At 42.6% G+C, this 72089-nt stretch overlaps 4 protein-coding genes and 3 long non-coding RNA genes across 10 annotated transcripts; 2 read left to right on the top strand and 5 right to left on the bottom strand.

Annotated features, from left to right (window-relative positions):
• Positions 1–20795: 20795 nt before the first annotated feature.
• Positions 20796–22993, bottom strand: LOC121776559 (protein MOR1-like). Of its 3 annotated transcripts, XM_042173740.1 has the most exons (5): positions 22894–22993; positions 22129–22164; positions 21813–21891; positions 21500–21678; positions 20796–20968 (listed from the first exon to the last, which is right to left on the bottom strand). In XM_042173740.1, the coding sequence occupies exons 1-4, from the start codon at positions 22988–22990 to the stop codon at positions 21621–21623; spliced, it is 270 nt and encodes an 89-aa protein (XP_042029674.1). In that variant the 5' UTR covers positions 22991–22993; the 3' UTR covers positions 20796–20968; positions 21500–21620. The 3 variants fall into 3 exon arrangements, 1 of the variants encoding a protein (XP_042029674.1); XR_006045324.1 differs by lacking the exon at positions 21813–21891; XR_006045325.1 differs by lacking the exons at positions 21813–21891; positions 22129–22164.
• Positions 22994–24781: 1788 nt separating this feature from the next.
• Positions 24782–25901, bottom strand: LOC121776165. The gene is made up of 4 exons (XR_006045251.1): positions 25726–25901; positions 25527–25601; positions 25234–25329; positions 24782–24880 (listed from the first exon to the last, which is right to left on the bottom strand). It is a non-coding gene; the product is annotated as an uncharacterized LOC121776165 (long non-coding RNA).
• Positions 25902–26523: 622 nt separating this feature from the next.
• On the bottom strand, positions 26524–31796 carry LOC121776164. 2 transcript variants are annotated; one of them, XR_006045250.1, is made up of 5 exons: positions 31767–31796; positions 28399–28504; positions 27996–28059; positions 27652–27833; positions 26524–26592 (listed from the first exon to the last, which is right to left on the bottom strand). It is a non-coding gene; the product is annotated as an uncharacterized LOC121776164 (long non-coding RNA). The 2 variants fall into 2 exon arrangements; XR_006045249.1 differs by lacking the exon at positions 31767–31796 and adding an exon at positions 28612–28684.
• Positions 29662–30012, bottom strand: LOC121776166. Its single transcript, XR_006045252.1, has 2 exons — positions 29888–30012; positions 29662–29751 (listed from the first exon to the last, which is right to left on the bottom strand). It is a non-coding gene; the product is annotated as an uncharacterized LOC121776166 (long non-coding RNA).
• A 4543-nt stretch (positions 31797–36339) lies between the features above and the next one.
• Positions 36340–37281, bottom strand: LOC121776784 (zinc finger CCCH domain-containing protein 18-like). Its single transcript, XM_042173950.1, has 2 exons — positions 37057–37281; positions 36340–36996 (listed from the first exon to the last, which is right to left on the bottom strand). The coding sequence occupies exons 1-2, from the start codon at positions 37279–37281 to the stop codon at positions 36340–36342; spliced, it is 882 nt and encodes a 293-aa protein (XP_042029884.1).
• A 4658-nt stretch (positions 37282–41939) lies between these two features.
• Positions 41940–43472, top strand: LOC121776785. Its single transcript, XM_042173951.1, has 2 exons — positions 41940–42053; positions 42408–43472. The coding sequence occupies exons 1-2, from the start codon at positions 41940–41942 to the stop codon at positions 43470–43472; spliced, it is 1179 nt and encodes a 392-aa protein (XP_042029885.1).
• Positions 43473–50228: 6756 nt separating this feature from the next.
• Positions 50229–53261, top strand: LOC121776786. Its single transcript, XM_042173952.1, has 3 exons — positions 50229–51404; positions 51720–52450; positions 52949–53261. Exons 1-3 carry the CDS (start codon positions 50229–50231, stop codon positions 53259–53261), a joined length of 2220 nt encoding a protein of 739 aa, XP_042029886.1.
• Positions 53262–72089: the final 18828 nt, after the last annotated feature.

Raw genomic sequence — 72089 nt, forward strand, 5'->3', positions numbered from 1 at the left:
CCTATGGATCCAACCAGTTGGCTAAGATATATGTGCGGGAGGTTATACGTCTGCATGGAGTACCAGCGACAATTACATCCGATCGCGATGCCAAATTTACTTCTAGGTTTTGGACGAGCCTGCAGCGCGAGTTGGGGACTAAATTGAATTTTAGTACTGCCTTCCACCCACAAACCGATGGGCAGTCAGAGAGAACGATTCAAGCCTTAGAGGATATGCTGCGGGCCGTGGTGCTAGATCGAGGCTGGGGTTGGGAAGAAGTATTGCCATTGGTTGAGTTCCCTTACAATAATAGTTACCAAGCGACTATCAAGATGGCTCCATATGAGGCATTGTATGGAAAGAAGTGTAGATCGCCACTTTATTGGGATGAAGTGGGTGAGAGAAGAATTCTCGGACCAGACTCTGTAGAAGAGATGATAGAGATTGTCCGACAAATCCGTGGGAGGATCAAGGAGGCACAGGACCGACAGAAATCATATGCTGATGTTCGGAGGACCGATCTACAATTCGAATCTGGAGGTTGCCCCTTCTAAAGGAATAACTCGTTTTGGAGCGAAAGGGAAGCTGAGACCCCGATTTATCGGACCATATGAGATTTTGGATAGAGTCGGTGCGGTAGCCTATAGATTGGCTCTACCACCAAGCTTGGGAAATGTGCACAATGTCTTCCATGTGTCACAATTGAGGAAGTATGTGTTTGACCCCACACACATAGTTCACCAAGAAGAGATGATGATCCTAAATCCCGATCTAAGCTATGAGGAGAAGCCCGAGGCCATTTTGGATCGAAGGGTGCAAGAATTGAGGAATAAGTCAATCGTTTCGGTGAAAGTACGATGGAGGAATCATGGAGTCGAGGAAGCAACGTGGGAATTAGAGGATAAGATGAAAGATAAGTACCCAGGTTTGTTTGAGTGATCTAGGAAAATTTCGGGACGAAATTTTATTAAGGTGGGAGGATTGTAATATCCGATTTTTTTTTGTTTCTTTTAATTAAGGTTTGAATTTGTGAATATCTTGTTTAAGATATGGTTGGTAAGTCTTAATTGTTTTATATTATTTTTGTATGTGATTATTTAGATTTTTTTTTTATGATTAATTGAAAAACAAAATAAAATCCTATTTAACAAATTAAATCTCTCTCTCTCGGTTTCTCTCCCTCTCCCCACTACTTTCTCAACCTCTCCCCACTCCCACATAACCGATACACTTTCTCCCTTCCAATCTCTCCCCCACATCGGCTTCTCTCTTTTCTCTCTCGCAATCGTTCTCATCATCACGGTAAGGTCTCCCTCTTTCTCCCCCTCGGTTCTCACCTTTTTCCTTTCACTCCCTCTCATCGATTTCTTGGTTCATCAAGGTGTTACTCTCTCTCATTGTGAATCGGAGTCGGAAGAGGAAGTAAAGCGTTTGAACTACGTTTGAACTATCCGGGAAAGGTAACCCAAGACCCTAACTCATGATAATTTCGAAAACACATGCATTTAGGACGTTTTGAATGTTTTAGATGCTGAATAGGCTTTGTGATTATGTGTTTGTGTGGGGTATGTCTTCGGTGGGGACTAACAGTGGGTTCCGACCCCTTTTTGACTGAGAAAACGATCTCCTTTTGGTACGAAATTTTAACTGTTTAAACTTGGGTGTGTCTTCTGTGTGGTGTGTAAATTTCAGCTTCATTGGACGTCGGATGATTTTATAATGATTTTTGTAAGTAAACTGCGCAGTTCTGCGAGATGTACGTTTCTGGGTGATGTGTTTTTGTGCAATGGGTGTGAATCTGGGTGTGTTGATATTATGATGTATGTGGGTGTGTTTGGCCAAGGGATGGCTCGGAGGAATCAGTGTTTGGTTCGAGTGTTTTGTGTGTGTTGGCCGAGAGTTTTAGGGTTTGGCCTAGGGTGGTGTTGTGGAGAGTTTTGGAGGGTTGATCTCTTGTTTTCGGGTGTGTTTTGGGATGTAGAATGTGTGTTGTGAATGTCGTATAAGGTTTGAGAATCGTTGGTTGGGGGAAAACTGGTGTGCACTTGATCGGGCCAGCGGCCGAGACGCCGAGCCAGATGCCGAGCCAGATGCCGAGACAGGTGCCGAGCCAGTGCCGAGAGAGGTGCCGAGACGGGCGCCGAGCCAGATGCCGTGACAGGTGCCGAGCCAGTGCCGAGAGAGGTGCCGAGACGGGTGCCGAGCCAGGGCCGAGCCAGATGCCGAGACATGTGCCGAGCCAGGCGGCCGAGACGGTCGGCCGAGGTGCCGAGCCAGGCTGCCGAGACGGTCGGCCGAGGTGCCGAGCCAGGCGGCCGAGACGGTCGGCCGAGGTGCCGAGCTAGGCGGCCGAGACGGTCGGCCGAGGTGCCGAGCCAGGCGGCCGAGACGGTCGGCCGAGGTGCCGAGCCAGGCGGCCGAGACGGTCGGCCGAGGTGCCGATCCAGGCGGCCGAGACGGTCGGCCGAGGTGCCGAGCCAGGCCGAGACACCGAGCCTTTTCCGAACCTTTTCCGAGCCAAGTGAGCCGTTTGCACAAGGAGGGTATACCGGGAGTACGGGTGTTTCGGGTGTGTGTCGTGAGCGCGTCGTGGGTGCGTGGTATGCGTGTCGGGTGCGTGCGTGGTGTGTTTCGGACGTGTGTTTTTATGTGATTGACTTATAAGATATTGTTAAGTGTGTGTACGTGTAATGTGCTAGATGTTGAAGTCATCCACGTAGGAATCATGCATTGTCGTTTAAACCTCGTCTTTCCTGACTCTAATTATGATATCTATTTATCTTTCAAAAGGGTGATCTTTTACGAGGAAATTGTGGTTGAAGAAGGGAACTATTTAAAAGCTAAGCAATTGAGGTGGGCTTTTTCTACCCTACTATTTTGTGGGTTATCTTTAATACGGACGTTGTTCCGGAAATGTTTATGGAGATGAACTGTTTGTCTTGCCAACTGTTTTGTTTTGAAACCTATCTGAAGTTGTTTACCACATATGTTTAATCGAATTCGGGTCTGTTGGGCTGCGAACCCTCAGGCTAGTGTACACGAGATCGGGAGCCATCTGAGAGCAAGTTGGCCGGTCTAGTTGACCTGGGGTGTGGCCACGCCCCTTGTCACCCATTGGATCAGATAGTGTATGATGGTGGGAATAAGGGTGGCAATAGCTGAAAATGACTGCGCAGTCGAATTTATGAAATATGTTTTAGTGTACTTGGGTTATTTTCTTACACTTAAAACCCCAAGGTTACACTGATATGGCATGACAAACTATGACTTTGGCGTGTGTCCACTGAGTGCAATAAGTACTCAGCCCTGCATGTTGTTTTCTTAATGTGCAGGTTGAGCGACGATGGGGATGACGGATGTTGAGCAATTAAAGTCAAAATTGTGTTTTTACTTTGCCTTTTGGATGGTGTCGTGTCGTCATACCCGGCATTATCTATCTCTTGGTCTGTTCCGCTGCTTTGTAATCCGATACAATGTTTTCATTTAAACTCTGTTTACTTTAACTTTAGAAATGTCGCTACAGTACATTGTTTTGAAGTGAACTTCCTCTAATTAAACGTTTTCGGGTCAAGTATTCTTGTTCTCCCCTTTCATCCCCGCTTCTTTATTCCTCCCCTAGTCGCGGTCCACCGTACTTCCTATCCTTAGGAAATGCGGGCGTGACAATTGTACTTCTAGTGGGTGAGTAAGGGTCACCTAAATTTTCTTCAACCGGGGAGTTTGACTGTGGTATAGGTGTTTTGAACGTCCAGTTTCTCTAGGAAGGACTAGGAATATCTGAACAGGAAGCTCTACTATCCTCATATCTAAAGCTTCTATTGATTCTGTAGTTTGAGAAAGAATTTGCCCTATCAAATTTGACTGTTACAGTACCATCAGGTTCTTCAATTATTTGAGATGGTTAGCTCGTTTCAATGTCCCTGGGGATTTGAGGTTCTTTTATAATAAACTGACTTGGAATTGTCATTTGATTCCATTTAAGACGTTTAGGAGTGTATGTTGTGGATTGTTCAGCATCTACTTGTAAGAGAATAGTTTCTCCTTTCACAAAAGGGTTCTTACTAAATTTAGGGTTCAAATTTGAAGACATAAGCCTAAGGTAGACTCTAAACATGACAACAAAATTTTTGCAATTATGAAACTCATTTCCCTGTATCTGTCAAGCACAAGGGATTCTAAAATCATAGGGTCTGTCAGATCAACAGAAAAGTTCTGGGAGCAGTTGAAGTATATTGGGCCATTACAAATATTAGTTTGGACCATGGCTAAGATAGAAGTTTGATATTTATTAAGTCTTTTGTCTCTCAAAGCTAGGTAAATGGGTGTGTCGACTCCTATATGGACTAAAGGTTTGACAGCAATTTGGGCTAGACCAAAATGGGCATACCTATGGCCTTTTTCTATATATTTTTTTATAGAATCTTTATTGAGGAGAGGAAAGCTTTCTGACTTGCGCAAGATACTTCTAGTTTCTTCATGAGTCCTTATAGAAAAGGCAGTCCTAAAATCTATAAGACCTATTTTATAAAAATTTTCAACCTTTTCTTTAGGGATACTCCAATCTGAGTAATTAATGGGTGCATGAATCTCATTACTTGAAACAATATTTTTATCATATTTCTTTTCAGTTTTGGGTCTTAACAGATTTACCAATTTACTGGCCATGGACAAACAGAGGGATAAGGGTTTAAAAAGGATCTGTTTTAGTAGAAAGAAGCTGGTCGCAGGGGAACACTATACGTGGAACACCTAAATTCAAGGCTTACCAACCGATTTACAAGTTTACCAATCCTAAATTCCAACGCTTCTTTTACTAGATTCAGATCTAAAATAGTCCTCATCTATTCTGCTTTGAGTAACATGACAAGTAAACATAGAAAACCGGTTAATATACATTATCGCCATCGAAATGGCTCTGATACCAAATTGAATCAATCCCAGATTAATTATTCCGTTATTTGAATAAGAAATATGAATGAAGAGGTATGATGACAGGTAAATAACGTATGGAAAATCCACCGAGATCATCTTGCAGCTGGGCAAGTATATCAAAATAGTTTCCACAACATTGAAATCCAATGGAAAATCCACCGAGATCATCTTGCAGCTAGGCAAGTATATAAAAATGGTCTCCACTTGGATGGTGTACTGATTAAGCATGATAAACTAGGCAATATGAAAGATAGTAAACAAAACAAAGTATGAGTTTTGAAAACTAACTTGTGGCTTAAAAACTTCAAGGGTTATAGAGGGAGGAGGAAGTAGGGGTGAGCAAAATAACCGGAAACCGAATATCCGAACCGAACCAAATCGAAATTTTGAAATTCGGTTTGGTTATTTCGGTTTTTCGGTTTGGTTCGGTTTTGAAAATACAAAAATTTTGGTTTTTCGGTTCGGTTCGGTTCGGGCGAAGAAAAAACCGAAAAACTGAATAACCGAAATATATATATATTCTATTAATTTAATATATTATATTATATATAATATATAGTATATTCTTTTAATAAATTCTACTATGTTATATATATTATATGTATTATTAATTTTATATTATATATAAATATTCTATTAGTATATATAAAATAAAATAAATTACACACACATATATATATTAATATTATATTTATTTTTTTGGGTTTTTCGGTTTTTTCGGTTTTGTTCGGGTTTTTTCGGTTTTTTAAGTTCAGTTTTCGGTTTTTCAGTTTCGGTTTTTTGGTATTTCGGGTTCGGTTCGGTTTGGATTTTGAACTAAATTCGGTTTTTTCGGTTTTGGTTCGGTTTTGACAAAAAACCGAACCGAAACCCGAATGCACACCCCTAGGAGGAAGAGAGCAATGGTCTTAAAACTCTAAGACCGGTGTGCCCTTTTTCCTTAATTTACAAGCTATTTACAGAGCTACAAAGTTAACTATTACATATTATTATATTGCAAAAGATTACAATAAATGCTACGTGCTGATCATCTTGGAAAATTGTGATAAAACTTTTGTCTTTTGTGGCAAATATTCTGACAATCGTTTGATTAGGCAGCTAGTATGATTTGGATGATGTGAATCCTTCTTTTGCATTGTTTGATGATTTTGATTCTCCTTTTAATAAGCTCTTCGATAGTTCTCATCTTTCTTTCATGGTCTTCCTTGAATCTGATAAATCCAGAAATTCTTTCTCTACTTCTTCGGATTTCATAGAAGACCTTGATTCTTCTTTCTTGATTTTTGATTTTGTAGCACCCCGAAATTTTGCGACTTCTATTTCTATTAATGTGAATGTTGAATAAGAATTTCTTTTGTGGAAATTGAGTCTCTATGTGTTTGAGTTAATTATGTGAAATTAGTTGTTGTGGGTTATGTGAGTTAATGTGATTGAGCTTCCAATGTGTGAATTAAATTAAGTGGGATCATGCATAATCATTCTAGCCATTTTATTTGAAATTTTCGGCCCTCCTACTTATTGGAAATAATACTTTCCTTCTTTGATTTAATTAATTGCTTTGGGATATTTATCCAAATTAAATCCAAACCAAATTATGCCATCCCTTGAGATTTTCAAAATCTCCTATTAATTAGGAGATGGAATTATTTTTGTAGATTTAATTGATATCTTGTTTATCTCTTTTCTTAAATTAAAATCCAATTAAATCTTACCATATCTTGCCAAATCTCCCCATATCCTATTTTAATTAGGATTTGATTCTTTCTTTCCCTAAAACCTTCATAATACGCGCCTCTTTTCCTCCCTCTCCTCCCACACGTTTTTCCCTCTCTTCCTCTCCTTCTCCACCAATCCTCCACCAATTCCTTGTTCTTGCATCATTGTGGAGTTGGAAATTCAAGATTCATCGAAGAATCACATCATTCGTCACTCCTATGTTTTTCAAGATAAAGGTATACTTTGATTCATCTTTCTCATTCTTACCATTGAATCCATGTTTCTTGATCCTCATGCATATAGTGAGCGTAGAAATCATAGATCTAAAAATTAACCGGTTGAGATTGATGTTTTGCATGAGAAAGTATGTGGATATGCGTTTATGTATGTGTATGTGTGAAGTTGTGGATGATTCGTTGGTAAATGATATGTGAATATATGAGAACTTGGTTGTGAGATCTTTTAGAAGCATGATTATGTGTTGGAAGCATGAATATATGTGTTTGGATGAATAATAGATAAACCCTAATTCGAATTTGTGAAGCATGAAAATTGTGGTATTCGGACAGTAGATTCCGACGTGTGATAAAATTTCAGCCCCAACGGAGGTCGGATAGAGTTTTAATGATTTTTACAAAATGACTGCGCAGTTCTGCCAGATTTCTGTCATGTTAAAATAATACTTGTTGTCAAGTTTGAATGAAATACATGATACATGCGTGAGTAAGAACGTATCCTATGATGTGGCTATGTGTTACACGTTGATGTATGCATGAGTGTTCGTTTCGATTTTGTTGATGAAAGTTTGGGGATGAGCAATCTAAGAAAATGATGAAAGGAACGATAGGGCATGCATGAGTAATGTGTTGATAGAAAACTGATTGTGTTGTATTATGTGGTTATGATGTTGATAAGGGTTGTTGTGCGTACGTGGGTACGAAGAGCAAGGATTTCAGTAAAGTTGTGAACCGTGTTTGTAAGCAATCGAGGTGGGCTTTCTTTACTAAACTCTTTTACGTTTCAAAAGTATGATTGTGGAGCTACAAGGGTGGTTTAAAGTGTTATGTCATGCCGTGATTGTTTTGATGTTGAGATTGTTTCCTGATGCCTAGTTCGTTTGAGCTTGCTCCGTTAGGCTATAGGTCCATGTTGAGATTGTGCTTGATGCCTACTTTGTGAGTTCGCTCCATTAGGCTATAGGGCTATGATAAATGAATTCGGGTCTGAGTAGGGCCGCAAACCCTATCAGGCTGTGTACACAGAGGGGATCGTGAGCCGTCCTTGCTAGTCGACCGGTCTAGTGGGCGAATAGTGTGGCCACACTTTCGTCGCACTATGGTAAGAGGATGTGAATAATTGATTGTTGAGAAAGTGGGGAGATTATTTTGCCTGGCCAGGCTATGAAAATGTTTTTGTGATACTCGATGATATTCTTTTCTACAATGTTAAAACTCTAGTTCACTAAGGTATGGATGACATAACTTTTATCAAATATTTTGGCGTGTGTCCACTGAGTATATCAAGTACTCAGCCCTGCATATGTTTTCCCTATGTGCAGGTTGAGTGGTGATGTTGCGGCGGATGTTGAGTTGAGCCTTAAAAAATTCTGGATGTGTCGTGTCTTCATACATAGGCGTCTTCCTATGACTCTCTAGATACATTTGTTCCGCTGCCTTGTTTTGAAACGTTCTTGATAAAGTCTTTCGTTTTGCTCCACACTACTTTATGACATTAATTACCTTGAGATATCAACATGTTGCTTAATTGTTTAACCGATTAAAACTTTTCTTTTGAAGCTTTGTTTAAGATGTTGTCTTTCATTGTTTTCCCCTTCTTCTTCCCCGCTTCTTAGTCCCTTCCCTAGTCACGATTTCCCTATCTTTACTATCCTTAGTAAGGCGGTCATGACAAATTTCTTCTTCTAATCTTCTGACATCATGACCAAAATTCTTTCTTAATAGCATCTCTGTGCAGCAAATTTTGTTTCTTCTTTTTTTTTCTCTTTGATTGCTATTTTCCTGAAAATTTAGAGATATTAAAAGTTATAAGGGTCTTGATCCCTAATAGAGTCTGAGGAGACGGATTCTTCAGATTTTGATCTTGAAGAGACAGACTTTTGCGCCAGATATTCAAAGAATACTTTCTTGATATTATCTGGAAGATGATCCATATAACTATCAATTTTCTGTCCTGAACTGTTGGCCTTCTTGGCTGTTTCTGTTTTTTCTTTTCCTTTATCATTTTTTTGATAAATCACTTTTTCACCAGTGCTTAAAAAATGTCTAACAGCCAGTTCAGTTCCAATATGATTTTGGAACCTCGCCCACCATTTGACTTTATAGACCCTTGTCAGAGAATAAGGGGTAGGGTCTGGATAAATTTTCTCAAAATTGAAATCCCATTCAAAAATCCAAGGAATTTTAAATTCAGCGTGGAAGATGATGAGCTTTTGATATTTTTTTAGAGTCGAAAACTCTGCAAAGACATTAAAACCTTCTTGAATTTGAAGAGGAAGAATTTGGATAGAAGACCCCATTTTTCTCCACCAATCAACAAACCAGACAGGAGGTTGTTTATCACAGTTGTGGTGGAAAGTTATGAACCAAGAGTGGTTGAAGGGTCTAACTAAAAAATCTCTAAACCAAGCATTCTTATAATCAATGTAATTATCCTCTTGTTTTATGGTTTTGATAATATTAGTGTGTTCCTCTGTCCAATTGGGGGGGTCTTTCCTAAGCTTTTGATAAAGAAGTTTACAAGTCTCCCTAAGATTAGGAAAGAAGTCTGAAATGTAATTCAGGCATCCTAAGAATCTTTGTAATTGATTTTTATCTTTTATTTCATCGGGGAATTTGTCTGTAAAAGAAATCGACCTGCTGATAAGTTTGAAAGTTCCTTTGCTAATCTCATGTCCTAAAAATCTGATATTGGTTTGAAATAGTTTTAATTTGGGGGTGGATATAGCTAATCCATTTTTTTCTATGATTTTTAAGAGAGTGTCTAAATGTTTGATATGTTGATCAATATCTTGGGAAAAGATTAAAATATCGTCGATATAGACAATACTAAAATGACTAAGAGGATTCATGATATCATTCATGATTTTTTGAAATTCGGAGGGGGCATTTTTTAGCTCAAAAGGCATGACATTCCATTCATAATGTCCGAAAGGAACTGTGAAGGCTGTTTTATATCTATCCTTTTTCAGAGATCTGGATTTGCCAAAATCCAGACTTGAGGTCGAATTTGGAAAAACTCTTAGCATTAAAGAGTCTTCCTATTAAATCCTTTTAGTTGGGGATTGGATACCTAATCCATTGATCCATAAAAGCATAAACTTTGCCTAATATTTGGTTTTTCCCACGAAATTTAAAATTGGTAGTATATTATTCACAAAGTTTGCACTTCGTTTGGTATTTCCCACGGCATGTCTATTACTATTTGACTAACTTACTAGGCTTTTTTGTATCACACTTGACACAATTAAATCAACGTGGCTTTTTATCCTACATGTTATGAACTTAAAAAGCGGTTTAAAATATCGAAAAATGTATCACGATTGCCTACGTAAAATAAGATTTAGATGAAAATATCTTATTAGAGTGAGTTTGGGAAATACCAAACCAAATGCAAAGTTTGTGATATTATATACCAATTTCAAAGTTCATGGGAAATACCAAATTGCAAATGAAACACTCTATAAACAAACTAGATGCACTTCAAACACACTACACACAATGCATTGCAACTATACACAAACTAGATAGATTAATTACATTATACACAAAATACACACATTACACACACTATAAACCAAATACATATACTAGACACTATACATACAGAATTATACATACAGACAGCTACATACCTAAAATACACATATACAAAAAATACAAACAAAGCACACACAATAAACACACATTGGACACACGCTATACACAATGTTCATAAAACAAATAGACTAAATACACAAAACAGACATAACCCTAAAATTACACAATCTATAAACAAAATACAAACATTTCACGCACAAAATACAAACATTTCACGCACAAAATACACACACTACATTATACAGAAAATGCACATTATACATAGGACACAAAATACACGCTCTATACGGACTATTCACAATATACACAAACTATACACTAAATATACATGTACAAAAATACACACTATAAGCACCATACACAAAGTACACGCTCTATGCACAAAATACAAGCACATTCATATACACACATAACACAAAATACACACAACATAGATTGCACATAATACACAAGACGCTATACCCAAAGTATATACACAAAATACACAAGTACATATAGCACACAATACACAAAATACATTGCACACAACACACACACTACACACAAATATATATACAATATACACAAAACAATGCTACACAATATACACAAATACACACCATGTGCTCATAATACATATATTGAACACAATACACATACTACTCACACCACATACATTATAACAAACACACACTATATAGAAAAAATATGTACGTAAGGAAAATACAACACTATACATATTGCACAATATACACAAACTAAACATATTATACGCAAAATACATGCACTGTAAACGCAAAACACAGACTATGTGCTACACACACTACAGAAAATACACAATACACAAAATACATAAAATACACAATACACACACTACATAAAACACACATTATAGAAAATAAACTTGCATATAGAAAATACACACTGCACATACATATGCACAGAAATACATGTACTGCAAATACACTGTCAGTTACACAACCTATAAACAAAATACATGCACCATAAATACAAAATACAAATAATGCGCTGCACACATACTACAAAATAAATAATACAGACTAACACTAAACTCGCACACTATACACAAAATGGACACACTACACGCACACTATACATACAACACATTGCAGCCAAATATACTAATCAAACTATACAAAAAACACACACTGTACAAAATACACAAATTATACATAAATTATACATAAAATACATACATTACTCACATCATACACAAACTACACTACACATTACAGAAACTATACACAAGATACCCACATTGCACATATTTTAAACCAAATATACACTATATACAAAATACACACTAACATTACAGAAACTATACGCACGATACCCACATTACACATATTTTAAACCAAATATACACTAGATATACATACAGAAAATGCACATTATACATAATACACAAAGTGTAACACACAACACATTATAAAAAATATACAAAAAGCTACACAAAAAAAACAAAGTATATATGCTACAAAAAAACACACAATATACATGTACAAAAAATACACACATATCACACACAATAACACCCTATGCACAAAATACATGCACTGGACGCACACTAATACACAAAATTCACATTCTATACACAATACAAGCACATCACATACATACACAAAATACACACTACATAAATTACAAATAACAAAGTATATACACAGAATACACACAATGCATTCTGCACACATTATACATAAAATAAACGCACTAGATTCACAATACACACAGTTTACATACACGTACGCGAAAAAAACACACAACACAATATAAACACAACAAAAAGACTAAATACACCATATACTATAAAAACACACACTAACACAATATAAACACAATAAAAAGACTAAATACACCTACACTATACAAAAAAACATAGTACATGTGCTTCCAAAAACACACAATATATAATAAATATACATGCCCTGAAAATACACAAAATACAAACAAACACTACACACAAATTGCAAATGAAACACTCCATAAACAAACTAGATGCACTACAAACACACTACACACAATGCATTGCAACTATACACAAACTAGATAGATTAATTACATTATACACAAAATACACACATTACACACACTATAAACCAAATACATAAACTAGACACTATACATACAGACAGCTACATACATAAAATACACATACACAAAAAATACAAACAAAGCACACACAATAAACACACATTGGACACACGCAATACACAATGATCACAAAACAAATAGACTAAATTCAAAAAATAGACAGATCCCTAAAATTACACAGACTATAAACAAAATACAAACATTTCACGCACAAAATACACACTACATTATACAGAAAATGCACATTATACATAGGACACAAAATACACGCTCTATACTGACTATTCACAATATACACAAACTATACACTAAATATACATGTACAAAAATACACACTATGCGCACCATACACAAAGTACGCGCTCTATACACAAAATACAAGCACGTTCATATACACACATAACACAAAATACACACAACATAGATTGCACATAATACAGAAGACGCTATACCCAAAGTATATACACAAAATACACAAGTACATATAGCACACAATACAAAACGTGCTCAAAATACATTGCACACAACACACACTACACACAAAATATATATACAATATACACAAAACAATGCTACACAATATACACAAATACACACCATGTGCTCATAATACATATATTGAACACAATACACACAATACACATACTAATCACACCACATACATTATAACAAACACACACTATATAGAAAAAATATGTACGTAAGGAAAATACAACACTATACATATTGCACAATATACACAATCTAAATATATTATATGCAAAATACATGCACTGTAAACGCAAAACACAGACTATGTGCTACACACACTACAGAAAATACACAATACACAAACTACAGAAAATACACCATACACACACTACATAAAACACACATTATAGAAAATAAACTCGCATATAGAAAATACACACTGCACATACATACGCAAAAAAATACATGTACTGCAAATACACTGCCCACTCAGTTACACAACCTATAAACAAAATACATGCACCATAAATACAAAATACAAATAATGCGCTGCACACATACTACAAAATAAATAATACAGACTAACACTAAACTCGCACACTATACACAAAACGGACACACTACACGCACACTATACATACAACACATTGCAGCCAAATATACTAATCAAACTATACCAAAAACATACACTGCACAAAATACACAAATTATACATAAAATACATACATTACTCACATCATACACAAACTACACTACACATTACTGAAACTATACACAAGATACCCACATTGCACATATTTTAAACCAAATATACACTATATACAAAATACACACTAACATTACAGAAACTATACACACGATACCCACATTACACATATTTTAAACCAAATATACACTAGATATATATACAGAAAATGCACATTATACATAATACACAAAGTGTAACACACAACACATTATAAAAAATATACAAAAAGCTACACAAAAAAAACACAGTATATATGCTACAAAAAAACACACAATATACATGTACAAAAAATACACACATATCACACACAATAACACCCTATGCACAAAATACATGCACTGGACGCACACTAATACACAAAATTCACATTCTATACACAATACAAGCACATCACATACATACACAAAATACACACTACATAAATTACAAATAACAAAGTATATACACAGAATACACACAATGCATTCTGCACACACTATACATAAAATAAACGCACTAGATTCACAATACACACGGTTTACATACACGTACGCGAACAAAACACACAACACAATATAAACACAACAAAAAGACTAAATACACCATATACTATAAAAACACACACTAACACAATATAAACACAACAAAAAGACTAAATACACCTACACTATACAAAAAAACATAGTACATGTGCTTCCAAAAACACACAATATATAATAAATATACATGCCCTGAAAATACACAAAATACAAACAAACACTACACACAAATTGCAAATGAAACACTCTATAAACAAACTAGATGCACTACAAACACACTACACACAATGCATTGCAACTATACACAAACTAGATAGATTAATTACATCATACACAAAATACACACATTACACACACTATAAACCAAATACATATACTAGACACTATACATACAGACATCTACATATAAAAAATACACATACACAAAAAATACAAACAAAGCACACACAATAAACACACATTAGACACACGCAATACACAATGTTCACAAAACAAATAGACTAAATACACAAAACAGACAGATCCCTAAAATTACACAGACTATAAACAAAATACAAACATTTCACGCACAAAATACACACTACATTATACAGAAAATGCACATTATACATATGACACAAAATACACGCTCTATACAGACTATTCACAATATACACAAACTATACACTAAATATACATGTACAAAAATACACACTATATGCACCATACACAAAGTACGCGCTCTATACACAAAATACAAGCACGTTCATATACACACATAATACAAAATACACACAACATAGATTGCACATAATACAGAAGACGCTATACCCAAAGTATATACACAAAATACACAAGTACATATAGCACACAATACACAACGTGCTCAAAATACATTGCACACAACACACACACTACACACAAAATATATATACAATATACACAAAACAATGCCACACAATATACACAAATACACACCATGTGCTCATAATACATATATTGAACATAATACACACAATACACATACTACTCACACCACATACATTATAACAAACACACACTATATAGAAAAAATATGTACGTAAGGAAAATACAACACTATACATATTGCACAATATACACAAACTAAACATATTATACGCAAAATACATGCACTGTAAACGCAAAACAAAGACTATGTGCTACACACTACAGAAAATACACAATACACACACTACATAAAACACACATTATAGAAAATAAACTCTCATATAGAAAATACACACTGCACATACATATGCACAGAAATACATGTACTGCAAATACACTGCCTACTCAGTTACACAACCTATAAACAAAATACATGCACACATTATAGAAAATAAACTCGCATATAGAAAATACACACTGCACATACATATGCACAGAAATACATGTACTGCAAATACACTGCCCACTCAGTTACACAACCTATAAACAAAATACAAATAATGCGCTGCACACTCACTACAAAATAAATAGTACAGACTATCACTAACTCGCACACTATACACAAAACGGACACACTACACGCACACTATACATACAATACATTGCAGCCAAATATACTAATCAAACTATAAAAAAACACACACTGCACAAAATACACAAATTATACTTAAAATATATACATTACTCATATCATACACAAACTACACTACACATTACAGAAACTATACACAAGATACCCACATTGCACATATTTTAAAACAAATATACACTAGATATACATATAGAAAACGCACATTATACATAATACACAAAGTGTAACACACAACACATTATAAAAAATATACAAAAAGCTACAAAAAAAAACACAGTATATATGCTACAAAAAACACACAGTATACATGTACAAAAAATACACACATATCACACACAATAACACCCTATGCACAAAATACATGCACTGGACGCACACTAACACTCATAATTCACATTCTATACACAATACAAGCACATCACATACATACACAAAATACACACTACAAATAACAAAGTATATACATAGAATACACACAATGCATACTGCACACACTATAGATAAAATAAACGCACTAAATACACAATACACACAGTTTACATACACGTAAGCGAACGAAACACACACCACAATATAAACATAACAAAAAGACTAAATACACCTACACTATACAAAAAAAACATACACACAATATATAATAAATATACATGTACTGAAAATACACAAAATACAAATAAACACTACACACAAATTGCAAATGAAACACTCTATAACCAAACTAGATGCACTACAAACACACTACACACAACGCATTGCAACTATACACAAACTAGATAGATTAATTACATTATACACAAAATACACACATTACACACACTATAAACCAAATACATATACTAGACACTATACATACAGAATTATACATACAGGCAGCTACATACATAAAATACACATATACAAAAAATACAAACAAAGCGCACACAATAAACACACATTGGACACACGCTATACACAATGTTCACAAAACAAATAGACTAAATACACAAAACAGACAGAACCCTAAAATTACACAGAGTATAAACAAAATACAAACATTTCACGCACAAAATACACACACTACATTATACAGAAAATGCACATTATACATAGGACACAAAATACACGCTCTATACAGAGTATTCACAATATACTTAAACTATACACTAAATATACATGTACAAAAATACACACTATAAGCACCATACACAAAGTACAAGCTCTATACACAAAATACAAGCACATTCATATACACACATAACACAAAATACACACAACATAGATTGCACATAATACACAAGACGCTATACCCAAAGTATATACACAAAATACACAAGTACATATAGCACACAATACACACCGTGCTCAAAATAACACTAAATATACATGTACAAAAATACACACTATAAGCACCATACACAAAGTACACGCTCTATACACAAAATACAAGCACATTCATATATACACATAACACAAAATACACACAACATAGATTGCACATAATACACAAGACGCTATACCCAAAGTATATACACAAAATACACAAGAACATATAACACAATACACACCGTGCTCAAAATACATTGCATACAACACACACACTACACACAAAATATATATACAATATACACAAAACAATACTACACAATATTCCCAAATACACACCATGTGCTCATAATACATATATTGAACACAATACACACAATACACATACTACTTACGCCACATACATTATAACAAACACAGACTATATAGAAAAAATATGTGCGTAAGGAAAATACAACACTATACATATTGCACAATATACACAAACTAAACATATTATACGCAAAATACATGCACTGTAAACGCAAAACACAGACTATGTGCTACTCACACTACAGAAAATACACAATACACAAACTACAGAAAATACACCATACACACACTACATAAAACACACATTATAGAAAATAAACTCGCATATAGAAAATACACACTGCACATACATACGCAAAAAAATACATGTACTGCAAATACACTGCCCACTCAGTTACACAACCTATAAACAAAATACATGCACCATAAATACAAAATACAAATAATGCGCTGCACACATACTACAAAATAAATAATACACACTAACACTAAACTCGCACACTATACACAAAACGGATACACTACACGCACACTATACATACAACACATTGCAGCCAAATATACACTAGATATACATATAGAAAATGCACATTATACATAATACACAAAGTGTAACACATAACACATAACACATTATAAAAAATATACAAAAAGCTACAAAAAAAAACACAGTATATATGCTACAAAAAACACACAGTATACATGTACAAAAAATACACACATATCACACACAATAACACCCTATGCACAAAATACATGCACTGGACGCACACTAACACTCATAATTCACATTCTATACACAATACAAGCACATCACATACATACACAAAATACACACTACAAATAACAAAGTATATACATAGAATACACACAATGCATACTGCACACACTATAGATAAAATAAACGCACTAAATACACAATACGCACAGTTTACATACACGTATGCGAACGAAACACACACCACAATATAAACACAACAAAAAGACTAAATACACCTACACTATACAAAAAAAGATACACACAATATATAATAAATATACATGTACTGAAAATACACAAAATACAAATAAACACTACACACAAATTGCAAATGAAACACTCTATAACCAAACTAGATGCACTACAAACACACTACACACAACGCATTGCAACTATACACAAACTAGATAGATTAATTACATTATACACAAAATACACACATTACACACACTATAAACCAAATACATATACTAGACACTATACATACAGAATTATACATACAGACAGCTACATTCATAAAATACACATATACAAAAAATACAAACAAAGCGCACACAATAAACACACATTGGACACACGCTATACACAATGTTCACAAAACAAATAGACTAAATACACAAAACAGACAGAACCCTAAAATTACACAGAGTGTAAACAAAATACAAACATTTCACGCACAAAATACACACACTACATTATACAGAAAATGCACATTATACATAGGACACAAAATACACGCTCTATACAGAGTATTCACAATATACTTAAACTATACACTAAATATACATGTACAAAAATACACACTATAAGCACCATACACAAAGTACAAGCTCTATACACAAAATACAAGCACATTCATATACACACATAACACAAAATACACACAACATAGATTGCACATAATACACAAGACGCTATACCCAAAGTATATACACAAAATACACAAGTACATATAACACAATACACACCGTGCTCAAAATACATTGCATACAACACACACACTACACACAAAATATATATACAATATACACAAAACAATACTACACAATATACGCAAAATACATGCACTGTAAACACACTATATAGAAAAAATATGTACTTAAGGCAAATACATCACTATACATATTGCACAATATACACAAACTAAACATATTATACGCAAAATACATGCACTGTAAATGCAAAACACAGACTATGTGCTACACACACTACAGAAAATACAAAATACAAAATACAAAATACACAAACTACAGAAAATACATAATACACACACTACATAAAACACACATTATAGAAAATAAACTTGCATATAGAAAATACACACTGCACATACATATGCAAAAGCATACATGTACTGCAAATACACTGCCCACTCAGTTACACAACCTATAAATACAAAATACAAATAATGCGCTGCACACTCACTACAAAATAAATAATACAGACTAACACTAACAAAAAATACAAACAAAGCGCACACAATAAACACACATTGGACACCCGCTATACACAATGTTCACAAAACAAAAAAGGCTAAATACACTATACACAAAATAGACAGAACCCTTAAATTACACAGACTATAAACAAAATACAAACATTTCATGCACAATATACACATACTACATTATATTACACAAAATACACGCTCTGTACTCAAAATACAAGCACCGCACATACTCACACTACATAAATTACACATAAATGCACATTATACATTGGACACAAAATACATGTACAAAAAATACACACATATCACATAACACACACAATACACAAAATAAAAGCACTTGGATACATAAAATACACGCTCTATACACAAAATACAAGCACCACACATACACACACTACATAAATTACACATAATACACATGCTATAGACAAAATATATAAACAAAATACATACAATTCATACATACAATTCATACTCTACACAAAACAAACGTGACTAAATACACAATACACAAAAAAACACAGTTTACACACACACACACACACACACATACACATACACATACACATACAAAATCCAGACACTATGTTACACACACAATACAATCACACTACAGCAAACATACACACTACAAACATATACGCACTATACAAAAATATACACACTCCACGAACTATAAACACACTAGATACACTACACTTAGGTGGCACATACTACACTCATTATGCACACGATAAATAAGAATGCCAAAAAAAAAATAATAAGACAACTTTTGAGGGGTTTAGATGTTTGATGTTAAACACACTTCATGGCCTGAGCACGAGTCTTTATGTCGGCTCCTCTTTGAGTGATACCTATCAAGTAAAAACTAGCATACGTAAGAAATAACCAAAAGCTTATTAATTTTAACTCGACGAATATCAGAAAAACATCAGGAAAAAATGCATTTGCATCTCATAACTACGTTTAAGAGTTACGATTGTGACAAATAACTACATAGCCAATCAAAGAAATGCAAATAAATTTTCATGGTTATGATTGCACCAAACTATTATTACCTGAAAGGAAAAGCACAACACATTCTTTAGGAAACTTTGATGCAGTCGCAGCAATATGGGTGACAACATAAATAACTTGTTGCAGGACCTTCTCAACAGACCATTCTTACGTTAAGTTCAGTAGTCCAAGTAGTCGGTAACAACAAAGAAGTTATGTAAAAAATTTAGATTTCTAGATGCAGCACCAAAACATCTCTTGGGATCAGCATTTGCAATTCATAGCACACCTTTCATCCCTTCAACAGCCTGTTGCCAAAAAACATCAATAAGTTTCTCAAGAGAAAGCTATAATTGCCCAAATAAACGTAGAAATGACACCGGACAAACAAAACAGAATCGGAGATACTATCAGTACACAAAATTATGAAGAAAAATTAGAACAGTGGATAAACAAAGTTCTAATTCAAGCAATAAGAAAAGTGCTAATACAATTTTGAAAAACTAATAATTATATAAGATCATGTGAACATACAATTTTTAACATTTTAAGATATTACCGACCAGCATCAACGACTCAGTAATGCAATCTTGTTAGATCTTTTAAAAAAAATGTCAATCTATTTGCTTCCTCAGTATTGTACAAACTTTTCAAACTAAAATCCAAAGAATTATCTACATAGTAAGTTAGTTAAGATGTCCAAAATAGATTAAATGGGATTCGAAGACTGTTGATTCCCAATAACTAATATTAAAAAATTATCACACTATTTGGTTCTTCGGGCAACTTTTTTCAAATGCATCGATTAACAAATCTGAGTAGATATTTCAAAGACATACCTAATCTTCCGAAAAGCATTCCATTGAAAAATATTCCTCATCATTACCCCCTACCCTGTTCAGGAGAACCATATTCTATGATTTTTAAAGCTTCATTCCAGTCTGTGAGCCCAATACCAGACTAAGTCTGCGGCATTGGTAGTCTATCTGTGTGGATTTCAGAAACGCCATAGTTCTCCCTGAGAGTTCAAAAAAAACATAAATTAGTAGAAAGTGAACACATCTTATAAATTATTAAGACATGTGTTCAAGGGTAAAATAGCAAATCAGTTTGGATAGTGGTGTTGATTATAGACAATCAGTAATTCAGTACATAAAAGTTTGAGTAATGATTGAATGTTGGGATGCCCATGGGTCTTGATATGTCCCCACTTTGTTCAGCTGGATCAGACCTATGGGCCAATGAGGTCATTAATAACTAATTACCATAACCAAAAAGGAAAGGACCAATGAGGTCATTAATAATTTTTCCCTTTAATAGTATGCAAATATAAATTATAGCAACAATTTACAATGAATGTATTGCCTTGATACACAACAATTTGGAACAGATTTGGGTCCAAAGTCATTCCTCTCGATCATTTAAGTATATTATAGAGTATACATAAATAACAACAAGTTCAACATACCTCGGAGCTTCCTGACATATATCCAAATATCATCACCTACATAATTTTCAGAATTATCAGGAAAGACGATGTTCAAAACAGAAGTAATAACTATGCATTCACTCGCCACAACTTCCTTAGCTTAACAAAACTTTGGATACTGATTGAGATATTACATTTAAAAAAAAGAAATTCAATCCAATTCAAAAACAGCCGAAATCACATGCCAAAGACATATAGCCAGAAGACTATTAACAACATATCACATAGACAGTTAACAAATCAGTTACCTTCTCAGCCAAGCAAGGAAGAAAGATGGTTTCCTAAACTTTTGTCATAGTGTAGCCCTCATTTCTCAACATATCCAGAAGCTCGTGAATAAATTCAAGTACCTTATCAAAGTTGTAGAAGGTCAAGAGAGATATTTTAAATATGATAGATAAGAATTATCCGAACATATATATTCACTGGCTGTAACATCTATAGAGAGCTAGATATTGGAAAATCAATAACAATTTGTAATTTTAGCAATTCCACAAACAAACTGAATAAAGAAATGTTCTAATAACAAGTGTCTTGAGAATACTCAACAAGTATGATAACTCTCATTTTTTTTTCATAATATCATTAGATAAATTCAGACAGCTAAGCACACGGCATGCTGACAAAAAAACAAATATGATAACTCTATTTTTTTTTCATAATATCATTACAATGAACACACATAAATATGACCTAAATATACAACTGTCATAAATAAGGTCATGCAGTAATTTGAACCCTAACCTTCAAGCCGCTCTTTCCACACAACACTTTTTAGTTGAGTAATCGTCTCTGAATCAATAAGGGATCCTAATCTTCTCCAAATCTCTTCCAAACTCATATCTGTTAGCTGTAAAGAAACTAGGTTAGTTTGTCATATATAAGAGTATCGGTTATTAAAACAATATAGAAAGCATAATGTCATAAGCAATTATATAATATGTCTTGGTTCAATAATCAAAATATAAAATCGTCATAATAATAATAATAATTATTATTATTATTATTATATGTTTTTGTTTTAATTTAGTACGTAATAACTAATTAAGAAAATTTTAATGAAAATTTGAAACTGTGAATTATATTCTACTACATTCATATACTAATAATAACTATAATTATTATTATTGATATTATTTTATTATTTAGAAATCTGAATCTAATTAAGAAAATCATACATTATAATAATAATAAAAATATTATAATTATTATTATATTTCATTAATGGCACGAGATTTTTTGGTGGAGTAGCTCGGTATGATAAAGTAGAATGAAGAAACGGTGATATATTTTATCAGCCCATTGTGCTACTCTTGGGATCAGCAGTTGCTTGTGACAATTCATAGCACACCTTTCACGCCTTCATCAGCCTGTTGCCAAAAACAACAATAAGTTTCTCAAGAGAAAGCTATAATTGCCCAAATAAACGTAGAAATGACATTGGACAAACAAAACAGAATCAGAGATATTATCAGTAGACAAAATTAGAAATGTAGATAAAAAAAGTTCTAATTCAAGCATTAAGTAAAGTGCTAATACAATTTTGAAAAACCAATAATTATATGAGATCATGTGAACATACAATTTTTAACATTTTAAGATATTACTGACCAACATCAACCACTCAGTAATGCAATCTTGTTAGATCTTTTAAAAAAATGTCAGTCTATTTGCTTCCTCAGTACTGTACAAACTTTTCAAACTAAAATCCAAAGAATTGTCTACACATTAAGTTAGTTAAGATGTCCCTAATAGATTAAATGTGATTCGAAGACTATTGATTCCCCATAACTAATATTAACAAATTATCATACTATTGGTTCTTCGGACAACTTTTTTCAAATGCATCGATTAACAAATCTGAGCAGATATTTCAAAGACATACCTAATCTTCTGAAAAAGCATTCCATTGAAAAATATTCCTCATCTTTACCCCCTACCCTGTTCAGGAGAACCATATTCTATGATTTTAGCCCAACAGTAGACTAAGCCTGCGGCATTGGTAGTCTATAATGATTGCGGCATTGGTAGTCTATAATGATTGAATGTTGGGATGCCAACGGGTCTTGATAAGTCCCCACTTTGTTCAACTGGATTAGACCTGTGGGCATTAAAAACTTATTACCATAACCAAAAAGGAAAGGACCAATGAGGTCATTAATATTTTTTCCCTTCAATATTATGCAAATATAAATTATAGAAACAGTTTACAATGAATGTCTTGCCTTGTCACACTACAATTTGGAACATATTTGGGTCCAAAGACATTCCACTCCATCATTTCAGTATATTATAGAGTATACATAAATAACAGCAAGTTCAACATACTTAATTGTGCCTCGGTAAGGATCCTGACATATATCCAAATATCATCACCTATATAATTTGTAGAATTATCAGGAAAGACAATGTTCAAAACAAAAGTAATAACTATGCATTCACTCTCCACAACAACTTCCTTAGCTTAATAACACTTTGGAGATGCTGGTTGAGATATTACATTTTAAAATAAAAAAGAAATTCAATCCAATTCAAAAACAGCCAGAATCACATGCCAAAGACATATAGCTAGAAAAACTCTTAACAACAAATAAAAGCATATCAAATAGACAGTTAACAAATCAGTTACCTTCTCAACCAAGCCAGGAAGAAAGATGGTTTCCTCTACTTCTGTCATAGTGTAACCCTCATTTCTCAACATATCCAGAAGCTCGGGAATAATTTCAAGTACCTTATCAAAATTACAGAAGGTCAAGAGAGATAGTTTAAATATGATAGATAAGAATAATCCGAACATATATATATGCACTAGTTGTAACATCATTAGAAAGCTAGATATTGGAAAATCAATAACAATTTGTAATTTTAGCAATTCCACAAACAAACTGAATAAACAAATGTTCTAATAACAAGTGTCTTGAGAATACTCAACAAATATGATACCTCTCATTTCTTTTTCATAATATCATTGGATAAATTCAGATAGCTAAGCACACGGCATGCTGACATAAAAAAAAAACTAATCGAAGCTTAAAAGAAAATTTCAAGTTACAGAATAGAAACTAGAATTTATGTTGAAAGAACCTTCTGCAACATCTCAATGCCATTAACTTGATCTTTGAAGTCAGCACTTAAGAGCCTCCGATGAAGATCCTCTCGAAAGTATTTCATGACATCATTCTGTTTGAGAGGTAAAGCAAAGTCACTTACAAGGATCTATAAAGAATGTAAAAACAAGTCAACACTAATGGTCTAACACCATTTACCCAAACCCAAAAGCTGACAAAAGTTCTCAAAAGTTGTATGAAGGCTTCCTCTGGGGTGTGGAAAATCTAATCCCCAAAATTAATAAAGATATCTTAAAATAGATTGGAAACCTCAAGATCTTGAATTTCCTCTATTCTCAATTCTTCAAATTTGAATCTGCGAACAATAATCCTTTCCCTGTCATCCTGCGAGAGTAACACTAAGTTAATAATCTCTTTTATTTCCAAAACAAGATACATGCACTGTTTGCAGCCTGCAGTTACCAAAATATTTGCACCTTATTGCCCTAAAAAATAAATCTGCACCAACCTTGTTTGAATCTTTCAGGCTGATCAAAACATGTGACTGAATGTTGATGTCTTGAACAGACAAGATGGATTCTTGCCTGGATCCCTTGTTAGGTACACCTCTCTGAATAAATAGGACATCAATTAACAAATAATTTATGGTTCAAAATAAAGATATTAACCAAAAAAAAACTGAAGAATGGTCCATTTCTCCTTCCATGCCGAGATTCGCGGTCGCCATGACCAATCGGTTTAGCTGTCTTTAGGGCTGCTTTCGGACCTAATGCTTGACGAGACAGATCGACCAAATCAAGTAAAAACTATCATATAAGAAATAACCAAAAGCTTACTAATTATAACACCACCAACATCAGAGAAAAATATGAGCATTTGCCTCTCAAAACTACATGTAAGATTTACAACTGCTACAAATGACTACATTGCCAATAAAAAAAACTAATCGAAGGTTAAAAGAAAATTTCAAGTTACAGAATAGAAACTAGAATTTATGTTGAAAGAACCTTCTGCAATATCTCAATGCCATCAACTTGATCTTTGAAGTCAGCACTTAAGAGCCTCCGATGAAGATCCTCTCGAAAGTATTTCATGACATCATTATGTTTGAGAGGTAAAGCAAAGTCACTTACAAGGATCTATAAAGAATGTAAAAACAAGTCAACACTAATGGTCTAACACCATTTACCCAAACCCAAAAGCTGACAAAAGTTCTCAAAAGTTGTATGAAGGCTTCCTCTGGGGTGTGGAAAATCTAATCCCCAAAATTAACAAAGATATCTTAAAATAGATTGGAAACCTCAAGATCTTGAATTTCCTCTATTCTCAATTCTTCAAATTTGAATCTGCGAACAATAATCCTTTCCCTGTCATCCTGCGAGAGTAACACTAAGTTAATAATCTCTTTTATTTCCAAAACAAGATACAAGCACTGTTTGCAGCCTGCAGTTACCAAAATATTTGCACCTTATTGCCCTAAAAAATAAATCCGCACCAACCTTGTTTGAATCTTTCAGGCTGATCAAATTTTTTTATAATTTAGTAATAACCAATTATGAAAATTTTAATGAAAATTTTAAATTACATTCTAACTACATCAAAATACTAATTAATAATTATAATAATAATAATTATTATTATTATATTATTATTTCTTATTATTATGCTATATATTTACTTATTAAGAAAATCTGAATTTAAATAATAAAATTATGCATTATAATAATAAAAAATATTATAACAACTATTATTATGTTTTTCATTAATAATTCATTAAGAAAATCTTAAAATAATTTTAATATTATTGATTATATTAAAATTATTATTATTATTATTATTACTTATTTATTAATAAAATTTTAATTATCATTAGATCATTCAGCCAAGGCAGAGGGCGGCAGGGAAACTAGGGCACTGTGGGTGGCACCGCCATGGCGCCACATTCATGGCGAAGTAGGGTGTTTTCGAGGGACTGTAAACTGATTCTAAAAAAAGCCCCAAGTTTTGAGTTAACTTGTCCTTTTATTTTATTAATTGGGCAGGGTTCAGGGCTAAAAACAAAGGCCATGGCACTGCCATGGCGCCTCACTCATGGCGACAAATGTTCAAAACAAAAGTAATAACTATGCATTCACTTGCCACAACTTTCATAGCTTAAGAAACAATGAATATAGTATAAAAAGTCTAAATGAACAACCCAACAATAGTAAGTTATAAGCTTACCAAGAATATTATAACCTATAGCCAAATTATTTAACACAGCTTTGGGGTGTCCCCATGTCGTTCAGCAGTTAACTTGTGACAATTTGCAAGGATTTTAACTGGCTAATTACCTGCCAACAGGAATACATGGAACGATATAGCACACAAAAACAATAAAGCACTAGAGACTTATGCAATGAAGAATAAATAAGGTTGTTGGCTAACTCGTTACCTCAGCTCCATAGTTATCTAATAAGACTCCAACATGGTCAGCGGACTCGGTCCTCGTTCTGTTGTTCCTAGAACGCAAACCCTGTAAAATTTAAGGAATAGTCGTTGCAGCAGAATATGTTTGGATGACTTGGTTCATCAGTTCATGCATTTTTTCTCGAACTTTTCAATGTTATGTCCAGACTGCAGTCCAAGATAATAAGACATTAGATACTGCTTGAGATATTACTTTCTGAAAAAAAATAAAAAGAAATTCAATCCAATTCAAAACAACCAGAATCATTTGACATTAACTTACAGACAGAAAACTCATAACAATAAAGAAAAGCACATCACATCAGTTACCTTCTGATAGTGTAGCCCCTCATTTCTCAACAGATCCAGAAGCTCTTGAAGAAATTCAAGTACCCTATCGAAGTTAAAGAAGATCAAGAGTCAAGAAAGGATCCAAGATTGTTTAAATATGTTAGATAAGAATTATCAGGACATATGTATTCTAGAATGCAGGATATTGTGTCTAAAATCTCAGAATGAGACCAAACATACGGTTGATGGACATTTTTATAACCAATAAGTGGGATACAATGAACCCACGATGCAAAACCATAACTTAAGGGAGAAAACACACATAAATCCAGTAACAAATTTCCATGTAAATCATACGGTTGAGGGACATGTTTACACCCAAAAAGTGGGATACAATGAGCCCACGATGCAAATAAGGTCAAGTAATAATTTGAACCCTAACCTTTAAGCCGCTCTTTCCACACCGCACATTTTAGTTGAGTAATCGTCTCTACTTGAATAAGAGATCCTAATCTGCTCTCAATCTCTTCCAAACTCATTTCTCTTGGCTGTAAAGAAAAATGGGTTGTTAGTCAAAAATATCTATCGTGATGTCCCAAATAATAATGCATTCAGCTATCATACCGAAGGTAAGAGGGGGAAAAGAAAACAGCACCTCAACATCTTCAAGCTCCAGAGGCATAGTTGAGTGATAATCTCTACTTTTTTCTCATTTTTTTTCCTTTTTTATTCCTTTTTTTCTTTTTTCCATTTGTTTACTTTTTCCTCTTTATTCTTTTCTTTTTTTTCCTTTTTCTTTTCTTTTTTTGGGAAGTGTTCTCTATACAGGTTGCCCAGAGCTTGAATAGGTTCAGCTGCAACAACGCTTTTTTTTTTCCTTTTTTTCTTCCTATCGTAATGTTTACATCTGTAACCTGCAAGATTAAAAAATGTTGCTAAGGCAACACCGATTACATAGTCACAATATTAACACCAACAACATGTTCTACATAGAGTCAAGAGAGAACTGAATTAACTTGTGGACTTGCGGCCATTGAAACCATAGCATACCTTCTTTATTGTTCGACAAACTTCCGAAAAATCTACAGGAGTAATCTTTTTGGTGGATGCAAGTTCTGTTAGTTCAGCGACAACCTCTTTCCTCTCACACCATTTGAACCTTTTTGAAAATAAAATATAAACAGTATGAATAAAATGCTACCAGAATTATAATTATCTGCAATGGATATGTGGCACGAGAAAAATCAATATAATGATATCAAAAAGTGGAATAACCTAATATATTTTTGATTATGAGATAAATGAGTTATAATGGAAAGTAGCATAATACCTTTAGAAGCACCATATGGCTTTAATCATTCGCTATTCGCTAATAATAGCTAAAGCAGAACCTTGTATATCTCTCAAGTTTTTGGATACCTACAGTTGTTATGTATAGCTGAAGACCGCAACAAACGATGAAAGGTCAACAATTCTCATAACAGGAGGTCTTATAACACTATTTTCTAATAAGACATTATACAAAAGGTAAGAGGGGAAAAGAAAACAGTAGCTCAAACCCCAACATCTTCATGCTCCACAGGTTTTAGTTGAATAATCGTCTCTACTTCTTTTTTCTTTCTTTTTTTCCTTTTTTTTCTTTTTTCCCCCTTTTTTCTTTTTTTTTCTTTTTATTTTTGTTTTCTTTTCCTTTTTTGTCCTTTTCCTTGGGAAGTGTTCTCAGACCCCTATAAAGGTTGCCCAGTGCTTGAATAGCTTCAGCTGCAACAGCAACGGTTTACATCTGTGATATAAGCTGCAAGATTCAAAAATATTGCTCAGGCAACACCAATTACTTGGTCAAGATATTAACAACAACAATATGCGATGTATAAAGTCAAGAGAGAACTGGATTAACTTGTGGACTTGTGGTAATGGAAACCATAGCATACCTTCTTTATTGTTCGACAAACTTATGAAGAATCTCCAAAAGCAATCTTTTTGGAGGATGCAAGTTCTGTTAGTTGAGTAATCGTCTCTACTTGAATTCCTAATATGCTCTCAATCTCTTCCAAACTGATCTCTTGGCTGTAAAAAAAATGGGACGGTTAGTCAAAAATATCTATTGTGATGTCCCTAATAATGTATTAAGCCATCATACAAACGGTAAGAGGGGAAAAGAAAACAGCAGCTCACACCTAAACATCTTCATCCTCAACAGGCCTAGTTGAGTAATCGTCTCTACTTCTTTTTTCTTTTATTTTTCCTTTTTTTTCCTTTTTTCCCCTTTATCCTTTTTTTCCTTTTCTTTTTTTCCCTTTTTTTCCTTTTTTTCTTATAGTAACCTGGAAGATTCAAAAATGTTGCTCAGGCAACACCAATTACTTGGTCACGATATTAACACCAACAATATGTTGTGCATAAAGTCAAGAGAGAACTGGATTGACACCTTATTTATTGTTCGACAAACTTCTAAAAAATCTCCAAGAGCAATCTTTTTAGTGGATGCAAGTTCTGTTAGTTCAGCAGCAGCCTCTTTCCTCTTACACCATTTGAAGATTTTCTCACAACACACTCTTTAGGAAGCTTCGATGCTACTGCAGTGATTTGGGTGACAATATCAATAACTTCATGCAGGACCTGTTCATCAGACCATGCTTAAGCAAGTTCAACATTCCAAGTAGTCGATAACAACAAAGAAATTATGTAAAAATTTTAAGTTTCTGGATGCAGCACCTGAACATTTTTCTCATTCCAGTTGGGAATAACACAAAGTAAATGGATCGACCTCTCAACAGATGGATCCAAATCAGTTTGTGATTCAACCTACTCTTTAAAAGACACAACAACTGAAACAAAAAATTCATAAATTAAAAATTGTACTACAGATTTTATCATTAGCAAGATAACAATTTTGAATGGGTGGCCTCGTTTCTAATGCATTTCATACAAAAGCATCTCAAAAGTTTAATACTCTAACATAGAAGAACCAAAGACAACATGTATACTACAAGATTATCTAACCTTTTTAGAAAAGACCAATAAACAAAGCAGTCAATCCACACCCCATATACTATTTTGCTTCAAATATACATGATACATTTTTCTAAATTAAAAAATGGCAACAGAATTGATAAAGGTTTATCTTAAGAGCAAAAGGAAAATTCAAAACAAGCAGATTATAGGATCCATATAACTGTAAACATAGGAGGAGGAATAACTAAGAAAAATTTCATACTAACGTTGCTGAATCTATAAAATATTTAGGTAGACAAAGAAACCACACATGGAATGACTGACAATCTTCAACGGGAGCATATTAACTAACCAGAAAAATTTTCCTTAAGAAAAACAGAAGAACGATAAAAATATAATGAGACCTAATCATCTATGAAACAGATGCACCGGTCAAGAGTTATTTTTCTAACCATACATTAGCATCAAAGCCAGATAAATTGTTTCCATTTGTAACAAATTTCTCTGACGCAGGATATTGTGACTAAAATCTCATTTAAGAGACCAAACATGCAATCATTGTTTCCCTTACTGCAAATCATACGGTTGATGGACATGTTTATACCTAAACAGTGGCATACAAGAACCCTTGATGCAAAACCATATCTTAAGAGGAAAAACACATAACAGACCTTAGTTGAGTAATGTCTCTACTTGAATAAGGGATCCTAATCTGCTCTCAATTTCTTCCAAACTCATTTCTCTTGGTTGAAAAGAAAAATGGACCAGTTAGTCAAAAATATCTATCATGATGCCCCAAATAATAATGTATTCAGCTAGCATACTAAAGGTAAGAGGGGGAAAAGAAAACAACACCTCAACATCTTCAAGCTCCACAGGCATAGTCAAGTAATAGTCTTCTCCTTTCAAAGAATCCTCAACCCTCTTCTACTGGGTAGTATAATAAAGGTAGGGGTCGAATCCCACAGAGATGGTGCGCTAAAACTATTGCAATGATATTCTGGAGGGTTTGGTTAGCTACCACGCTTTGGGTTGAGACTTATCTTGGCTGGAATTTAAGGTGGTACTCTACTAACTAGGAGGTGGGAAAGGTGTTGGACAGGCGGCTGTGTACGTGGAAAGTGGGAAACATGGTTTTTGGCTAATAAATGTGCAAGGTACGAGTTTACTATAAAAGGTTAAACAGAATATCAGAGGAAAAAGTGGTAGTTAGGTGACTAGGCCTACAGGTCTGAAAAGTAACAGCTGAAAAGTAAGGAAAAGTAAAGGACAAGCAAAAAGTAACTAAAAAGTAAATGTGGTCCCAAATTTGGATGTGGACATTGTCTTCTCCAGCAAGTCTGAACACAAATCAAACAACTCAGGTTCCATGAACGAGAAATGCAGATTAACAACTTCACAAAAACGGATCTACTAAACTCCAAATCAAAAGATCAAACACTGAAACTGCAATTATGCTTACTGGTCGACATGCAAGGTGGCAGAAATCACGTAAACTAGGCTTTCAACCTTAACCATCTCAGATCTAAAATCTAAACTCAGGCAGATTAACTACAGAAATGAAAACATGCGATTCAACACTGGAAATTACCGTAACAGCTAGATCTAAGCTATCTAGGCAGAAAGAAGAAAGAACAACGATACAACCGAACGAAACAACTTCATAGCAATTTAGAAAACATTTGGATCACAACCAAGACTTCAAAATAAGCAAAATACTGGAAATGCGAAAGATCCAACGTAGAGAAAAACGAACAAGATTAACTAGAAAGCAAATAAAGATTGTTTTTGCCACTCCGGGCGATGAAACTGTTGACACTACGAGACACGCTGGCTGGAACGAGAACTTCTGGAACTCCGGAGACTTCTGGAACTCAGGTGATCATGGTTGTGGCAAGGAATGAGCCTCTGGACTGGGCTGAAAGACTGAACTACCGAGAGAATTCTACCTAAGAATGGATGATGATGAATGAACGCCCCTTTTATCTCTCCAAGTGGCTTCCTTTTATAGGGAGGCTTGCCCTTGATTTTAGGGTAAAACCTCATTGCGAAATGACTTCTCTGCCCTTAATTGCGGTTGACCAGCCCCAGCTATCCTTCTTCTCCACCTCGAGCCATATTTTTTTGCATGCATCATGGTCAGTATGTAATCGTTCTGACGCCATTTTCACCTGAAGTATCTGAAGCTTTGCCTACTGGCTAGAACACTCATCCTGCACACTTAAGCAACTGTTTTGCAGATATAATCCAATTATGCACATCATACTGACCAGTAACCAAGGCCTGACCAGTAACCAAGGCCTAGAATACGACTTATCAAACTGCTAACACTTACCACATGCTTGTCCTCAAGCGTGAAAAACAAACAAAAAGAAATAAGTCGAATTCTAGCCTGGTTACTCCCCTGACCGACTTAATCCTAAACTAGACCCTAGACTACAACGAAAAGAGAAAATAAAAAACACAAAAACAAGCACAGAAAAGAAAACACATAAACGAACACAGAAAGACTAAACACAAAGATTGGTCTATATTTTCAACCATCCCTCCCCTCGGGATCAGGTGCAATCCGGCCTTAGACAGCCTTGAACTTCCGCCGCCCCCCTTTCTCTCCCAGTCAGTATATCCGCTCGTCAAGATCGCCCAAACTTTCGGACAAACACTAGGTTCACTCAGTCACTCATACCTCTCCGGGAATGTTAGGACTGTTCTCTCATAGTGCTCAACCACAATTGCTTCGGACTTAGATTTCACGTGGAACTACTGAAGGGCTTAAAGGCTTGAACGGGGCTATTGGTTTGTAGTGTTTTGGGTGGATGTTCCTAAGGCTCTAAGGTTCAAAAAACTTCTATTTTATTTTATGTGGGGGAACTGTGTGCATTTCGGCCTCTGGTTAGTTGCTCTTCTTGGCTGGCACTTCTGGTTTTGATCTCCAACTGGTCAGTAGCTTCTTGTGGCTTCGCCACCCTTGTGCCTTCTTCATTTTTTTGTGGCCAAGTTTTTCTGACCATTTTCCTTCATCTTTTCTTTCCCCCCTTTTTTTTCTTTCCCCCCTTTTTTTCTTTGTGGCTTCGCCACCCTTATACCTTCTTCTTCTTTTTTGGACCTGGGATAACTCCCTGGTCGATTTTCTTCCAAACTTCCTTGCCCAGCTGGTTTCTGCCTTTTTGTATATCTTTCTGGCCAGTAAGCTTCATTCACCTCATGCCTTGCACACACAGTCCCAGTGGCTAGGGGTGTTTATCTGGATATAGAAGGCTAAAAAAGAAGGGTTCTAAAGGTGGTTTTTTTTTATGGGGGTTTCCTACTGCCTTCAGTGTTTGCTACCCGTGGTCACTTCACCCTAGGCAATTTGTGGCAGCCACTCTTTTCTTTTCAATATGTGTGGAAAGTGGTTCCACTTAAAGCTTATAACTCACATTTTAAGAGGGCTTTTGTGTTTGGCTCTAAGTATGGGCTTTTCTCTCATACTCACATCATCTATCCTGACTAGGAGGTACTAGGGAGGATGGTTTCGGTTTTCCAGCATGTCTTATCTCCCTCAATTCCCCACACCGTCAGCTCGAGTCAGTTGAGTTTTAAGCCCAATCAACACACAAAACAAAAAACTAGACCTAACAAGACATAAGCACAAACATAGACCATATACATCATACTGACCATTGCGTCCCCCCTCCCACTGCACAAGTGTCTGCCCTCAGATAGGGCTGTGAAGTGGAAAAGGTAATGGTCGGTATGGTGGATATGCAGACAAACAACAAAACAACATACTAGAAACGAAACTTCTCACACTTAGACTATAGAATAGGCTAAGTGGAAGAGTTTAAAAACCTAAACAGAAACCTAAGACACAAACTCATTTATACACACTTCTCACACTTAGGCCATGCCATGGACTAAGTGCGAGTCAACATGCACACGAAAGAAAACATAAGAAGAAAACATAGAAAAGCATGCTCAAACGATACAAACCTTTACTTCTCACACTTAGACTATAAAATAGGCTAAGTGTTATGAAGTGGAGTCTGCGCACAAACACAAATTAACTACCTAAACAAACATTAAAAGAAACAAATACGAAAACCTAAAAAAACAGAAAACTAAAAAGAAAACTAACTTGTCAGTATGGGGGGGTCTATCGATGTCTCCTGCTCCTTCGCGGGGCAGGTGGTGCAGGTTGCTCCTCCAGTTGTTCCTTCTCCGTTCTAGCTTGGTCCTCATCATCCTTCGCCGGCTCCTCGGTAGCTGCCGGCACCTCGGCTTCCTCTCTCACTGTTTGGGGTCCTTGTGATCCGACTTCCTGGCCTCCGTGACCGCTTGTACCAGCTCTATCAAAGAGGCCAGGAGGGTCGACCATCGTCAAGGGGGATAAGTCCTCTCCCTCCGAGATAGCTATGTTGTTCCTGACAAAAACTTCCAATATATGGCAGAGGGAGAGGTTCCTCGCTGGGTGGGTGGCGATGAGGTGACACTGGTACGCGGTCCAGAAGCCCAGGTGCACTGTCCTCCCGCGCTTGGCACACCAGAGGAGGTACAGTTCGGTCATTGAAGTTCGGACGGCGGAATTTGATTGCCCCAACAAATTAAAATCCAGGTAAAGCCGTACCAGACGCAAAATTGGGTTGTTGAAGTGGACGGAGCGGGAAATCGTGGACTGGAACTGCCCTGCGTCAGGGTGAGTAAGTTCCTCCCAGGCTTCCTGGGGCTCAAATTCGATGTGCCTCCTGGGAATTCCCCTCTCCCTACTTCTCCATTCTGGCCCTATGGCCTCTCCTAAACTACACATTCCCAATCTGACCGTCCACTCAATCAAGCTCATGCTTACCTCTCTACCGAATACCCTAATGGTTATGGACTCTTCATCCAGATCCGTAGTGACCTTGAATCTAAAGGTAGTGAAAAACTCATTTACCAGCCTTATAGGTATACTCGGATCCACATTCTCCAACAACCAATCAAAACCCAACGCACGCGAATGCAACAAGAGAGGCTCACGGGAATTCAATTCATCAAGTGCTGGGATAAAGAGTACCTTCCCACTCTTAATCTGCTTGCTGTCGTCGTCCTTGTCATCAAACGCATCCTGAAGCTTTTTAGTGCTGAAGTGCTCCATGTCTTCTATTAGCTCGTCAGTGAGCTCCACCTTCCAACGCCGGCACTTCAATCTTTCCACGGGAGGATGCATCAACTCTCGATGGTTGTGTGGGAGCTGCTTCTCGCCATACTCCTCGTCCTCTAGGGAGACGTCGCTTTCTGACCCTGATTCTTCACTTGCGGTATACTCACTGTCACTCGGCTCCTTTCGGCGCGTTGGGGCTCTCTGATCTGACTCTGTGATGGTGATGCCGGTGTTGACCGTGCGTTGCTTCTTACTGCTTGGTTTCTTCTTAACAGGGGCTTTCCCCTTCCTTTTCCTCTCCTTGCGGTATCAGTCCTCATCTCCGTCTTTATTTTCCTCCGGTCTCTCCTCTGTTGGTGTTGAAGGCTCCTTCTGGGCAGTAGACTTGGTCTCCAAGCGGATATGGGTACTGTCATCTCCTGGCTCTGGGTGCCCTACTGATTCCGATGCGAGGTCCAGACCCTCAGTCATCGTGTCAGTTTCTTCCCTCTGGTCACTCGGCGTGGGTGAGACCACCTCGGTTGCTGTCGAGGCATATTTCAAGTTGGTAGCCGACAAGGATTCCTCCCCAGGTTTTGTAGGAGTAGCCCTGTGTTCTTCACTAGAGATTTCCAACGCACTTGCTGCCGTGTTTGCTCCTGCCTTTTTGGATGTCCATTTCCCGAGGCATCTTTGCGATACTCTCTTTGGCTTCAGCCGTTCTGCCTTTGGATCACCTTTAAACACCAATTTTCTTTTAACTGCTTTCGGTTTCAATACTGGTGGTACCACCTGCTCTGGTTCCGTTGGTTGTACCTCGGTATTCTTCTCCTCGATTTGTATATCACTCTCCCCTGCTTCTGGCTGGGGAGTCACCGACTTCGGCTCCCCCTCTTCGGTCTGTTTCTCTTCCACCTTGTCTACTGGCTGGTGGGCTAGGCCTTCTGGGTCGTTCCTTGTACCAGCTTCTTCACTCTCTCCTACTGCCTCCGATGCGAGGTCCAGACCCTCAGCCATCTTGGAAGTGCCATCTTCCATCCTGGTTACCTCGTTCAAAAGCTCCTCAAACTCCTCATCAGTCATAAGGACTTTTTTTCTGGCCGTTTCGTTCAGATCTATCCCCTCCCTTTCCATTTCTTGGGGAACGAGTTCCACTACCGGTGTTCTCTCCGATTCATCTTCTTCCTCCCAGCTCTTCTGCTCCTTGCTTGCCTTCCATTTGCCTTCCTCTAGGTCAGAGTAATAATAGGCAGAAAGAGGGTCAACATCCATTGGTTCGATTTGTTGGCGAGTCGGGGAGGGTTTTGAGGATTCTGATGGTGGGGTCGTCAAGGGAGATTTCTTTTCTGGTGGGATTGTTGAGGAAGTTGGAATGGGAGTCGGTTGGTGCACTGTGGGTTGAACATTTGTTTCTGGGGTAGGTACTATCGGGGTTCCTCCGGTCATGCTTGATCCGCCTCCGATTTGGTTAAAACCCGCCAACACAGCCGCCTAATCTTTATTTGGGTCCTGCTGCCTGAGGAACTCCGCTAGTTCGTTCAAGGGAATCATCGCCGGAGCCTGAGGAATCGGCTCTTGTGGTTGCGGTTGTGGGTTTGGCGGCCGCTCTTCAGTCGGCGGTTGTATTTCTGGAATTTCATCTCGGAGGTTTGAAAAGGGTCTCACCGAGGCTTGTTTGTTGGCCATTTTCTTTAAATCTACTTGTTGGGGAAGTGTGTCTGCGGGTAGAAGGTTTTTTGCAGCATCCTCCTCTTTTTCTAATTCACCATCTGAGAATTCCTCTGTACTGGCTGGTAGTTGAGCCCCTGCGGCTCCAATAAATTCTGATTTCTGACAAAAGTTCATAATTGGTTTTTCTATCTCTTCATCAGTCAACCCTTGGCTACTGATCAGATCACACCATGCAGCAGCTTCTACGTCAGCCTGCTCATAAACATCTAAAGCTTGGAGTTTCCCCTACAATAGTTCGGTCTCAAGAAAATCTTGGACTAGGGGGTCAATTACATCAACATAGCACGAGTTTTCAGAATCTATAGGTTTTTTCATGGCCTTATTGATATCAAAAGTAAATTTCTCCCCATGAAAATCAATGCAAATCATTCCCTCAGCCATGTCTACTATCGTCTAGGCCGTTCTAAAAAATGGCCTTCCTAACAATATTCCACTAGATTCCCTAGCCTCAGACTCACTCATTTTGATCACATAAAAGTCAGCAGGGTAGGTAAAATCATGCACTCTAACCAACACATTCTCTAAAACACCCTCAGGACTTATGCATGACCTATCAGCCAGTTGGATCAACACCCTAGTACTCGACAATCTAACCCCCTTCAATTGGTTATAGATCGACAAAGGCATGACATTAATAGAAGCTCCAAGATCACACATTGCATGCTCGACTTTCACATATCCTATAGTTATAGGCAGGGTGAACATACCTGGATCGGCCCTCTTGGGCGGTAGCTTCTCCTGCACTATTGCTGACGCGATCCCTTCTACCATAATTTTTCCATCCTCCTGGGCTTTCCCGGCTATGAACTCCTTAATAAATTTCCTAAGTGGGGGTATCTTCACGGCTTGGAGGAATGGTATGGTAACATCCAGCTTCCCGAAAATTGACAAGTAATCCACTGGGTTTTCCTTCTTCCTCTTAGTTACGAAACGGTAAGGGAATGGTTTCTCCCCCTTTCTCTCCTCTACCGGTCCCTCAACAACCTTCTTGGGACCTTCCTTGGGCAGATTTTAGGTCTGAGTTTCCTTCGTTCTGGATTCTACCTCTTGATGGGGTTCCTTCCTGACCAGTACGTTCTCGGGCTCGCCTTTTCCACATGGTGTTTCTCCCAAGAAAAATGGGTCCTGCATATGGCGTAGAGGTCTGCGTAGCTCTTCTTCCGAGACAACGTCCCCCAATAATGTTGCTCCACTTGGTTCTCCACTAGACTTCTTTGGCTGGGGTCCTTCATAGGTAGTACCGGATCGTAGTGTGACTTTGCTCACATTCGCCTTTTCAGGCACATGGACTGTGGACGGGAGTTTCCCTGAGTTTCCTTTCATCTCACCCATCGAACTGGCCAGTTGGGCCAACTGCCTATTTATCATATCCATGTTCGCCTTATGTTCCTTCTGGGCACTCTGCATCCCTTGCACTACTTCATTATGGGATTGTAACTCACCCTTGATACCTTGCTGCGATGCGAGCAATTCTCCCATCATGTCCTCCATAGATCTCCTTGACCTGCTAGGATATTGGGATTGATTCGGCCCTTGGTGCTGGTTATACTGGGAATTTTGGTTGGGCTGGAAATTTTGGAAATTTTGCTGGTTCGGGTTAGGTGGGTATTGGTTATACTGGCCAGGAGGGTTGTACTGGTCAGTATGATATTGGTTCTGGTTCTGGTTTTGGAACTGGGTTGGGTTTTGCTGAGGTGGTGGTCCTTGGTTAGGTTGACTCTGATAATATTGAAAGTTCCTCTGGTGGGGCGGTACATAAACAGGGTTTGGGTTTTGTGGGTGTTGTTTTTGAGGTTGTTGACTGTGGAGTTGTTGGTTCCTTCCTGACCAGTTGATCTGGTTGTTTGGATTTTCCAGGCCACGGTTGAAATTCTGGTTCGGGTGGGGGTTGTATTGGTTCTGACCTTGACCTTGGTTTTGATTTTGGCTCCCATCTCCCCATCAAAAATTCGGATGATCCCTCCATGGTGCATCCTGTTGTCTCCCTTGGATCCAATGCCCACTAGAATTGTAATACCCAGCAGCGTTGACTGGCTCCATATTCACGAAGTCATTGGGCTGATCATAGCTCGGCCCTTGGTTCCCTTGTTCTGCACCCTTGTAGTTTCCAGCTGGGGAAGTTGGTGGCGCATTTTTCTCGATTGCGCTCAAGAGCGTCTTCTTCAATTCGTCCATCTTCAAATCTATCTTATGTTCTATCTTCTGCTCCTGGTCAGTAGACAAGGCGCTGGCAATCCTTTCTCTGCTGTAACCATCTCTGGAATTGTCATACTCCTTTTTTGCGCTCAACAGTTTCCCTAGGACCCTTTTAGCTTCGCTGACCCTTAGCTGCGTGAAGCTTCCTCCTGACGAGGAATTCGCTAGATCCTTGGTTGCTTTGTTCATCCCTTCATAAAAGACATGGTGTACTTCAATATCCGCCATGCGATGGTTGGGGCACGCATCCAAGAGGCTCATATATTTTGCCCAGTAATCACTCAAAGGCTCATCGTACCCTTGCTTCACATTAGTTATCTCTCTCTTCAGCGCACTTGTCTTCGACGATGGGAAAAACTCGCCTAAGAATGCTAACTTGAAATCTGCCCAACTCTCAATGGAGTTGGGTGGCAGACGCATGAACCAAGTGTTGGCTTCCCCTTTTAGAACAAACGGCAAAGCCTTCAATCTATAGTCATCCTCGGTCGCCCCTGCTGGCCTCCTTTGCGCCCTACAAATCTTACAAAACTCATGTAGGAACTCGTAAGGTCCTTCATAGCTCTTTCCGCAGTATGTAGGCAGAATTGCGATAACATGGGGCTTCACATCACAGGCAGTCTACCCCGGGGTGACTACAATGGCTTGCGGTGGTTCTCCCTCGGTATGCGCGTTCAGGGTACCGATCTCTGGATCATCATCTCCGTTGGCAGCCATCTCCCCTGGGTTGCCTTCCAACAGTGGTATCTCTTCTGGTATTGATCCTTCTATGGTGTATTGCTCCTCGTCGCTACTCGAACCTAAGTCAGACAGAGCCGTCGACAAACCGGATCGAGTGGTTACGAGTATAGATCCTCGGTGAAGTATCTTCGGCCTCCACTGGTCAGGAGCCGAGCTGCTTCTCATAAACTGAAATAAAAAGAAAGAGAAAAAGTTATCCACAATATATACGCCAAAGTATCACGCACAATAGTTACTAATAACGCCATCCATCCCCGGCAACGGCGCCATTTGAAAGATCTCAGGTTTGCGTAGGTGTCGTTCAAGCAAGGATCTATCCTACTGATCAGTATAAGAATCCCCGCTAGCCTAGAACCTGCTTTCAAAGAATCCTCAACCCTCTTCTACTGGGTAGTATAGTGAAGGTAGGGGTCGAATCCCACAGAGATGGTGCGCTAAAACTATTACGGTGATATTCTGGAGGGTTTGGTTAGCTACCACGCTTTGGGTTGAGACTTATCTAGGCTGGAATTTAAGGTGGTACTCTACTGACTAGGAGGTGGGAAAGGTGTTGGACAAGCGGCTGTGTACGTAGAAAGTGGGGAACATGGTTTATGGCTAATAAATGTGGAAGGTACGAGTTTACTATAAAAGGTTAAACAGAATATCAGAGGAAAAAGTGGTAGTTAGGTGACTAGGCCTACAGGTCTGAAAAGTAACAGCTGAAAAGTAAAGAAAAGTAAAGGACAAAAGCAAAAAGTAACTAAAAAGTAAATGTGGTCCCAAATTTGGATGTGGACATTGTCTTCTCCAGCAAGTCTGAACACAAATCAAACAACTCAGGTTCCATGAACGAGAAATGCAGATTAACAACTTCACAAAAACGGGTCTACAATCTAAACTCCAAATCAAAAGATCAAACACTGAAACTGCAATTATGCTTACTGGTCGACATGCAAGGTGGCAGAAATCACGTAAACTAGGCTTTCAACCATAACCATCTCAGATCTAAAATCTAAACTCAGGCAGATTAACTACAGAAATGAAAACATGCGATTCAACACTGGAAATTACCGTAACAGCTAGATCTAAGCTATCTAGGCAGAAAGAAGAAAGAACAACGATACAACCGAACGAAACAACTTCATAGCAATTTAGAAAACGTTTGGATCACAACCAAGACTTCAAAATAAGCAAAATACTGGAAATGCGAAAGATCCAACGTAGAGAAAAACAAACAAGATTAACTAGAAAGCAAATAAAGATTGTTTTTGCCACTCCGGGCGATGAAACTGTTGACACTGCGAGACACGCTGGCTGGAACGAGAACTTCAGGAACTCCGGAGACTTCTGGAACTCAAGTGATCATGGTTGTGGCAAGGAATGAGGCTCTGGACTGGGTTGAAAGACTGAACTGCCGAGAGAATTCTACCTAAGAATGGATGATGATGAATGCACATCATACTGACCAGTAACCAAGGCCTAGAATATGACTTATCAGACATGCAAGAGGGGGACGGGAGGGTTGGTGGCAATCTTCCTCTGGGCAATGCCGAGGGATACGCAAAGAACAAAGCGCAACAAATCTTTGAATATCAAGGAGGGACTTCATCCCCTTAGGGTACGTCTCCCACTTGTTAATAATGTCTTACAACATCATGTTTTGGAACGTGAGGGGAATCGCTAACGCATCAACCCAAAACGTCTTGAAACGCTTAATTAAATGTCATAATGTGTTTTTTCTTGCAATAAAGGAACCTCTCACAACCCCTGATCCGGACCGGTTCTCCAAGGCCTTGGGGCTATCCTTCTTTGGCTCGAACACGTCGGGGAAGATCTGGTTGTTTGTGGAAGAAGGAGCTACTTTTGATATTGATTGTGATACGGAACAAATCCTACATGGGCGGCTTATGTCTCACCGGCTTACTAGCCCACTAGCTATCTCGGCCGTGTACGCCAAATGCACAAGGTCTGAGAGATACCCACTGTGGGATAGGTTGAGAGAGATTGCGGGGCCCCTCGAAGAAACACCGTGGATTGTTGGTGGTGACTTCAACAACATCCACTCGCACCGGGATAGAATGGGGAGCGACACCAACCGGCAAGCCGAGATGGTCGATTTTGCGGAGACAATTGAAGACTGCAGGCTCCTCGACCCCGGGTTCGATGGGGCGGACTTCACATGGGCCAAAAATGGTCTCTTTGAACGATTGGATAGAGTGCTCGTTAGTGAAGCTTGGACCAGGGTCTTTGAGGCCACTCGGGTTACGAACCTCCCAAGGATTGCCTCGGACCACGGCCCAGTTCTAGCAAGATGCAACATGTCGATTTCTACCAATGGAGGCAAGGCGTTCAGGTTCCTAAACATGTGGATCCGACACGAGGCTTTTATGGCTGTTGTACAGAATGCATGGGAGGAACCCACGAGGGCTGGGGGACTTTTAAACACCCAAATCAAGCATGCTAGAGTTAAAAGTGCTCTAAAGAAGTGGAACAAAGAGGTTTTCGGGAACATCCATGCGAACCTTAAGGACAAGGAAGAAGCTATCGAGCTGGCCCAATCCGAGTTCGAGGCAAGGCCAACGCCCCAGAATAGGACAACGATCAATAAACACATTGCCGAGTACATCCTCCTGCTGCGAATGGAAGAGGACTTTTGGCGGCAAAAGGCAGCCCTGAGATGGCTAGCCGAGGGTATCAAGAACACTTGGTTCTACCAAAGCTGGGTGAAACAAAAAAGGGTCCGGCTGCGTATCCATTCGATCTGTGCCAATGGACAAGAGCTAACTGAGGCAGAGGATATAAAAAAAAAGCGGTAGACTTCTTCCAACAACTTCTCGCGCCTAGAAATTCGGCACTCAAAGAACCGAACCTCGACCTAATCCAGCAAGTCGATTCGGACGAGCATTTTGCAGATATCGCAAAGGTACCGGATGCAGAAGAGGTCAAGAGTGCCGTCTCCAGTATCTCCGACGATAGCGCACCCGGACCCGATGGATTCTCTGCCACCTTCTATCAAGCCTGTTGGAACATCGTGGGTCCGGAGGTGGTGGAAGCTATTAGGCAGTTCTTCAGGGGGGCGTACCTACCACGAAGAATCACGGCCACAAGCGTCGTCCTCATCCTAAAGAAAGCGTCACCTGAGTCATGGACCGACTACCGACCCATCAGCCTTTGCAACGTCCTGAACAAGATCATCACCAAGGTACTCACGAACCGACTCTCTCCTTTCCTTCCGCAGGTCATTGCCCCAAACCAAAGCGGCTTTGTTAAAGGGCGGCTTCTAAATGATAATGCGCTGCTGGCTCAAGAGATGTTCCATGAACTTGCACGGTGATCCCCAGCGCCTAATGTAGCGGTGAAGATTGATATGGCCAAAGCCTACGACAGGGTCCAATGGACTTTCCTATTTAAGGTGCTTCGACGCATGGGATTCCCGGACGCATGGATCTCGCTTATGGAGAGGTGTATAAGCTCGTGCTGGTTCTCGATTCTTATCAATGGGGCCCCATCGGGTTTCTTCTGATCAACACGAGGTCTCCGCCAAGGCGATCCGATATCCCCCGCCTTGTTTAGGATAGCAGCGGACTACTTGTCACGAGCACTAGACAAGCTCATACTCGGCCAAAAGGAGATGACCTTCAAAGCCTCCCGAAGATGTATCGAGATCATCCATCTAACCTATGCGGATGACTTAATTATATTCACACAAGCGGCGGCTACCTCCTTGCGCTGACTCAGAGCTTGTCTTGAAAATTATGAAAAAGTCTTAAGCCAAGAAATCAGCCTTGCCAAGAGCAACTTCTACATTGCAGAAATTCATGAGCAATGGGCAAGCTCGATTCAAGCGGAAGAGGGTTTTTCTAAGGGGGCCTTCCCGTTCCTCTACCCAGGCGTCCCCATCTACCGAGGTGTAAAGCGCACGGACATGTTCCTCTTCCTCCGTGAGAAAATTGCAAGAAGAGTCTGAGGGTGGGCGCACAGGCATTTATCTTTTGGAGGGAGGCTCACGCTTATTAAGAGCACTCTTGAAGCGATCCCCTTGCATATCTTCCAAGCCATTGAACCTACTGCCGGTACTCTCAAACAACTCGATCAACAAATGGCTCGATTCTTCTGGGGCTCTACGAGTGAGAGGAAGCGGACCCACTGGATTGGATGGGACCAAATGTGTCTCCCCACTGATGAAGGGGGACTCGGGATCCGCAAAACTAAGGAGGTCCTTCGTGCCTTCAACATTAAACTATGGTGGCGCTTCCGGGAGCAAAACTCCCTTTGGGCGAGATATATGATGGCTAAATACTCTTCCAACTCCTCACCTCTTGCCGTGAGAACACCGAGCAGGAGTAGCACCACGTGGAGGAGGCTCTCTAGAGCCTGGACCCTCGCACAACTGGATATGAGGTGGCTAGTGGGCCAAGGTAATATTTATTTTTGGGATGACATCTGGCTCGGTAACACCCCACTTAGGGAGCTCAGCCTCGATGAAAGGGGGAGTCCTACCACTCATGTGTCGGAGTATATTAGGAATGGCTCGTGGGATGAACCCAAGCTCCAACTCCTTCATGATCAGGCCGGCATTCCACAGCACATCATTGATCGCATCCTCAACAACCCGATCCTCCACAGTGAAAAGGACATCCCGAGGTGGACCCTTTCTAAGCATGGGGAATTCACGGTGGCCTCGACATGGGACACAATCCGAGGGCAGCACCCGCTCATTCAGGGACTGGGCGATGTTTGGAAGGCGGGTCTCACTACTTCCATAGCCATCTTCATCTGGAGGCTCCTCTCCAACCGCGTACCGGTCGACACGAAACTTCAGTGGCGGGAGATTGAGCTAGCTTCCAAGTGCCAATGCTGCCCCCACCGACCGGGTATTGAGTCCCTCCAACACCTATTCATCCAGGGACAAGCGGTGGCAATCAGGGTTCTACCCCTAGCCATGGCAATCAGGGTGCTACCCCTAGCCATGGCAATCAAATGGAATCCCCCGGATCAGCCGTGGATAAAGCTCAACACGGATGGTTCCTTTAATGAAGCGAACGACAAAGCAGGGGCTGGAGAGATCATTCGAGACCACTTGGGTAAGATGCTCGTCGCCTTCAGCACGCCCCTCGAAGCACACTCGGCGTTAGAGGTGGAGCTCTTGGCCATGCTCCACGTTTTGAACATAGCCAAGGAATTCGCTCTACCAATCTGGATTGAGTCGGATGCAGAGCAAGCAATCAAATTAGTCAATGGGACAGGATGGGGCACTCGCTCGACAAGCGGTGGCGCAGCTAATCCTACACAAACGCCAACTCAAATTCCGAGCCACGTTCATACACTGGGAGGGAAACAAAGCGGCAGACTTCCTTGTGAGAATGGGGCTAGACCAAGACAGTGGCCTACGAATGCACGTCAACTCAGCACCGAGAGAATTGCTGGACTTGGTTCGATTGGACGAGATGGGAGTGTCGCACATCCGAAACCTAGACGGGGACGGACACTAAAGTTGGTAATGAGACGTTGGGAGACAATAGTGACTAGTTTTTTGGTTAATTGTATTTTGGAAAAGAGTATGATGGGGTCCGAACCTTGTGGGATCGGACCTCATTCTACTCTTGGCTTCGTTAAGGCACACCACTTTCGGGTGTGGCCACACCTTGTAATTATCTCTTTTGGAAATATAGGGATGAGGGACCCACGAACCCTCCACCATAAAGGTGTTTGATTAAAAAAAAAAAAGATGTACACCCGGGGGGTGTGGTCTCATTCGAGATCACTTGGGTAAGTTGCTCGTCGCCTATGCACTCCCCCTCGAAGCACAATCACCACTCGAAGCCGAGCTGCTCGCCATGCACCACGGTTTGAAGCTGGCCTCGGAGCTCGGGAAGCCAATTTGGATTGAATCGGACGCCGAGCAAGCACTTAATCTCATCAAAGGGCCAAGCTAGTGCTCACACTCGCCAAGTCATAGCGCACATGGCCTTACACAAGCATCTACTCACCCTTCGAACAACCTTCATCCACTGAGAAGGCAATAAGGCGGCTGACTTACTTGCGAAGATTGGCGTGGATGTGAGCCACTGTCGAGTTATGGAGGCCCAAGACATACCGAGAGCCGTCCACGATGTCATTCGAATGGAACAAATGGGGATTCCTAATGTCCGGGTCTGTGCCGAGAAAGAAGCATAGGAGGACACTGTAGAGTAGGCGGGTATCGAGCCATTTATGACACGACCCCTACTTACTCTTGTGGTGACTTCATTTTTTATAGTTCTTGATTTCTGGTTGTAATAGCTTCTAGTAACCTTTAGTCATGTGCTAGGGCAAATGTAACCGAGAACTATTTTTTGATATATAGGGATGAGGGGACCCACGAACCCTCCACCGTGAAGGTGTTTGAATTAAAAAAAAAAGTCCAGATGTACATCCACAACAATATGGCCAATGGGATCATTAAACCGAAGCATTGAAAGGGGTGCAGTTGGGGTGAAGCCCCCTTTTTTAAACCCGGATTGTAAGTTAGAGAGAGACGCTCTCCCTTCTCTCTAGAATCCTCCCCCACCTCAAGAGTTCCCCCACCGCCGGCCACCCCCGCCTTCTCCACTCTCTTACGGCCCACCCTCGTCGGCGGTCCCCCCACACGCCCCCCGCCTCCACTAGCCACCCACCACCCCTCCCGACCTCAGTCTCTCTCTCCAAACCACTCCTCCTTGCCGTAGGCAAACACAAAGCTCTGGTGCGGCCGGTGTCTCGACTTTCCCTCTCGATCATGCCGGAGCTCCTGCCGGACCCCCCGGAGTCCGAAGAACCCCGCACCATCTCGGACCAGCTAATGGTCCTCCGGTCGGCTGAGGATCTTCTCTCGGATTAGCCAATGACATTCACGTCGGAGGAGGCTCCCTCCATAAACCTCCCCTCTAAGGAAACGTCGAGGAAAACCTTGAAAATGAAGGTGAAGGAACGAAAAAGTACACCAGCCCCTCCCACCAAAGGCACTGGTCGGAAAAGGTTCGTACCCTCTCCGATGCCGGAAGACAAGCAACTTAGGAAGAAGATTAACTTCGGGGTCGAAGGGAGCTCGCCGGTCGGAAGTCCAAAATGCAAAGGCCCCATCTTCCCGACGCCGATGGAACCCCCCCCCTAATCCCAATGGTGAAGATAAATCTAAGAGCAATGAAGAACTTGTCGGCACAGGAACTGATGGTGACGCTCCGGCCGACGATCTTGCGGCCGGCGTAGGCGTGGGGACCGGTGACGGAGTCGAGCACAACCTCCCACATGATGGCCGCTTGTAGAGAGATGGCTCTAGCATGGGTCAAAAGGCCTTGGTGGACGCACTAGTCAACTTGCCCGAAATGGGCACAACAACAAACTCCCTTTCCGAAAGTCCCTTGGCGCCTTGCCACTTCGGGACACCACGTGATGCTGGCCCCAATGCGACCGTTGAGCCCCCAAAACAACAAAAAACTAGCTCCATTTTGCAGCAAGCCAACTTTCCCGATTTGGCTTGGAGACCAAAATCACCTTCCGAAAGTGTGCTAACTCCTTTCCGTCCCAAGAGTTCACGTGAGCCTACTGTCGTGGAGGTTCCAATGCAACCAAAAAAGGCTGAAATCATCCACTTAGCCACCTTGGACTCGGCGGAGATGCTAGACACATTGTTTGCGCAACCTCTCATTACGGCCGGCCGTCGGGACCCGAGTCCATGACTACCGAGCCTTACCCCACACCATGGCCGAGAGTCGAACCACTAAAACCCCCAAGGGATGCTCCAAACTTCCCTTCCCTCGAAGAATTCCCTCCCCTAGGAAAAGGGAGGACGCTTAAGATCCGAGACACATTTGAAGCCGGAAAGTTGCAACCGAGGGAGCACCATGCCGGCCTTCCTCCCTTGATCGAGGGTAACTCAAGCGTAAGGGCGGCAAATCCCAAAGGAGCCGATGGGAATGAAGCGGACTCGAGAGAATCAAACCAGTCGATGGACACGATAGACCCAACCCGGAAGGCCGCACCTTCGGGCTCGACGAGCGGCAACCAACAAGGGGGAATAAAGGCACCTCGGGCCATCTCGACCGGCCGAAATCGATGGCGGATATGCTCAAAGGCTCAACCGACACCATCGGCCCCCAAGCCTTCGAGCCGGAGAGGCTCCAAAACATTGGATTTGCCTCCGTGTCCAACGGCATCCCGGCCATCTATTTCTCCGGGGCGGAAACTCAAAAGCTTGCCGAAAGCGTGGGTCACGCCATTGTGGGTAAGTTCTCTCATTCTATCCCAACGGGTCTTCAAATTCAAAAGGCCTTTGATAGTATTAAACTCCGGTGTGGTTTTAATTGGAAATACATTAACGCTAAACACATTCTCATCCAATGCGAGGACTTGGCGGACTATGCCCGGCTCCTCGGAGGACCAAAGGGTACGTATGGCTCATCGATCGCGGACTTTCAAATGGTCCCCGGACTTTGATACATATTGCGAGTCCCCGATCGCGGCAATTTGGTGCAACCTAATCGGCTTCCCAATTCATCTTTTTGACCAATCCACCTTATTCGCCATCGGCAAGCTCCTTGGCACCCCAATTCAAGTTGATCGAGCCACGGCCAACAAGACTAGACTTTCCTTTGCTCGAATTTGCGTCGAGATAGACATCACAAAACCGCTCCCCGAAGAGATAATCCTCGACCTTTGTGGTCGTGAAACGGTGCAGCGAGTCCGGTGGGACAAGATACCATCATATTGTCAAGAATGCAAGCACGTTGGCCATGCGAGTAATGTGTGCTATGCGACGGGCAAGAAGGAACGACCGCAAAAGAGAAACTACAACACCGCTCCGCCAAAACAGCCACACCCCGAGGGCCAAGGCACAAAAGGGAAGCAAGGCATGGGGAAGAATAGCCCCAACCACAATGAATGGAAATGCCAAGGGAAGAAACACGGCAAGACGGGCGATCGACCAAGTAATAACAAAACAAATGGGGGGGATGCCAGTGGTACTCCTTGGGAAGGACCAGACATTATGGGTGATCCTCCAATGGGAAGCGGAATGCGCCCCAACACACAAAGCGGGGGGCCCAAACTCCGGGGCGAGGGAGGGAAGACCTCGCCGAACCCGTCGAGCTCATCGCACCCCACCACCGAACCATCAACGCGAGGCGTTCGATGTCACCGTCTAGGCGAGGGAATCCGAGATGAGGCGCACGCCATGCAATGACAAGGGGACGCGGCTATTTCTCAGCTAAGAATCACATGAGCACCAACCAATACTATTCACTCATGGCGAATGGAGAGTTTGATGTTAAAAATTGTGGAGATGCGGATGACATGGCTATGGACATGCAAGAGGGGGATGAGAGGGTTGGTGGCAATCTTCCTCCGGGCAATACCGAGGGATACGCAAAGAACAAAGCGCAACAAATCTTTGAATATCAAGGAGGGACTTCAACCCCTTCGGGTACGTCTCCCACTTGTTAATAATGTCTTACAACATCATGTTTTGGAACGTGAGGGAAATCGCTAACGCGAAAATCCAAAATGTCTTGAAACGCTTAATTAAATGTCATAATGGAATATCAAGGTAGCGCATCATGGAACCGCTCACAACCCCTAATCCGGACCGGTTCTCCAAGGCCTTGGGGCTATCCTTAATTGGCTCGAACACGTCGGGGAAGATCTGGTTGTTTGTTGAAGAAGGAGCTACTTTTGATATTGATTGTGATACGGAACAAATCCTACATGGGCGGCTTATGTCTCACCGGCTTACTAGCCCACTAGCTATCTCGGCCGTGTACGCCAAATGCACAAGGTCCGAGAGATACCCACTGTGGGATAGGTTGAGAGAGATTGCGTGGCCCCTCGAAAGAACACCGTGGATTGTAGGTGGTGACTTCAACACCATCCTCTTGCACCGGGACAGAATTGGGAGCGACACCAACCGGCAAGCCGAGATGGTCGATTTTGCGGAGGCAATTGAAGACTGCAGGCTCCTCGACCCCGGGTTCGATGGGGCGGACTTCACATGGGCCAAAAATGGTCTCTTTGAACGATTGGATAGAGTGCTCGTTAGTGAAGCTTGGACCAGGGTCTTTGAGGCCACTCGGGTTACGAACCTCCCAAGGATTGCCTCGGACCACGGCCCAGTTCTAGCAAGATGCAACATGTCAATTTCTACCAATGGAGGCAAGGCGTTCAGGTTCCTAAACATGTGGATCCGACACGAGGCTTTTATGGCTGTTGTACAGAATGCATGGGAGGAACCCACGAGGGCTGGGGGACTTTTAAACACCCAAATCAAGTATGCTAGAGTTAAAAGTGCTCTAAAGAAGTGGAACAAAGAGGTTTTCGGGAACATCCATGCGAACGTTAAGGACAAGGAAGAAGCTATCGAGCTGGCCCAATCCGAGTTCGAGGCAAGGCCAACGCCCCAGAATAGGACAACGATCAATAAACACATTGCCGAGTACATCCTCCTGCTGCGAATGGAAGAGGACTTTTGGCGGCAAAAGGCAGCCCTGAGATGGCTAGCCGAGGGTATCAAGAACACTCGGTTCTACCAAAGCTGGGTGAAACAAAAAAGGGTCCGGCTGCGTATCCATTCGATCCGTGCCAATGGACCAGAGCTAATTGAGGAAGAGGATATAAAAAAGTCAGCGGTGGACTTCTTCCAACAACTTCTCGCACCTAGCAATTCGGCACTCGAAGAACCGGACCTCGACCTAATCCAGCAAGTCCATTCAGACGAGCATTTTGCAGATATCGCAAAGGTACCGGACGCGGAAGAGGTCAAGAGTGCCGTCTTCAGTATCTCCGGCGATAGCGCACCCGGACCCGATGGATTCTCTGCCACCTTCTATCAAGCATGTTGGAACATCGTGGGTCCGGAGGTGGTGGAAGCTACTGGGCAGTTCTTCAGGGGGGCGTACCTACCACGAAGCATCACGGCCACAAGCGTCGTCCTCATCCCAAAGAAGGCGTCACCTGAGTCATGGACCGACTACCGACCCATCAGCCTTTGCAACATCCTGAACAAGATCATCACCAAGGTACTCACGAACCGACTCTCTCCTTTCCTTCCGTAGGTCATTGCCCCAAACCAAAGCGGCTTTGTTAAAGGGCGGCTTCTCAATGATAATGCGCTGCTGGCTCAAGAGATGTTCCATGAACTTGCACGGTGCTCTCCAGTGCCTAATGTAGCGGTGAAGATTGATATGGCCAAAGCCTACGAAAGGGTCCAATGGCCTTTCCTATTTAAGGTGCTTCGACGCATGGGATTCCCGGAAGCATGGATCTCGCTTATGGAGGGGTGTATAAGCTCGTGCTGGTTCTCGATTCTTATCAATGGGGCACCATCGGGTTTCTTCAAATCAACACGAGGTCTCCGCCAAGGCGATCCGATATCCCCCGCCTTGTTTGTGATAGCAGCGGACTACTTGTCACGAGCACTAGACAAGCTCATACTCGGCCAAAAGGAGATGACCTTCAAAGCCTCCCGAAGATGTATCGAGATCAGCCATCTAGCCTATGCGGATGACTTAATTATATTCACACAAGTGGCGGCTACCTCCTTGCGCCGACTCAGAGCTTGTCTTGAAAATTTTGAAAAAGTCTCAGGCCAAGAAATCAGCCTTGCCAAGAGCAACTTCTACATTGCGGAAATTCATGAGCAATGGGCAAGCTCGATTCAAGCGGAAGAGGGTTTTTCTATGGGGGCCTTCCCGTTCCTCTACCTAGGCGTCCCCATCTACCGAGGTGTAAAGCGCACAGACATGTTCCTCTTCCTCCGTGAGAAAATTGCAAGAAGAGTCTCAGGGTGGGCGCACATGCATTTATCTTTTGGAGGGAGGCTCACGCTTATTAAGAGCACTCTTGAAGCGATCCCCTTGCATATCTTCCAAGCCATTGAGCCTACCGTCGGTACTCTCAAACAACTCGATCAACAAATGGCTCGATTCTTCTGGGGCTCTACGAGTGAGAGGAAGCGGACCTACTGGATTGGATGGGACCAAATGTACCTCCCCACTGATGAAGGGGGACTCGGGATCCGCAAAACTAAGGAGGTCCTTCGTGCCTTCAACATTAAACTATGGTCACGCTTCTGGGAGCAAAACTCCCTTTGGGCGAGACATATGATGGCTAAATACTTTTCCAACTCCTCACCTCTTGCCGTGAGAACACCCAGCAGGAGTAGCACCACGTGGAGGAGGCTCTCTAAAGCCTGGACCCTCGCACAACCGTATATGAGGTGGCTAGTGGGCCAAGGTAATATTTAATTTTGGGATGACATCTGGCTCGGTAACACCCCACTTAGGGAGCTCAGCCTCGATGAAAGGGGGAGTCCTACCACTCGGGTGTCAGAGTATATTAGGAATGGCTCGTGGGATGCACCCAAGCTCCAACTCCTTCATGATCAGGCCGGCATTCCACAGCACATCATTGATCACATCCTCAACACCCCGATCCTCCACGGTGAAAAGGACATCCCGAGGTGGACCCTTTCTAAACATGGGGAATTCACGGTGGCCTCGACATGGGACACAATCCGAGGGCAGCACCCGCTCATTCAGGGACTGGGCAATGTTTGGAAGGCGGGTCTCACTACTTCCATAGCCATCTTCATCTAGAGGCTCCTCTCCAACCGCGTACCGGTCGACATGAAACTTCAGTGGCAGGAGATTGAGCTAGCTTCCAAGTGCCAATGCTGCCCCCACCGACCGGGTATCGAGTCCCTCCTACACCTATTCATCCAGGGACATGGAGCTCGCAGAGTATGGAGTGAGTTTGACGCTTGGTTCACAGGTCGGTCGCTCCGCCTCCATATCAACGACACAATCCCTACGAGAATTGAAGTGTGGGCGCGGAGATATCAGCAGCCGAACAAGAAGCATCTTAGCCGAGCCACCCCATACCTCATTCTTTGGTTTATCTGGTCGGAGAGAAATAGGAGTCGCCACCAAGGCACACAGTTTAAACCACAAAATGTGGTATGGCAGGTCCACATGTTCATTCGGAATTCTATGTCCAATGGAAGCTTGAAGCCGAAACATTGGAAGGGAGTTAAACTTGGAATCAACATTCCTCAACAAGCGGCGGCAATTAGGGTGCTACCCCTAGCCATGGCAATAAAATGGAATCCCCCGGATCAGCCGTGGATAAAGCTCAACACGGATGGTTCCTTTAATGAAGCGAACGACAAAGCAGGGGGCTGGAGGGATCATTCGAGACCACTTGGGTAAGATGCTCGTCGCCTTCAGCACTCCCCTCGAAGCACACTCGGCGTTAGAGGCGGAGCTCTTGGCCATGCTCCACGGTTTGAACATAGCCAAGGAATTCGCTCTACCAATCTGGATTGAGTCGGATACAGAGCAAGCAATCAAATTGGTCAATGGGATAGGATGGGGCCCGGCACTCGCTCGGCAAGCGGTGGCGCAACTACTCCAACTCAAACGCCAACTCAAATTCCGAGCCACATTCATACGCCGGGAGGGAAACAAAGCGGCGGACTTCCTTGCGAGAATGGGGCTAGACCAAGACAGTGGCCTATGAATGCACGTTAACTCAGCACCGAGAGAATTGCTGGACTTGGTTCGATTGGACGAGATGGGAGTGTCGCACATCCGAAACCTAGACGGGGACGGACACTAAAGTTGGCAAGGAGACGTTGGGAGACAATAGTGACTAGTTTTTTGGTTCATTGTATTTTGAAAAAGAGTATGATGGGGTCCGAACCTTATGGGATCGGACCGCATACTACTCTTGGCTTTATTACGGCACACCACTTTCGGGTGTGGCCACGCCTTGTAATTATCTCTTTTGGAAATATAGGGATGAGGGACCCACGAACCCTCCACCGTAAAGGTGTTTGATTAAAAAAAAAAGGGGTGCAGTTGGGCATGAGTATTCCGAGCCAACCCGCCTCAAGGGGACCAAGACAATTGGTGATGCCGGTGAAGCGGCACCCCCCCGAGGGCACGTGGATTAGGGTCAACACAGATGGGGCATACATGGAAGCATCGGATAAAGCGGGAGGGGGAGGTGTGGTTCGCGACTGGGCCAGAAAGTTGCTTGCGGCCTTCACAACGCTCCTCGACGCCCACTCAGCATTGGAGGCAGAACTGATGGCTGCCCATCACGGACTTGAGCTTGCGAAGGAATTCGAGCAGCCTATTTGGATTGAGATGGACGCTGAGCAAGTTGCCAAACTCCTCAATGGTACGTTGTGGGGGCCAGCTCATGTCCGCCGGGTCATGGCGTGCCTCGTTCATCCCTCGGAAGGGGAACCAAGCGGCGGATTTGCTCGCTAAGATGGGCTTGGACCATCAAAGTTTCCTTCGCTTCTCCGCGCAAACAGCCCCAAGAACTCTCAAGGATATCATTAGAATGGAAGAAATGGGACTACCCAACATCCGTGTCCGGCGTGGAGACCATGAGTAGTACAGGTGCCGAGAAAGGAAGAGCGTTTTGTCTTTTGATTAGCTCAATTGTATTTTGCCTCTTGGAAGGGAGTATGGTAAGGTCCGAGTTTATGGAACCGGACCGCATACTACACCTGATCTCTGTGTAGGCACACCACTTTCGGGTGTGGCCACGTCTTGTATACAACGCCTTTTGAAATATAGGGATGAGGGACCCACGAACCCTCCGCCGTGAAGGTGTTTGAATAGAAAAAAATATCAATAATCATTATGCAAAGTTTACCTTGGACCAAACACCTTGTGTGGAAGATGTTCTCCCTTTGTTGATCATCGTTTCTGTTTTGCATGTTTAGAGCCCTTCGAACCACCAAAAGTTCTCCATGTTCTGGTCCAATCTCCTCCAATTGTTTATCCTCATCCTCCTCCTCATCATCATCATATTCACGTTCACTTTCAGATTCTATCTCTCCATTTGGCTTCAAAATCATCACCCTTTTGTTTGGACATTGAGATGCAATGTGTCCAACACCTTGACAATGAAAACATTTGATATCTCTATTTCGAGTAGAAGTTGAAGTAGAAATACCTCGCAGTCCGTCATCCCACAACCACTCCACCCCAACCACCCCACCTTCAGCCTCAACTTCGGCGAAGGCGTGAATCATCTTGTCGCCCCACCACAACGCTCACTCTCACCCCAATCTTGCCGGCTCCCCTCGGCTAGCTTGCTCCGGGACGCACGATCCTTGGCCATTCTCGGCGCCACGCCTAACACTCCGGGAGTCACACCCCGCCCCGGTCATGCCGGAACCACCACCGGACCCCGATCTTGGGGCCGAGGAAGCACGAGACATCGCGGACCATCAAATGGTCTTCCGCTCTGTTGAAGCCAAAACTCCCAAGAAACCGGCCAAAGCCATGAAGTTGAGAGTGGTGAAGACTCGATGCAAAATCCGAAAGAATACGCCGGCACCACCCTCCAAGGGGAATGGTCGGATGCGCTACGTCCCTTCTCCCCTTCCGGAGGACAAACAGCTCTGGAAAAAGCTATCTTTCTGCAATGATAAGAGCCACGAGACCGAATCACTACGATGCAAAGGGGCTATCTTTCCAGCGAGTCCCGGCCGTGCGAAGGGTATTGAAGACCTCCGTGACGATTCAACCTCCCTTGTCCATGAAGAGGGGAAGAAGGGGCTCATGCTGGCCCAAGAGAGCAGCGGCGCGGCCTCATTCCTACCATGTATTGTCGCACCGAATCAAAGCGGGTTTGTCAAAGGGAGGCTACTCAATCTCTCCCTTCTCTCTACTAATTGTCCCGTCGGAATTGCTACCCGCCACCCAACACCTCACTCCGCACCACCAGCCGACGTTGATGCCCATCTCGAACCACCCCTTCACCACTCCTCACTCCGATTGAACCTCTCGGTCTTCCACCACATCATCTCGTCGCCTCCACCGCTCTTAACGCTATGCCTCCCGAACCACACCTCACCAACCTCCGTTCAACTCCCCGGTGCGGCTGGTGTCTTGACTCTCCATCAGCCATGCCGGAACACGCGCCGGACCCTCCACCGGGGTCCGAGGAACCCCGCACCATCACGGACCAGCAAATGGTTCTCCGGGCAGCCGAGGACCCTCCCTCGGTCCAGAAAATGACGTTCACGTCGGAAGAGGAAGCCTCCACAAACCTTCCCTCCAAGAAAATAGCGATGAAAACCTTTAATACGAAGGTGAAAGAGAGGAAAAGCACCCCAGCCCCTTTCACCAAAGGCGATGGTTGGAAAAGGTTTGTACTCTCTCCTATGCCGGAAGACAAGCAACTCCGGAAGAAGATTGACTTCAGGGCCGAAGGTAGCTCGCCGGCCGGAAGCCTAAAATGCAAAACAACCATCTTTCCGGCGAGTCCCGGCCGCGACACAAAGGTGGCTCCACCCGGGAATGAGGTCGCTACCGTCGTCTATGGTGAAGGGGATGAGAGAATCGCCATTGTTCTAGATTCTAGCGACAATGCCGGTGATATTCCGTCCTCTAGGCAAGACCCCGACGTCGGCCGGTCGATCGTCGGAGCAAGTGACGAGCCAGTCGCTCACACTTCCCCACCGCATCTTGTTGGACCACGTGATGCACAACTCTCCAAGATGGTTGGTGTAGTTAACTTGCCAAATATGGATAAAGGAACAAAATCACCTTTGAAAAGCTCCTTTGTCCCTTACCATCCTAATAAAGGTGTCACATGTGCTGCAAAGAACACCTTGGGAGAAGGTGTAGTCAACTTGCCCGATATGGAGTTAGGAACAAAATCACCTTTTGAAAGTATCTTGGTGCCTTACCACAATGGGGGCTCACGTGATTTGCTAGCCGTTGAGGCTCCAATGTAGCCACAAACCCATGAACTCATCCACCTCGCCACTTTGGACTCGGCGGAGACTCTCGACACAATGGCCGCCCAACCCCTCCTCATTGCCGGACCACCGGAGACCGAAAGTAAGCTCTACGAGGCGCGCGCCAGCCGGGTGCCGAGACTCGAGCCACCGGGGCCCTCACCCTCGACGGACTTTACCGCCTCACTTGAGGAGTTTCCCCCCCTTGAGAAAGGAAGAATACTCAAAATTCGGGGCACTTTTGAGAGTGGAGCACCGAATCAGAAGGGGGACTTGGCCACGACGAGACCAAAGTGGTGTAGTCGTGTGTACCAAGGGGCGCAAGCAAAGTCGCCCCACCCCCGAAGAATGGGGGAGTTGGAGTCGAGCATGGATGCGATCATCTCGATGGTAATAGAAGAAAAGGAGTTGGAGCCGAGCATCAATGGCAAGCCGCCGGACACGATGGGGCCGAACCATCCCCACTCCGGCTCGGGGGATGGCACTAGCTCAGACCATTCCTTCGCTAGCCAGCCCAAGAATACCGAGATTCCCTCGGGCCATGCCGGAAAACCGATAACGATGGCCGACATGCTTAAAGTCAACCCCGACCCCAACGGACCGCAAGCATTCGAGCCGGAGAAGATAGCCAACATTGGTCTTGCTTCGGCTTCAAATGGCATTCCGACCATATACTTCTCCGGCGCGGAGACACAAAAGTTGGCCGAGAGCATCAGACATGCAATTGTGGGTAAGTTTTCTCACTCCATCCCAACGGGGCACCAAATCCAAAAGGCCCTAGATAACATCAAATTTAATTGTGGCTTTACTTGGAAGTATATTAATGCGAAACATATCTTAATTCAATGCGAGGACCTTGCGGATCACGCGCGTCTTCTCGGTGGTCCGAAGGGCACTCCCGTGTGGTTCGTGGATCGACATCCTATGAGGGTTTTCAAATGGTACCCGGAATTTGATGCTTTTTGCGAATCTCCGATCGCAGTAATTTGGTGCAACTTAATTGGTCTCCCAATCCACCTCTTTGACCAATCGTCCTTATTCGCCATCGGCAAGCTTCTTGGCAACCCAATCAAAATTGACCTTGCAACGGCCAACAAATCAAGGCTATCCTTCGCGCTCATTTGCATCGAGATAGATATTACAAGCCCGCCCCCCCCCCCCCGAGGAAATCATAATAGACATCTGTGGACGGGAGACGGTGCAACAAGTACGTTGGGACAAGATCCCATCCTATTGCCAAGAGTGCAAACATGTTGGCCACAAGAGTGACGTCTGTTATGCGACGGGTAAGAGGGAACGGCCGGCAAAGAGAAACTATAACAACGCTCCCCCAAAACAGGCACACCCCAAGGGTCAGGGCTCGAAAGGCAAGCAAGACACGGTGAAGAATGATCCCAACCCCAATGAATGGAAGCGCCAAGGAAAGAAAAAGAATTACGAAGGTGATCGATCTAACCTTAAAGCAAGTGGACATAAGTCCGGAGAAACATCATGGCAAGGTCTGGACATCTTGGGAGAATTGCATGGACACAACGAGCCCCCTTCGGGGCTCCACCTCACGGGAGGAGACCAGCACGGTCGAGAGGCCGCACGGCACCATAAAGGATTCAAGCCATTCATCTACCCCCGAGAAGATGCGAGGTCGGATGAAGCAAGGCTTGGGTCTACCAACCAGGACGGGAAGCTTGCACCGCCAACCCAAGGCACAAAAGACTTTGCGTCCAAGCCCTCCGGGACAAAAGGTGTAGACCAAGTAATGGGGAATAACATGAGCACTAACCAATTTTACTCCCTTATGGGAGAAGAAGAGTATGAGGATGGTGGACATGATGATTTTGAATGCGCCGAGATGGGTGCACGGGCCGACATGGATACGGGTGGCGCCAACAACCTTCCCTTGGAGACCGTGACGAACCAATGAGGGTATGATCATCAAATCATTGAATTCCAAGGGGGGTCTTCACACTCGCCGGGTACGACTCCTCAATGTTAATTATGTCATGTAATTTCATGTTTTGGAACGTTAGGGGTATTGCAAATGCGCCTACCCAAAACGTTCTAAAGAGATTAATTAAGTACCATAATGTTCATGTTCTTGCAATAATGGAGCCACTCACAAGCCCTAACCCAGAGCGGTTCTCTAGGGCTTTGGGGTTGGCTTTCAAAGGCTCAATTTCTAAAGGGAAAAATTGGATTTTTGTTGAGGAGGGTGAAAATTTCGTCGTGGAGGATGACTCGGACCAGGTGCTGCATTGCCGCTTTTTCGTCCCCACGCCTCGCAAGCCACATCTTGGTCTCGGCCGTCTACGCCAAGTGCACAAGGACGGAGAGACAACACCTCTGGGATAAGCTAAGGGTAATCTCGGCCATCTCCGAGGGCACCCCTTGGATCGTCGGAGGGGACTTTAACACTATCTTATCCCCACAAGAAAGGGTCGGCAGCAACACCAAACGACAAGCCGAGATGATCGTTTTCGTCGAGGCAATTGAGGACTGTAGACTCCTCGACCCCGGGTTCGACGGGTTGGCCTACACATGGGCGAAGAATGGCCTCTTGGAAAGGCTTGATAGAGTTTTGGTTAGCGAAACTTGGCCACAGATCTTTGAGGCGACGCGAGTCACCAACCTTCCACGGATTGCGTCGGATCATGGCCCGGTTCTGGCTAGGGGCTGCGAGATACAACGATATACCGGAGGGAAGGCCTTTAGATTCCAAAATATGTAGATCCGTCATGAAAGCTTGGACGCAAACCACTGAGGCTGTGGGGCTGCTCAACCTCCAGCTTAAGCTTGCGAGAACCAAGAAAATACTCAAGCAGTGGAATAAGGAAGTATTCGGGAACATACATTCCAATCTATGGGAAATGGAGGACAATGTGGCCGCGGCCCAGTGTGAGTTTAAGGCGAACACCTCGCCCGCGAATAGAGCCTTGGTGAACAAGCATATTGCTCAATATATCCTTCTCCTCAAAATGGAGGAGGACTACTGGCGCCAGAAAGCGACTCTTCGATGGCTCGCGGATGGGGACAAGAACACGAGATTCTACCAGAGCTGGGTCAAACAGAAGAGGATACGGTTACGCATACATAAGGTCTCGGTGAATGGGCACGAAGTAACGGCGGAAGAAGAGATCAAGAACACGACGGTTGAATTCTTTAAAAACCTTCTTGCCCCCACGCCCCCGATCCTAAGTGAGCCGGATCTTGACTTGATCCACCAACTCCCATCCTCGTATTTACTTTGGGATCTCCCTAAGCCACCCGAAGGGGATGAAATTAAGCGAGTTGTGTTTGATATATCCGGAAATAGTGTGCCAGGGCCGGATGGCTTCACGGCCACCTTCTACCAATCGTGTTGGGTATCGTGGGACACGATGTGGTGAATGAGGTTAGACAATTCTTCCTTGGGGAGTTCCTTCCGCGGAGTGTCACGGCAACGAGCATAGTCCTAATCCCCCAGAAGCTCACACCCAAATCGTGGGGGGACTACCGCCCCATCAGCCTGTGTAATGTAATCAACAAGATAATCACAAAGGTCCTCACAAAAGGTTAACTCCTTTTCTCCCCCGTGTCATTGCTCCAAACCAAAGTGGGTTCGTGAAAGGACGCCTTTTGAACGACAATGTCCTCCTCGCCCAGGAGATGTTCCACGAGTTACCAAGGTGTACGCCGGCCCCGAATGTAGCCCTTAAAATCGGCATGGCTAAAGCATATGACCGCGTTCAGTGGCCATTTCTCATCAAGGTCCTACGTCGGATGGGTTTCCCGGAGGCCTGGATTTCCCTCATTGAAAGATGTATCGGCACATGCTGGTTCTCGGTGCTAATCAATGGCGCCCCCTCGGGATTTTTCAAATCTACCCTTGGCCTCCGATAGGGTGACCCCATATCCCCGGCCATGTTCGTGATCGCGGCGGTATACCTCTCAAGGGCGCTTGATAAACTCATTTTGGGGCACAAAGAGATGTCTTTCAAGTCGGCTCGGCACTACATGGAGATAAGTCACCTAGCCTATGCCGACGACATCATCATATTCACCCAAGCGGCTGCGCCCTCTATTAGGCGCCTTAGATCATGCCTCGAAGATTATGCGGTGGTTTCGGGCCAGCAAATCAACCTCGCCAAGAGCAATTTCTATATTGTCGAGATACATGAAGATTGGGAAAGATCAATTCATTTAGAAGTAGGCTTCACTCAAGTTACCTTCCCTTCCCTTTACTTGGGCGTGCCCATATATCGAGGTGTTAAATTCACCGACATGTTCATGTTCCTCCGGGAGAAAGTTGCATCGCGGATCTCTGGATGGGCTCATAGGCATCTCTCGTTTGGGGGAAGGCTTACGCTCATTAAGAGTACCCTGGAGGTGGTTCCCCTACACATCTTTCAAGCCATCGAACCAACAGCCGGTGCTCTGAAACAGATTGACCAACAACAGGCTAGGTTCTTCTGGGGAGCCACAAATGAAAGGAAGAAGACACATTGGATCGGGTGGGATCAAATCTGCCTGCCTACCGCCGAGGGAGGCCTTGGCATTCGTAAATCAAAGGAGGTCCTCCGAGCCTTCAATGTCAAATTATGGTGGCGGTTTAGGGAGCAAAACTCCCTTTGGGCGAACTATATGATGGCCAAGTATTGCAGCACGGCCTCACCGCTCATGACTAGGTCGTCGGGAAGAATTAGCCCAACTTGGAAACGGCTCATGAAAGTCCGGGCACAAGCACAGCCGCATATTTGGTGGGCGGTGGGGCAAGGCAAGATCTACTTCTGGGATGACATATGGCTCGGCAATTGTACCTTGAGGGAGTTAGCGCTTGATGATAGAAGATGCGCGAAGGACATGGTTGGAGACTACATCCGGAATGGACAATGGGATGAACCCAAACTCCAACTCCTCCATGCCCAAGCCGGTCTCCTGCAACATGTAATCCAACAAATTCTCGGCACTCCAATTGTATCCGGAGAACCGGACATCCCAAGATGGAGCCTCTCTCGGCTCGGGGACTTCTCCCTTACCACGACATGGGAGACCATCCGTAATCGGAGACCTATCATCCGGGGCTTGGATGATATATGGAAGGCTGGCCTCACCAAGTCAATCACCATTTTTGTTTGGAGGCTGCTTTCTAATCGTATCCCGGTCGACACAAAGCTTCAATGGAGGAAGATTGAGATGGTATCCAAATGCCAATGTTGCCCATTCAGGCCAAACATCGAGTGTCTCCAACACCTTTTCATTCAAGATTCCGGGGCAGCCAGAGTATGGAGAGAATTTGATGCCTGGTTTGTAGAACCCTCACCCGCAATCATGATCAATGACACTATACCGGAGCGCCTGGAGGTCTGGTCGCGAAGAACCCAGCAAGAGAGCACGAGGCACCTTAGCCATGCCATGCCTTACCTTATTATGTGGTTCCTTTGGGCCGAGTGAAATCGGAGCCGACACCAAATGTCCCAATTCAAGGCGTACAACGTGGTTTGGCAGGTTCAAACATATATCCGAAACAGCATGGTTAATGGGAGCATAAAGCAAAAACATTGGAAGGGAGTGAAAATCAACTTGAACATACCGGATGAAGCCGAGACAAGGACGCCAAGGCCAATCGCAATGGCGATCAAGTGTCAACCCCCGGATGGGGTTTGGGTAAAGATCAACACGGATGGTGCATTTTCACACACCCTTGGTAAAGCCGGAGGGGGAGGAATTGTCCGGGACTTCGCGGGAAAGATGTTAGTCGCCTTCGCTACACCACTCCAAGCACATTTGGCCATTGAGGCCGAGCACAAGGCTATTCACCACGGCCTAATCTTGGCAAAGGAGTTCAACCGTCCAATATGGCTCGAGGTGGATTGCGAACAAGCGCTTAACCTTCTAAATGGTGTAAGTTGGTGGCCGCCTCAAGTTAGACACGATGTAGCTCGACTAATCGTCCTCAAACGCCAAATAACCTTACTCGCATCCTTTATCCATCGGGAAGGTAACAAGGTGGCTGATTCCCTCGCAAAAATGGGGGTCGAAAAAACAGATTACCAACGCATGACCGCTAGCTCAGCCCCTAGGCTAGTGAGGGCCATGGTACGCATGGAGGAGATGGGAATGCCAATTATCCGAATCTGTGGAGAAGACCCAACCTAGCTTGATGTTTTGTTTGTTTTTGCTTTTGGATGGAGTAGGATGAGGTCCGCACCGTGTTGGCACGGACCGCCTACTACTCTAGTTGTATCTTTTGTTGGAACACCACTTTGGGGTGTGGCCATGAATTGTAATTTTTCTTGATGCAATATAGGGATGAGGGACCCACGAACCCTCCACCGTGACGGTTTTTGAATAAAAAAAAAGAGGGCAGCGGTGCGGCTGTCTAGGCACCGCCGACCGGTCAAGATTCCGGTTGGGATTTGATGACCGTTGGAGATGGAAACACCAAATCTCCAAACGCATCTCCATTGTACCTTGCTGATCCACGCGATGCCAAATGTGCCTTGGAAAGTGAAAGAGTCAACTTACCCCAAATGGCTAAAGGGACAAACAAGCTTTTTGAAAACGCTTTTGTCCCATACTCTTCCGGGCCCTCACGTGATTCTCCGCACATTGTCACAACAATGCAGCCAAAAAAGAATAATGTCTTGCAAGTTGTCGCCTTGGACTCGGCGGAAAGGTTGGACACTAGGGTGGCGCAGCCATTACTAGCCGGCAACCCAGCGGAGGATGCCCCCTTAACGGCGAGCCCTCCTTCAACGTTTGAGAAGATCGAGGATCCTACATCGGCCATGCCCCTGGTTAATAACGACATCTCCTTGGAAGACTTTCCCTCACTAGAGAGAGGACGGACTAGGAAGCTCCGAGCAACTTTCAAAGTTGGCGCTTCGCACGACCGGCTGGCCCCGGCCTGGCCGAGAGCTAAGCTGAAGGATCATGGATGCCGAGACATGCCGATACCCGACGTGCCGAGCGAGGCCGCGCCTAGTGCCATTTGTCCCGAGACGGGGGTGGAGACACCTTGCGATACCGACGAACATATGGTCGATGGAGACCGATGCGGGGAGCAATACTCCGAGGCCACGGAAATCCCCAAGCCACGGCCACGGAGAACCCTTACAAGAACCCGATGGACAACACTCATAGACGAGGGAACGAAGGTGCCGCGAGGAAAGGAAACAAGCCAATCACCATGGCCGACATGGTTCGGGAAACTACAAACCGTGACGGCCCACAAGTCTTTGTCCCGGAAAACATCCAAAACATTGGATAAGCTTCTATGTCCAACGGTGTCCCGACTATCTACTTCTCCGGTGCGGAGATCTAAAAATTGGAGATCAATCTTGGCCACGCTATAGTCGGTAAGTTTTCACACTCTATCCCGGCTTTGCATCAAATTCAAAAAGCTCTAGATAATATTAAATTTTGTCGGGGTTTCACATGGAAATATATTAATGGGAAACATATTCTTGTGCAATTTCGAGGACATCGCGGATTATGCCCGGCTACTTAGTGGTCCCAAGGGAACGCCGGTTTGGTTCATCGACCGACACCCGATGCGAGTCTTTAAATGGACGCTAGATTTCGACGCATACTGTGAGTCCACCATAACGGCGATATGGTGCAACCTAATTGGGTTTCCAATTCATCTCTTTGATCAATCAGCTCTATTTGCCATTGGGAAACTCCTTGGAACCCCCATCCAAGTGGATCGTGCCACGGCTAACAAGTCAAGACTCTCCTTTGCTCGCATATGCATCGAAATTGATATCACAAAACCTTCACCCGATGAGATCATTTTGGATATTTGTAGGCGGGAGACGGTGCAACAAGTGAAGTGGGATAAGATCCCATCTTATTGCAGGGAATGTAAACACGTTGATCAGAAAAGTGATGTTTGCTATGCTGCCAGGAAAGCGGATCGGCCTCCGAAGCGGAACTACAACACTGTACCACCGAAACAGCCACAATATGGTGGATATGGAGCTAAGAAAACTTGTGATGATCCGAATCAACACGATGGTATCGGGGAATGGAAACACCAAGGGAAGAATAAGACAAAGGAGAATAACCCACGGATGAGCCCGAAGGCAAATGAACTCAGTGGACCGGACTGGGCGGGGCCGGACTTCATGGGTGAAATGCGTAGTGAAGGGGGCATGGATTTTGTCATCTACTCCGACAAGGTTGAAGGAAACGCTCGACATAGCCCCAAGCAGCCCAGAGGTCCGATTGCGAGATCCTCTTCGATTGGGAGTGGGAGTGGGGGTGGGCCAAAAGGCACGAACATGGCACGGCGAGAAGATGTGCCGACCTCGGGTGACCTAGTACGGCCGAAAGGCTCATTCAAACCTTTCAACTTGAAAAGGGCCGAAACACAAGGATCAAGAAGCCACATGAGTACCAACCGTTATTTCTCCCTCATGGCTCGGGAGAACTATGAGGAGAATGATTTGGCTAACAAGGATGATTGGGAAGAGAATATATCCCCCAATGAGGATGATGACGGAGCCAATCCCATACTTGTGGAAGCCGTGACAAGCCAAGAAGGGAATGAACTCCAAATCATTGAATTCCATGGGGGGACCCCAAACCCGTCGGGTAGGGACTTCTCTTGTTAATCATGTCAATAAACTTTTTGTTTTGGAACGTTAGGGGGATCACAAACGCGTCAACCCAAAACGTCCTGAAAAGACTAATCAAATCTAATAATATTTGCTTTCTTGCAATAATGGAGCCGCTTACATCCCCTAACCCGGACAAGTTCTCTAAAGCGCTGGGGATGATATACAAGAGCTCCAACACCAATGGGAAGATCTGGGTTTTTGTGGAGGAAGGGGCGAATTTCGAAGTCGAAGATGACTCGGAGCAGCTACTTCATGGGCGGTTTACTTGCCCTCTGCTTCCTACTCCTATCAAGATCTCAGCCGTGTATGCCAAGTTCACGAGAGGGGAACGACTTGCACTATGGGATAAGATGAGAGACTTCGCCCAAATGTCGGATGGGATGTCGTGGTTCATTGGGGGAGACTTCAACACCATCCTTTCCACCCGGGATAGGACGGGAAGTGACACGAATCGTCAAGCGGAGATGGTAGACTTTGCCGAGGCCATAGAGGATTGTCGACTTCTGGCCTCGGGCTTTGATGGCTCGGATTATACCTAGGCTAGGAATGGCCTTATGGAAAGGTTGGATAGGGTGTTGGCTAGCGAAGCATCAACCCAACTTTTTGACGCAATAAGAGTCACAAACCTCCCCCGGGTAGCTTCGGATCACGGGCCACTCCTCGTCAGATGCATATTTCCGAACACCCACGGGGGTGGCCGAGCGTTCCGGTTCCAAAACATGTGGGTACGGCACGAGGGTTTTGCTGATTTGGTGCATGAAGAGTGGATGGCTCCCACGGAGGCTGAGGGATTACTCAACTTGAAGATCAAGTTAGCAAGGATTAAAAAGTCTTTCAAACGGTGGAATAAAGAGGTCTTCGGGAATATCCACGCCAACCTCAAGATGTGTGAAGAGAATATCCTCGAGTCGGAACAGAATTGAGATCAACAAGCAGATAGTTGAGTATATCCTCCTTCTCAAAATGGAGGAAGACTTTTGGCGCCAGAAAGCGGCTCTTCGATGGCTGGACGAGGGTGACAAAAACACTAGGTTTTACCAAAGCTGGGTGAAGCAAAAGAGAATTAGGCTGCGAATTCACAAGATTAATGCCAATGGGAGGGAACTTACGGATGATCTCGAAATCAATGACTCGGCGGTCGAGTTCTTCTAGTCCCTCCTTGCACCGAACCACCCGGAGCTTGCTGACCGGATCTAAGCCTATTGCAACGACTCCCCTTTTCGGAGCAATTGGAGGACCTTCCAAAATCACCGGATGCGGATGAAGTAAAGAGAGCGGTCTTCGACATTTCAGGCAATAGTGCCCCCGGCCCGGATGGCTTCTCGGCTTTGTTTTACCAAGCTTGTTGGGGCACCGTTGGGCCAAATGTGGTAGATGCGGTTAGGCAATTTTTCGGCGGGGTGTTTCTTCCTCGAAGCTTATCGGCCACGAGTATTGTACTCATACCCAAGAAGCCATCGCCCAAAAATTGGGGAGACTACCGGCCCATCAGTTTGTGTAATGTCATAAACAAGGTGATTTCAAAAATCCTCACGAAGAGGCTCACACCCTTCCTACCCCGCGTTGTCTCGCCGAATCAAAGCGGGTTTGTGAAAGGAAGGCTGCTAAACGATAATGTGCTCCTCGCCCAAGAGATGTTCCATGAGCTTGCTCGATGTACACCGACCCCAAACGTGGCAATCAAGATTGATATGGCTAAAGCATATGATAGGGTGCAATGGCCCTTCCTTCTCAAGGTTCTTAAGCAAATGGGATTCTGGAGCCTTGGATTGCGCTTATTGATAGGTGTATTGGAACTTGCTGGTTCTCGATCCTCATTAACGGCGCCCCGGCAGGCTTCTTCAAATCCACCCGCGGGCTCAGGCAAGGCGACCCCATTTCCCCTGCCCTTTTTGTCCTAGCTGCATACTATCTTTCACGTTCTCTGGACTGACTTATACTTGGGAACAAAGAAATGACTTTTAAAGCTACCCGAGTGATAAGGATAATTTCATGCATCCATCTAGGGATTTTATTTCGTGAAAACGCTGGGTCTAACGCATGTTTAAAGCTAGGTGTGTGAAGGTTTTCGCTAGATCCAGGAAAGGAAGAGGACGCTTGCATGGTCCAAGGAAACTGGCGAAAGAGTGGACATTATGAAGAAAATTGCTTGACGGAGGAAGCCTGACTCTAGAAGGCTATGTCCGCATCTATAAAAGGAAGAAGCATGCAAGCTGGAGGGACCTTCTCGGTTGGAGGCCTCGCTAACAGCATGTAGCTTAAGTTCACTTTTCACACACTTGGGTTCTAATTCGCGGAGGATCTCGGGTTCGCACTGGGGTTCACGTTTAGTTTTCTCAGAAGTATTTGTGGGTTGTAACACCGTCCTTTTGTGGGGCGATGAAACAATTTAATTTCCGTTTTCGTACTTTGCTGATTTTGCCGAGCTCCACTGTTCGAAGCTCGGTCCTCTGTTTCTTTGCTGAATATTTCTCTTATCTTAATGCAAGTTTCGTTTTCGCTTATGTTGATTGTGTTGATTTCTGTTTGTTGATTGTGTTTACTTGAATTCTGGAGTTGGAATTGTTGGAGTTGGTTGTTTTCGTGGATTATTGCAGGTTCGTGGTTGGATCTGGGAGAATGGAGTTTGTTTGTGGATGAATCGGGGTTTTGTCTTGCTGATATTGTAGGATTGTTTGTGATTGTTGGAATTCGGAGTTGATCGGAGCAGATCTATAAGAATCAGAGTTATGGAGTTGATTTTGATGGTTGTTGAGTTCGGATGGCTTGGATCCGGAGTGGATTAAGCACTCGACGTGAGTGTTGATTTAATTTCATGCCTAGTTTACGTGTTTTCATTTCGCTTCGCCTAGTTTATGTCGATCTGATGTATTTCCGATTCGTAGCAAGTTTCCGGCGTCCTGATTTCTATATTCTGTTTAAATCTAGGTATGTGCTCTGTTTTCTCCATTTACGTATTTGAGTCGGTTAGGAAAATGCATGTCGTTGTTAGTCAGGGCATGAGTTGGTTGTTTGCAGCTTTTACCGTACTTGCTATATTTGGAGTCATGGTCCCCACTGCTTTTATTCTCTCTGTCTAGTCTTAATTAGTGAATCGTTTACACGGTCTAGGAAGTGATTTTAATACCTCGCGGTCATGACGATGTTTGCTGTCAGTGTGTTTACAATTTCCTAGGTCTAGCATTTGCATTTCGTGCCTAGGACTAGAGTTAGGTAAAATTCTCAACCCTTTGCGTGGCAGCAGCCGCTTGTTTCCAGAGTCTCTAAGCACTACTTTACGAATCCATCTTCGTGGGATCGACCCCGCTTCCCTATACTAATCCATAGTATTTGGGGTTGAGGGATTTAATTGTTGAAGGGGAGTCGAGTGTGTCCAACGACAGAAACACTATGTGTTCCTTGAGTTCCTGGACCTAGTGATCCAGTGGATTTAAGAAATGCGGTGTCTTGACCGAGCATCTGCATTAACTTTCTCTGTGCACACTTGCTCACTCCGTTCCTGAGTCATATCTTAGCGAGCACGCACTTCAAATGGCGCCGTTGCCGGGGATGGATGGCGTGCTTTGTGTTAGTGTTCAGAGCCTGTGGTGTAAATAGTTTTGATTTATTTTCTCTCTCTATTATTTGTAGTTTATGAGCAGAGGCTCAAGATCTACCTACTGGAGCAACTCATCTGGGTGGAAGCACGGCTAGTTTAACTGGCTGGTAAAGGATATAGTCTCTACTGTGACCACCAGATCAAGGTTGACCACGAGAGATCCGTTTCCGAGTGAATTTACTAGCGACGAATCTTGGACGTCGTCAGGACGCGAAGATCCAGAGTCACCACCCGAATCAGAAACAGAGTCAGAAACAGGGGAAGCAGAGAAAGTAGTCATGGCGCAAGTAGTAGATCCAGATCCAGAGATCGGTTCGCTCACTGCCCATTTAGATGGAGAACCAGCTCAAGCAGTAGTGATGAATCCACGCCTGAGGACTATTGAGATCAAGACAAACGTACTTGGCATCTTGCCAACGTTCTCTAGGCGTAGGAATGAGTGTCCGTATGAGTTCCTAAATGAATTCAGTAAGTTGTGTGGTATTCAGAAGAGGCCGAATGATGCAACAGAGGAGGATTATCGCCTACGTGCAATTCCATTTACCTTGAAGGGGGAAGCTAATACGTGGCTATTGAGGTTGCCCCCAGATTCTATCCGCACATGGAGGGACTTCAAGTTGGAATTCTTAGATTATTTCTTTCCATCCAACAAGACAAATGCACTGAAAAAAGAAATACAAGAGTGTAAGCAGGAATACGATTAAACCGCTGAGTCAATATTGGTCGAGATTAAAGGGGTTGTTGGATGCATGCCCGAACCACCGAATGATAGAGGCAGAGACCTACTCTCTGTTTTACGAAGGGGCAACTCCTGAGTCAAAGGACCTAATGAATTCCTCGAGTGGAGGGAATTTCACAAGAAAAAGAGGAAGTGAGGCAAGAGAAATCCTGGGGAAGTTGATCGACGCTAAAAAAGCATACGATAACCCTAGGAATGCAGTGAGGAGAGGATCGGTGCATGCTGTAAGAGAGCAAGAAGATGACAAAGTAGAAGCAAGAATTGATAGGCTCGAGAAAGCTCTTTTGAACGCGATTGAAAAGACGATTCCACTGGCTTCACAAGGGAAGGAGAAATCTCCTGGTCCAGGAGATAATCAAATTCAGCAATATTACAGGACCCAGGAAGGAGATTATCAGGCCCAGGTCAATTCAATGGGAAGTTGGAATCCCGATGGGAGCTGGAATCCAGGGAGACAGAGAGATGCGCCCTGGAGAAACCATCCAAATTTCAGATGGACTGACAATGAGCAGAATCAGCCGGCACCACAACAAAGTCAGCAATTTGCACCTCAGCCCGAAAGACAAGGTAACTGGTCAGGAAGGAATCAAGAGGGGCAGGGCAGCTGGATCAATCGGAACCAAGGAGACCACTCGAGCTGGGGAAACAGAAATCAGAACAGTCAAGGGAACTCTTATGTACCACCGCACCAAAGGAATTTTCAGAACAATTACCAGGGTCAAGGAAATCAATACAACAACTCTTCAGGAGGTCAAGGAAACGCTCGTCAGGGTCAAGTGAGTGGACCGACTCTGAGCATAGGTCCAGGGCCCAGTCAGCCATCGAAATCACCAAAGAGTATCGATGATATGGTGCACGATCTCGTCAGTTCTCAGCAGCATATGCAAAACAACCTGCAATCGAACAATGACGTAGTGCACAAGCTTCAAGAAGCTCAACAGGAGCAAAAGGCAGCAATGGATATGCTGGCCAAGCAGTTATCCCAGATAGCCACTTCTTTGAGTGATATGAGGGGAAATGAAGGGAAGATTCCCGCCTCCGTAAGGCCACCAGATAGAGCGAATATAAGTCAGATTACCTTGAGATCCGGGAAAGGATATGATGGGCCAGTGGTAAGAACGAAAGAAGCAACAAGCCCCAAGGAAGGCAAGGACGAGGATACAATTCCTAGGCCTAGGAACTTGGAGGGAGGAACTTCCTGGGTCAAGGATGATCTTAAGACAGGGGATTTGGAGAAACCCTTGCCAAGGTCAGCTGAGCCTTTTTTCCTCGATCCAGAGCCGGAGTTGGAGAACAAGGCAGTAAGGGAGGAAACTGGAGAATTCTTAGCTGCAAGCTCTACAGGAGCAGGGAAGCGACTGAAGCCTTTCCCAAGCCGGGGGGAAGCCAAGAAGAAGTAGGAAGAACCGGTGGACTTCATGGATATTTTTGGGAAATTGGAGATTAATCTACCATTTTTACAGGCCTTGAAATGGCCGGTGTTTAGCAAGTTCATCAAGGAATTCATAGCTGGGAAGGCTAGACCCAGTGGAAAATGTTTGATAGGCGAGAACGTCTCTGCAGTGATTCAAAAGCGGAGGATGCCTTCGAAATGCAATGATCCAGGTATGTTTACCTTACCCATCTCTATTGGTGATGTAAAAATCGAGCATGCTATGTGCGATTTAGGTGCATCCATAAATGTGTTACCACTGTCTATATACAAGAAGTTAGTAGGGG

Source organism: Salvia splendens, chromosome 18, assembly GCF_004379255.2.
Source record: "Salvia splendens isolate huo1 chromosome 18, SspV2, whole genome shotgun sequence".
Classification (NCBI taxonomy): domain Eukaryota; kingdom Viridiplantae; phylum Streptophyta; class Magnoliopsida; order Lamiales; family Lamiaceae; genus Salvia; species Salvia splendens.

Bases quoted from the DNA above. Each gene is read 5' to 3' on its own strand.
- LOC121776559 (XM_042173740.1), bottom strand. From the start codon at position 22,990: ATGAGTTTGGAAGAGATTTGGAGAAGATTAGGATCCCTTATTGATTCA. The intron at 21,892-22,128 runs GTATGTTGAACT...ATTGGCCCATAG, and splicing joins ATATGTCAGGAAGCTCCGAG to GTCTGATCCAGCTGAACAAA. The intron at 21,679-21,812 runs GTACTGAATTAC...TTGAACTCTCAG, and splicing joins ATCATTACTCAAACTTTTAT to GGAGAACTATGGCGTTTCTG.
- LOC121776784 (XM_042173950.1), bottom strand. From the start codon at position 37,281: ATGGATGTTGACCCTCTTTCTGCCTATTATTACTCTGACCTAGAGGAA. The intron at 36,997-37,056 runs GTAACCAGGATG...CTCGCATCGGAG, and splicing joins TTGAGGAGCTTTTGAACGAG to GCAGTAGGAGAGAGTGAAGA.
- LOC121776785 (XM_042173951.1), top strand. From the start codon at position 41,940: ATGAAACTGTTGACACTGCGAGACACGCTGGCTGGAACGAGAACTTCA. The intron at 42,054-42,407 runs GTTGAAAGACTG...CTTGCAATAAAG, and splicing joins GGAATGAGGCTCTGGACTGG to GAACCTCTCACAACCCCTGA.
- LOC121776786 (XM_042173952.1), top strand. From the start codon at position 50,229: ATGGAACCGCTCACAACCCCTAATCCGGACCGGTTCTCCAAGGCCTTG. The intron at 51,405-51,719 runs GTACCGGACGCG...TTCCTTCCGTAG, and splicing joins ATTTTGCAGATATCGCAAAG to GTCATTGCCCCAAACCAAAG. The intron at 52,451-52,948 runs GTGGGCGCACAT...CACCCCACTTAG, and splicing joins ATTGCAAGAAGAGTCTCAGG to GGAGCTCAGCCTCGATGAAA.